The sequence below is a fragment of the Notolepis coatsorum genome, assembly GCF_963971535.1.
Source record: "Notolepis coatsorum genome assembly, chromosome: 11".
Classification (NCBI taxonomy): domain Eukaryota; kingdom Metazoa; phylum Chordata; class Actinopteri; order Aulopiformes; family Paralepididae; genus Notolepis; species Notolepis coatsorum.
The window spans coordinates 77,919,250-77,978,622 of NC_140175.1; the positions used below are offsets into that span (position 1 = coordinate 77,919,250).

The 59,373-nt window shown below is 44.3% G+C and overlaps 1 protein-coding gene across 1 annotated transcript; it reads right to left on the reverse strand.

Moving 5' to 3' along the window:
- Positions 1–7,838: 7,838 nt before the first annotated feature.
- Positions 7,839–36,676, reverse strand: LOC311237447 (cyclin-dependent kinase 9). The gene is made up of 8 exons (XM_084325335.1): positions 36,574–36,676; positions 36,331–36,444; positions 31,978–32,059; positions 31,329–31,419; positions 24,507–24,673; positions 20,665–20,836; positions 17,095–17,243; positions 7,839–9,727 (listed from the first exon to the last, which is right to left on the reverse strand). The coding sequence occupies exons 1-8, from the start codon at positions 36,618–36,620 to the stop codon at positions 9,362–9,364; spliced, it is 1,188 nt and encodes a 395-aa protein (XP_084181461.1). The 5' UTR covers positions 36,621–36,676; the 3' UTR covers positions 7,839–9,361.
- Positions 36,677–59,373: the final 22,697 nt, after the last annotated feature.

Consider the following 59,373-nt stretch of genomic DNA (forward strand, 5'->3'; position numbering starts at 1 on the left):
TACACTGCTGTGTTTTTTTTTACTACCTGTACCCCCCCCTTCCCCCATGCTCAGTGTATTTTTAGTGTATTTATTTCTGTATATTTTATTTCATTTTTATTCTATTTTACTCCACTCTTATCCTAGGCAACTTGATTGATTTGTGTTATTATTCTAATTCGTGACCTGTCCTGTCTAAATGTTTAAATGTTGAGCGATTTGCAGTGTCAAATTTCCCACGGGATAATAAGTTTCTATTCTATTCTATTCTAGTCTACCCACACATAACTGTATAACATGTACAATAGTGCTGTATATGCTGTATATACATTTATATATATATCACATATATGTATATCCATATCTGTCTGAATATACCTGCATTATAATCCTTCTATATACCTACAGTACTGCATATAACTTGTATAACTCTGTGTGATAGCATGTACATTATAGCAGTGGTCAGACCAATATAATTAAATATATTTTTGAAAATGCAATTATGGTTTTGGGCGCTAAACTTGTATACACCTGTATATTATATATAATATATTCAACTCATCAAAATAAATCACAGTTCAATAATGGAAATCACAGTTCAATAATGAAAATCAATCAACTAGAAACACAAAACAGATACATAAATCACAGTCCCTTAACTACCAGTAATGTCAATTAAATCAAATAAATCACAACTGCAAAACAAAAACTGTCCAGATTGCGTGTACTCAGTGAGTGTGTGTGTGTGTGTGGTAGCAGGCTGGGGTAGGCTGAAGTGGTGGCTGAGGAGAGCTTGGAGATTATTTGTATGGGGAAGCTGGGAGAACAGGGACAATGGAGATCTTGAGTGATTTGAAGTTAAATGTGATAAAGTCCGGGATATTTGAGGGTTTGAAGACAGGACGTTCAGTGAAGTAGTTGAAGTGAAAAGGAAAGATGATAATGAACAGAATTTTTTACCTTCAACCTTTGAATCAGGGAGTGGTTCTTGTATAGTAAACAGATGGATAGCAAGCTAGCATAAGGACACATAGTATAACTGTAGATTGTATAGTATAGCATTGTATAGTAGTGTACATAAGACCCAGTGCCTCATCCGTAGCTAACAGTGTATTGCACTATCACAGGACCTAGCATGTCTTACCATGCTTTTGTAAAACTCATGTACATATACATTATGTCCTTACTCTTATTACTTGTATTATTGCACAAATGTCGCATTCTCAAATCTCATCCTATTGGATTCTTATTATTGTATTATGCACAATTGCTGCGGGCAAGACCCCCCGCATTTCACTGTATACTTTTTTTTTGTATTTTATTTTTTTATTATTTTTTAAACAAACATATAAACAAACATGACAACACACGATAAGATATACAAGCATTAATTGTCAGGGCACATCCAATGAGATCACATTTTAGTTAGTTGTCTTATATAAGATATACCCCTAATACCTGTTATCTAAAAAAAACTACACATATGCTCAGCTCGAACCCCCCCCCTCCCGGACCCCACCTTGAGAAGTACCTCCACTATCCCTCGCACCTAACCAGACACTACCATTATAAGCTAGCTTTTATTCTCTCCACCACTTCTAACCACATTGACATTTTGGATTCATTGAGACCCAGAATTCTTGCTGTAGATATTTCTTGATAAATCACATCGAGATATGTAAGAAACCAAACTTTACGGCAAATTTTTTCCGGTTGAAACCAACTCTTGACTTGAGCACTGGTGTCTTCTATTAAATGGTGATGCAGGGATCTCTGATTGGCCATATCATGTGCCACTGGATACATCGAGAACTCTGTTATCAATTCCTCCAGACTTATGTTGCTTTCTTTGCTTCCTTAGGGGAACTATTTTACTATTTCTTACACAATTCCTGTGAGTTTACGGAACACCTCTGTAATTATATATTTTTTTTAATTCATTGTTTTGTATTTCTAATAAAGTCTTCAAAAACAGCATTTTTCTACCTCAAGATCTTAAGCCGTTTTGAGCCTGGGCTCCAACCACAAGGGGGTGTGCGAGCAGTGCGGTCGCACAGGGCCTCGCGGGAAGGGGGGCCTCGCAAAATAAAAAATAAAATAAAAATCTTTTTTTTTATTTATTATTTTTTTTATAATTTTGTTTTTTGTTTTTTCTGAGGCCCCCCTTCCCGCGAGGCCCTTTTTCATCACAGACCTAAAATCTAGTTTTGCTTATATGCTTATATATTTCACATTAGACACGTTTGTAGAATGTGTCTGACTTGTTCCTGGGTCTGCAGTGACTCACTATTGGAGCTCTGGGGCTCTGCAGCAGACATACTATTGGTTTCAACGAAGGGAGTGGTTAAGTTACATCATGTGTAGTACGCCGGCGTGAGTCAGCTGCGTTTGACTATTTCGCGCGTGCAGCTTTTGACTATTATGCTTAGTTATGCCAGCCAAGACGAAGAGGTCGGTCATTATCAATATCAGTCGGTCGGTCACCAAGGAACGTTGACGAAAGGCCTCTCGCTGGCGGGACAAATGGCCGGAGCCTTGTCATGATGCAGTCGGGATATAGCCATGATGATGTCGGCTAGTAGCTAGCTTAGCTAAAGGCTAATTAGCGTTAGCTAACCTAGAGACAACGCATGCAGCCAAGATGAAGAGGATGGTCGTTTGGCAGATGAACTTCGTCAACTCCACGCGGTTGTCTCCATCCTCTTGGACGTTTGGTGAGTTTTTAACCTATTCTATTAACTCTATTCCCGCCGTGGACATCTCTCTCTCTCTCTGGAGCTAAACTGGCCGACTAGCTGTTGAAGTACTACTAGTAGCTAACGGTGTGTGGCCTGGTGTCAGCACCTGTATGTAGCCGCATAGCTTGCTTCTGCGTTAGCTAATGGTTAGCGATAGCCTGGTTGAGCTAACTGTTAGCCAGTTAGCTGTTTAGCTACGACGTTAGCTGCCGGCTGCGCTCGGCTGGGAACGTTCGTTTGATGCTATCAGTTAGCCTTGAGTTAGCTGTTAGCTTGTGCTACGACCATTGACATTAGCCGTAGATGTAGTCGGGCCTGCACCATGACAAGGCTCTGGCCATAGCTTATTTTTGTCCCGACAGCGAGAGGCCTTTCGTCAACGTGGAGACCTGTGTTGCGGCCTTTCGCCCTGCGTTCCTTGGTGCAGGTAAGATTAATGAAAATGTCATGACATTACCCCACTCTTCCTTCCCCTCCCGAATGTTTTGTTAATAACGATGTTTTTTTCCAGGCAAAACATATGTTACTTCACAACATTTGGAGATACGACATGTGCTGTGTGTGAATTCATTGTCTTGGTCGTTTGTGTAGCTTGGGTAGCGTTGGGCCGTTGGCCAAAGCTGTGTGTGGCCTGGTGTCAGTAGCCTACCTGGCTAGCCTTTAGCTGTCGGCCATTGGCTCCTTGCTGCTTTGTTTTCTCTGGTATAGACCCTCTTCTCTTTGGATTTAAGTGTTGCGTTTAAATCTCGCACAGGGCCTCGCATTTCTCCCAGGCGGCCCTGGCTGCGGGGCATGATGATTATCATGCAGCGGTGTCTTTCTGACATCACAAATCATCACATTTTCAGATGACTCAGTTCAGTGAGGGTGAATATTGTGAGGGGAGAATTGGAAGAATGCGCCAATATGAGAATTAGAGACATAGATCATATTAATATAAGTCCACATAGCTAGGAAACAATGCTAAACACTGAAAAAGGCCATTTATAAGATAGTTCCCCTTTAACTAATCTCCTATCACCTATTTGTCTATACTATCTACTATTGTACTGTGCTACTATGTCTATACTACCGTCTACTATACATATGTAACGGTGTGAATAATGATGTTCAGTAAACCATTGTTTATAAAGGGGCTTTTAATGAACAAGTGCACCATCTATAGGTGTGGGAAAATCAAGGCTTTTGTTGGGCAATTCACATACAGGTGCATTGTGGTTAATCCACAGCAGAACGATTTCTTCAGGCTGTGGGTAAAATGCTCTTATTGATTGAAAACTTCATTAACAGATTGCAGAATGGGTACAATACAGTACGGCTCAATACAAATAACTGCTAAGAGGATGCAGACCAGAAAAAGACTTTCGTCTTGTTTACATTACATCAGAGTCCTCAATTTTCAATTCATCAAGACATTTATGACATACAAATATACAGTACTGACATCCGAAGGGGAAGAAACTACATCGGAGGGGGTTGCACATTTACCGGGGCCAGTTTATAATTGCAGCCACCTGTAGGTGCTCTTTGAGAGCGGTTTTGAAGGAGGGTAGGGATTCACATTTCTTTACGGCTGTGGGTAGGGCGTTCCACATTATTGTGGCATAATTGCTAAACGTGTTTAGTCCCTTGTTTGAGCTAAATCTGGGTTGAACATGATTTGTGGAACTCCCTGTGGTGTTGTGGTCGTGGAATTCACTGACCTTTGAGAAGTATTTCAACATGTACATGGGTATCTTAGTAGTGTATCTTGTAGACCAGGCCCATTGCAAGTTGCTGTACTCTGTCCTCTACTATAAGCCATCCTAGGTTGTCAAAATGGACAGGGGTAAGGTGGGTTTTAGGAGTAAGGCCAAGCAGTAGTCTGACCAGTTTCTTTTGTGACGTTTATAGCCTTGTTTTTAGGGCCTTTGATGTGCTTTGGTACCATGAGGTGCAATCTCACTCGCTCCGTGTAAAAAGCTGTTAACACTGTAATTTAAGTGATCAGTGTGGAAAAGTCATCAGCATAATTTTGTGACTTACTGTAACTCATGTAGACCACAATTAGTTTGCTGATAATTGATGTAAATGCATTATTAATTTATTACTGACTGAGAGGTGACAAACACACGCTTACAAATGCGGTGCAACCAGTTGCTAATGTGCATTTTTCTGTTTAGTTTGATGCAAGCTGCCGATTGTCTTGCAGTGTGTGACAAGTGACAACCCCATCCCTCTCCTACAGGTCAGCTAAGGGATATACATGTGTATGTGCCAGTCATTCAGGTGTGTCAGGAGGAGTCATACCGGAGCTCAAAGGCTTCTCCATTTGTCTCTCTCTCTCCTCCAAGCTGGCCATGAGCTTTTGTTGTTCGATTCTCACCTTATCGCTTGCATACACCACACACCGACTCATCCATGCACGATCACTACATCGCTGGTATTACTGATCCACTCTGTCTTTTTTTTTTTATATTTGATCTTTTTCCCCCTCCATTTTCCTCCGATTTTCTCCCATCCCAATGTTAGTCGTATGCCAATTCCCAATCCCCTTCCTGGTCGCTGCGCACTTACCCCCCACAGTCAGATCATCTGGGAGAGTGGAGGCTATCACGTGCTTCCTCCGACACACGTCCAGCCAATCAACCGCCTCTTTTCACCTGGCAGCGCGGATCCTCCCTGAGAGGGCGTAGCGTGTGGAAGGATCACACTATCCCACTCAGGTCCTATCCGCGCTTAGCAGGCGCCCCAACCGAACTGTAGGAGTCGCTGTTTACAATGACCCGGACCCACCCCGCCAGCTTCTCCCACCCTCTAATACAGCCAATTGTATTAGTGTGAACGGCCAGCCAAGCTGGTGACAACCCCGGAGCTGTGAGCTGGAACAGGCGAATCCAGCTCACAGCTCCGGGGTTGGTGACGAACGCAATCTCCGCTACGCCACCTAACCGCGATCCACTCTGTCTTTAATAATTTTTGTAAAGTTTCATTAGTTAAATAAATTACTTTCTTAAAATCCTCAAATACTCGTTTTGTCTGTACCCTGAGCATGGTTCATGAGTGTTTAACCTGCTGGTTGTGTGTGTCCCATTCACAGGTACAGTTATATGTAAAATAGCATAACCATCTTCGCTCAGTTCACTATTCCGTTAAAACAGGCAGAAGCCATTAATTTACTTTTGTTCACGTGACTGCCGTTACTTTTTGTAAACTGAGGGTGGCAGCATAACAATTGATTTCCTTGTAAAAAGAAATGATGGGCATTGTAAGTATGTGGAGACGTGGTTACTGTTGGGATTGCATTTCATTGTCTTAGCTGTCATGGCACTTTGTATCGTTTTTCATTTATTTCGTCCAACATATAAACTGTGTGGAGTGTTTACATTTTATGTTATAAAAGTAAATGTTGAATTATAGCTATACAATATTACAGTAATTGAGCAACCAGCCATATTTTTTTTGTTTTGACAATTATTTTATTATGTCCTATTGGGCTGACCTAAGCTTTTTTTGGCAATCGAAGCTTCGGGGCCGAGCTTCGATTTTAATTCGAAGCTTCGAAGATTTTTTTTTTAAATTATAATATATATTTTTTTATCCTATGTTGTGGGACTTGTACAGCACTTTGGTAAACTTTGTTGTTTTTAAATGTGCTCTATAAATAAAGTGGATTGGATTAATTAATTAAGTAGCCCCTTTCGTGACTGACGCAGCCAACAAGGTTTCACTCTGCTGCGCTGGGTGCAGTGGGGCTGCTCTCACAGCCAACGACATGACATTACATAATTATGTTGCAACCTTCGTCTATCAAGCAAACAATTATATTATATTTAATTTATAATGATAGACAATGCACCTACAAAAGCAGATGATTACAATTAAATTAGCCAACTTGGTAACACATTAGTCATAGCATCATAGGCATAGCCTTATTAATGTTTTGTGTGGCGTCGCCATCGTGTACAACGATACTTACGTTTTTTAGGTGATTTGACAAAGTTGTTATAGAGTTGTGATATGCCATTCTCTTCTGGCATATCTGGCACTCGGCTTTTTGGGCATGGTCTTTGCATATTTTAAAGTGTAACCACACGTCTGATGACTTCTTCGTCGACATGTCTGCTGCACATGTCCTTGTTGTTTTCAACACAGATAATCTCCACGTGCTTGTTGTAGAGAGGTGGAGTCGAGGCGCCGCTTACTTTCGTTTAATTGGAATGGAGGCGCAAGATTTTGGAGGCAAAAAAAAAAAAAAAACTTTAACTTCGATTTTTTTTTATGTTCGAAGCTTGTGCCATCGAACGAAGCTTCGAAGTATTTAAGACAGCCCAATATGGAATTGTTACTATACGATCAAGAGAGCAGAAAGATTTCTTCAGGCTGTGGTTTGATGCGAGCTGCCTATTGTCTTGCAGTGTTTAACCTGCTGGTTGTGTCCCATTCACAGTAAAAGTTTAAGTGCTCCATCCATCTCGACTCCTGTGTCCATTATTGGGTCAACACACCCAGGACAGAGACACAGTGGTCACACATATACTATCTGTAGTACTACCTAATATGCTAATTATGTCTATAGTACTATGCACTCAGAAGCACGCAAGTTCAACAGTTTGACAAACAATACCACTTACCCTTAAGACGCCAGAGGTGTACCCTTCCTGCTGACTTGTTGCACACAATTTGTAAGTAGTTTTGGATAAAAGTACGAGTAGTGGGTCAGATTAGATGCAGACAGCTGATTGCATTGCCAGCGGAACACCAAGCTTTGCTTCCACAATTGTATCTTCTCTCAGGCTGTACTACAGCAGCAGTAGATACCATCCTCTTCACTTAGGCTGTACAGCAGTAGATAACTAGAGTAGATACCACCCCTTCACTCAGACTGTACTACAGCAATAGATACCACCCCTTCTCTCAGGCTGTACTAACTACAGCACTAGATACCACCCCTTCTCTCAGGCTGTACTACAGCAGTAGATACCACCCCTTCTCTCAGGCTGTACTACAGCAGTAGATACCACCCCTTCTCTCAGGCTGTACTACAGCAGTACCATCTCCTCTCAGGCTGTACTACAGCAGTAGATACCACCAAGGTTCCTTTGAGTCATAATAAAGTTGAAAAGCGGTGAATTGATTTAGTCATACATTTTATTGACAAAAGCATCACTATAATCCCTTCATTGTATGACAACATCGTTTCAGTTTGGACATTCATAACATACTAGTACTGGTAATGTTACCCTGCAGGGGGGAAGGCATGGAATCATAAACAAAATAGGAAATGGTGGTCAATGTAGTTATTGTACCCGACCCTGCAGTATGTCTATTGAGCCCGATCTCGCAAAAAATATGCAAATAAAGTACTAATGCACCACAGGAAATTATAAGTAATACACATTTACGTATTGTATCGAAAATAACGTACGTATTTTAAGTTCCCCTAACCCTTAATGTCTTAACCATAACCGCTAAGCGAATGTTAAAACTAACCTCAACTCTAACTATAATCATAGTTAAATAGTGACGAGAGCACTCGCCCGCAACTGCTATAATCATTCCTGGTTTGTTTTGGTACTTTTGACGATACAAAACCTAAATACATTACTTATATATTACATTATGTACTGTGATGGATTAGGACTTTGTTTTCTGACCAGACCATGTTGTTCTCAGCAATTAGTACTTTGTTTACTGATGAGACCATGTTGGTCTCAGCGATTAGTACTTCGTTTTCTGATGAGACCATGTTGTTCTCAGCGATTAGTACTTTGTTTACTGATGAGACCATGTTGGTCTCAGCAATTAGTACTTTGTTTTCTGATGAGACCATGTTGGTCTCAGCGATTAGTACTTTGTTTTCTGATGAGACCATGTTGGTCTCGGCGATTAGTACTTTGTTTTCTGATGAGACCATGTTGGTCTCAAAGATTAGTACTTTGTTTTCTGATGAGACCATGTTGGTCTCAGCGATTAGTACTTTGTTTTCTGATGAGACGATGTTGGTCTCAGAGATTAGTACTTTGTTTTCTGACGAGACCATGTTGGTCTCAGACCAAATAACCACATGATGTCTACAAGGTTAATAGCTATATCTACAACCTCTGAAGGAGGAGGAGCAGGCGAGGACGATAAGTTCACAGGGAACCAAGTGGTTATTTTCACGACATCTCACCGGCAGAGGACTGCATATACACTCCTGTAGGGACGGTGCTCAAACCCGACTCCCTGTGAGGAGAGCGCCCCCTCTCGCTCCTCCTCTCTGAAGACGTACATCCATACAGGCTTGTTCCGCCTCCGTCCGGTGTCCTGGTGGTCGTGTGTATAAAACAAAGAAAACACTCACATCTCGTTCAGTCAAACACGAGTGTAACGAGTCCGTTATAGACTTGCTCTCCAAGTCTGAGAGTCAAAGTCACTGAAGCAGAGTAGTAAAAAAATCTTCCGCCCGAAACAAACCCATTGGTGAAAGGCAGCAAAATGCACAACAGTTTGTAGATCCGTCCTGGTAACGGAGCAAAGCCTGACCCTGGACTGAATACTCTCCTCCATTCTAGGCCAACCGAGCGGCAGAGCCTGCCTTTCTGTAGCAGAGCAGACGTCCGCCTGGCTAACTTGTTTGCCGCTCAGGCACCAGTCCTCCCAACCCTTCCTCGAACGTCCGATCAAAACACGCGATCGAACTCAGTCTGGCTGGTGGTGGCCGGGTTCCTGTTCTGATTGGGCTGCTGCTGGGGCATGTGACCCCTCCTCCGTGGTGGGGCCAGGTACTCGAACATGGAGGTGTTGTGCGTGGAGAGCATGTTCTTCAGGTCCGAGGGCATGGGGTCGGACCAGAAGAAGTCGTGGTTGAGGGCGTCGTCGCTGTCCGTCCGCTGGACGGGGTCCAGGACCAGCAGCTTGTCGATCAGGTCCAGGGCGTAGTGGTCTTTGACGTAGGCCTTCAGACGGTCCTTTACCTTCCTCTTCTGGCCCTTGGGCAGCTCCATCTTCTGGTACAGCTCGTATTTCTTGTCCACACCGGGCCACACCTGAATAACAATTCAGATTTAACAGTTAAAGTTCAGCCAAAATTAAATTGGCTATGTGTCTAATAAGCCCGTCGCTTATCAATGACTTGTTTGCAGTCAACATTGTCGAAACGGATTTTTTTTTAAATCGGTACATTACCAACGCTCGTTTTTTGAAACTTCTAGAAAAAAAATAGATTCTGCACGAATCGCTCTTTAGTGGAATACACAAAACACTAGGGCTGACCTTCGATTTTTCTTTGGAATTCGAAGCTTGTTGTGGGAATTGTACAGCCCTTTGTTCAACTTCTTCAGTGCTGTAAAGTTTAAACCTTTTTAAATCTTAGACAAACTAAACACTTTGCTTCCATGAAATATTGTAAGCAGTCATTTGAGGCTTTATAAAAGCAGCACAATGAACACAAATCTGTCAGTGCGGAGTCCGACCTAATCTTAAATAACAAACAGCATTGATTGTTGTAATTAACAAAGAGGGGCAGAGTTGATTTTGCAAAAAAAAAAATATATATAATAATAATTTCATTTTTTTTTTTTTTTTATAATATTTTTTTCTCATATTCGAATCCCATGCCCATCGAACGAAGCTTCGAAGTATTTAAGACAGCCCTACAAAACACGCTGTCATTTTTCGGCCTATTTATGAATCGTTTTCAAATAAACGCTAGATTATAGATAGTATATGTGTACTTATGCACGCTAGATAAGCGGGCTGAAAAATCGATTATCCATTTCCTGATAAGCACACACACACATATGGGCAGTGATGCCACAGATTACTTGTAAAAGTAATCCGATTACTGATTACTGATTACTCCTTTAAAAAGTAATCCAAGTTACTTTACTGATTACTTGATTATCAGAGTAACTTAGTTACTTTGAAAGTAACTAGGTTACGAAGTCGTCGTTCCCCCAACAGTTTTTTTTAAACGCTTTATTGAAAGTGCATAAATTGTTTTTAACTTGTTTCTCTGCACATAACGTAAATTGTTAAACTAGTGCTTCAGCTTCTGTACCATCAAGTATGGTAAAGCAACAGTCTATGATGCTCACAGCATTAGAGCAGCCAGCCAGTGGTTTTACAAAACCAGTGTATCCATTCACATCTAACAAATGCAGGCTGAACTATTCAATTATATCAACTGTAACTATTAAATTGTTTTTATAAATGTCTCTCTATAAACATACAAGCAGTCTCTCTTTAACATGTAAATTAACTGTAAATCTGGCAAATAAGAGCTTTTCTCTCTCTCTCTCTCTCTCTCTCTCTCTCTCTCTCACCTCTCTCTCTCTCACCCCTCTCTCTCTCTCTCTCTCTCTCACCCCTCTCTCTCTCTCTCTCTCTCTCTCTCTCACCCCATGCCTCTTTCTCTCCAACCCCACCCAGACAGCCTACATCTCTAATATAATAATAATAATAATAATAATAATAATAATAATAATAATAATAATAATAATTATAATAATAATAATTATTATTATTATTATTATTATAATATAATCCCTTCTCTCCCTCTCTGTGTGTATGTGTGTGCGCGTGTGCTTGTGCTTGTGTGTGTGTGTGTGTGTGTGTGTGTGTGTGTGTGTGTGTGTGTGTGTGTGTGTCTCTCCCCTCTCTCTGTCACTCGTGTTCTCCCACCTGAAGAACTGTGGGAGAGCATTAGAGCAGCCAGCCAGTGGTTTTACAAAACCAGTGTATCCATTCACATCTAACAAATGCAGGCTGAACTATTCAATTATATCAACTGTAACTATTAAATTGTTTTTATAAATGTCTCTCTAGTCTTCTTGCGGTTTCACTTCGTTTAGACAAGCGTTTTGGGGTGGAATTCTCAGACGAATGCAACGGTGCCCTGCTGTCAGACGATTGGCGCATATGTCACATGACGTGCTGTGAAGACCCGCCCTACTCTGCCTCTGATTCGCAGACTGTGGATGGGGAATGTGATTGGGCCAAAGCAGAGTCACTCACAGACAGAGAGTCCAGTCACGCCGCGAGGACACATTATTGTGTAACCCTTTCACTGCCACACCACGTCACTCCCAAATAAGAAAAACAGCTCAAAAATGTATTTTTGACTGTCGAAAACGAAATAAAATACTGCATTCCGCATGCATTATGAATTTATGATGAGATAGTAACGAAATAGTAATGCACAGCCACTTGGACAAGTAACTGCAATCAGATTACTGGCTTTTAAAGATTAACGCGTTAGATTACTATTTTCGGGGGAAGTAATCAGATTACAATAACGCGTTACTTAGTAACGCGTTACCGGCATCACTGCATATGGGACACGCTGAGATATGTGAAAAAAAACTCTGATTACCCCAAGACTGGTCAAATTGATTCCTTACCTCAGATCAGATGTTCTCCAAAAAGATTATTCCAATTCCTGATAGTCATTCCAAATATCTATCGTGTTTATTGATCCAACGCTGGGTACTGGAAACTAGGGCTGGGCGATATGGCAAAAAATCATATAGCGATAACGATATGATAATGTTATCATATCACTCGATATCGATAATTACCGAAGTTGTTATAAGTAAATTTTTAGTAATTTTTTTTTTTAAACAACAGATGTATGTTTATTTTGCAGCAATTCTTTGTCGTCGCCGCCATCTTTAGTGTTACATCCCCTCACACTCCAGTTCTCAGGCTGCAGCTGGTTTAAAAGCTAAAGTAAACCGGCTTCTCTGCTGGCTATGGCTCCAGGGGAGTTGAACAGTTCTGGCTCTGCTAGTTTCTTTTCTATCTTTTGGCGCTTTTTTGGTGGACAAACCACCGCACATGTGCACCGTGACTCGTGACTGGAGTCTAGCTCTGCTAGCACACATAGCCTACTGTGTACAGACGGTTTCAAACTGTATTTTAAATTAGAAAGCAAACAAAATAAATGGAGAAAAAAAATCTCAATTTGGTCAGTATTGTCATTTGGTGGGCAATGAATGGGATCGTCTCCGGTTACATGCCTGATAAGTAAAATGTGGATTCCGGAGTCTTTTTTTCCTATCCATTTCATTCAGTCCAATCCAAGTGCAATACCATCCGGAGAGACGATAGGGGGCGGTATTTTCCCTGTTCGAGCTCAAAGCCAGTCCCAATGGTAACGTAAGGCTAGATTGATGGTGGAAATCGCAAAAAATAAAATCTGCATGAAAAAAACAAGATTTCTCATGACTGGCACTCAAAGTGTTAAAGTAGAACTACGTTTCTGTCGCCCGACGGTTGAGCGCCATGCTCCAGGGCCCATTTCATGTATGCACGAGGAGACATAATAATGATAATCAGGAAGATTCGATAATGAGGTGAAAAATGACAGCGTGATAAGTGGATTCCACTAAAACGCTATTTTTGCGTCTTTTTCCAGGAATTACTCGGAAGCACCAAAACTATATTCATTCAAAACGGTATAAAACGGAAATGTACGGATGAAAAAATTGTTTTTTTGCACGTTGACTGGAAGTGTTATTAGACCCATAGCTTTTTGTAAAAAATCAAGCACTTTAAGCACTTCAAGGACGGACCTTGTGCGAACCCTGAATAGTGTACAATATCTGCACTAGTTCAGATACTCATTACTACTGTGCCACATAGAAGTGCTGCTTGGGCTGTTGTTGACAACTATCCATGTTTGTGAAATCTCTGATTGTACATCAACAGGGCATATCTTTCTTACTGCATCAGTCATAGGCCTCATAAACATACAGTACATTGGCTAGAAAAACAAAGATTCACAAATTTTGGGACAACTTAAGATTGTATTTTGGAACGGTTCTAAGAGGATGGTGAAAAAAGTTACATAAGATCGCAGAAGGGGGGAAATATTTTATTTCTTATTCTTTAGGGTGAACTACACCCTTTAACACTTTGACTGCCGGGACACGTCTTTTCACGTCTTTGCTGGCCATGCTAAAGTTGCCGGGGGACGCTGTACAGCGTCCTTATATCAATATTTCAAAAATCTGCGATCGGATTCATATTCCCCCTCCGCTGGCCTGAGATCCACCAGCAGGACCCACTGAGCTCTCTGGCGGTTCAGGAGCGCCATCTGGTGGCCGATCGGCGCAATCGCCACACAGGATATTGAATAGAGGTTGTCATGACGACCGTAGTATTTCCGGGCGCTCGCTATGGTTCATGGGACTCTGGCTCGTCACGCTACACGGTGATCGATTGGCAATAACTCGATAAACATGATTTAGACGTATATACCATTATACAAGCTGGAGATGGACCGGGTAAAAATATATCCCATAATGATAAAATTTCTACTCGACGATGATCGCCCAACGGCGCGCGGAGACTGGGGTGAGTTTTAGCGTGTAACGTTACCGTCTTAGATACTAACTGCTATTATCAACATTTGACCCACATTAGATGATTGGTATAACGCTGCCCACGGAATTATAAACGCCCCCTCGGCCATCCGGTCAACATCAGATGACGTGTAGTAACTTCTAGAAGTACGTCTAGTTGGAATTTTTTATATCGCGCTGATTGCCATCAAACTGCATTTCATCATCAATATAATGCATTTGGGGCTATATATCACGTTCTGGAGAAAGCTGCAGAAAGAGATGAAAACATACTTATACATTAGACCATACTTTACTATGAATATGTGAATGAAAAAGTTTAACGTTGCTACACAATGAACAATACATATAGGACTTTGAATGGGCCCTAATAATGGCAATGTAGCAATAGAATTTAAAAAGTTATAGCCCTGCAAAGAAGGGGACTTTCTCCATAGACAAATAGCGCTGGCAATCTATGGTATATCATTAATTTAACCCAAGGCAACCAAAGTGTTAAGATCACATGCACCCCAAAGTTGTTGAAATGGCCCAACTTGGTCGGTTTTCAGGGTGCCGACATATTCAAAGGAATGCAACAAAACACACAGACGTTCAAGTGTTGAGATGTTTGACCATTTCGATTTCACAAAACCTGGATTACTGTAGAAACGCTGTTCTTATTTAAACCATATTTTGTATGCACTTTAACTCATTCTGCGCCACGGGTCGGGGCGCCAGAGGGCGCTATTACGCCAGCACTGTAAGTCAATGGGGCGCTTTGTTCACTTGCGAGTGCTTAAAATATATCTTATTAGTGGCGGCTGGGTGGCGCAGCGGACATTGCGCTAGTCACCAACGCAAGAGACACCGGGTTCGACTCCGGCTGCCGGCACTGCCTCCGGCTTGGGCCAGCCGTCATACTAGGGCTGGGCGATATGGCCTCTAAATGATATCACGATATGTTTTGGCTCTATTGCGATACACGATATATATCGCAATATTTTGACATTTTCTCTAAAGCACTTAAAAATGCTTGATTTAACCCTTTGATGGATACGGTCACGCAAATATGATGATTATAATAGTCCCTGCATTAAAGGATGAAGATGCTTTGAAAAATAATTAAATTATATCGAATCCGGCTGTCAACGTTGCCTCCGTCATACTGGCTCAATTGGCAGAGTCAGCGGGAGGGTCGTTGTAAACAGCGACTCCTACAGGTCGGTCAGGGCGCCTGCACAGCGAGGAAGGGAGATGGTGAGGGTAGTGTGAGCCTCCCACACGTTACACCTTGCCAATGAGAGTCCGCGCTGGCAGGTGAAAAGAAGTGGCTGGCTGACTCCGCATGTATCGGAGGGGACATGCGATAGTATCCATCAACCCTCCCTAGACCGACCAGTGGGGGGCACATGCGAGCAACAACCAGGAAGGGGAGGGGGGAATTGGCACGACTAAATTGGGATGGGAGAAAAACAGAAAAAGTGGATCAAAAAATAATAATAATTAAATGAAGTTTATAAAATTTTAAAAGAGTAGTCTACTGACACTAATAGACATTTTTTTATTAACATTTTTTATTAACATCTAAGACAATCTATATAAAAACTCTTGGGTGCCTAAGACTTTTGCACAGTACTGTGTTTTCTATCCACTTTAGCCAAAAATAGACATATAAACTGTATGGATGAGGGTTTGTGCAAAACATCACAATGTCCACGATACGTTTAAAAAGTGTATCGTTAATTAACTGTACCCGATATTTATTTAATATAGTCATATTGCCCACCCCTACGTCATACTAATTCAATTGGCAGAATTAGCGGGTGGAAGTCGATGGGTGGTAATCTGGACGTTGTGGACAGCGACTCCTACAGGTCGGTTGGGGACGCCTGCACAGCAGAGACAGGAAATAGCGGGGGTAGTGTGAGCCTCCCACACGTTATACCTCGCCAATGAGAGTCCGCGCTGGCAGGTGGAAAGATGCGACAGGCTGCCTCCTCGTGTACCGGAGGGGAGACGTGATGCAAGGCTTCTATCCTCCCTACAACCGGCCAGTGGGGGGCATATGCGAGCAACGTTCAAGACAGGGGAGGGAAGAATTGGCACATTGGAATTGGGATGGGAGAAAAATAGAAAGGAGAAAAAGTGGATCAAAGAAGATAAATATATCTTATATTATATCTATGGGTCTAATACACCCGTCGATTGTCAGTGAGTTGCTTCCAGTCAACATGTACAAAACTAAAACATCGGTACATTTCCGTCTTATACCACTTTGAATAAGAGTAGTTTTGGTGATTTCTAGTAATCCCAGGAAGACGCGATAATAGGCCTTTAGTGGAATACACAACATGTTGTCATTTTTCGCCTGATTATCGAATCTTCCTGAAATCAATGCTAGATCATCATTATTATCCTAAGTTCCTCGTGCAAGAATGAAGAGGGCCCCCCCCCCCCCCCCCCCCTGCCACCAACGGCACACAGCCACACATACACACACAGACAGCGTTGATCGGGGTAGAAATAAATATCAGATCAACGATCAAATTTATATATAGTGTAAATTTGTATCTGATGTAATGCAAAAGAAATAATCCAATTATCTGATCGCCATTCCAAATACTGCTGGTGGAGGTCCGTACCACATTACCGACCGTTACACTGACGGGCGGGCGGGGTTACTGTTCCATGCCATCGTTGTTGAGGCCTACCTCGCCTGAGTATTTAAACCACGCCTGCACGGCTCGGATCTTCCCAGAAAAGAAACCCCATTCCCAATGGGGTGCAATACCAGCTGGAAGGCGTAGGCGGTGGTATTTGCCCTTTTGCGAGCTCAGACCCATTCCCAACGATAACATCAGGCTGGATGGATGAAAATGAATGGATCGCTAATAAAATAAATAACGATTAAAACCCGACTATACTCGTGATTGGCGCTCAAGCGATGGCGAGTTAACCCGGCTATCATCGGGCCTGGCGCTGAATGAGTTAATGACAACTCTCATGTGCGCATAGTCACTGCTAAGAAGAAATGATGCAGCAGCAGCGTTGTCATGGTGACTTACCTCAGCAGTAATGGAGCCACACAGCTGGCTGATGAGGGTGAGCTGGTGCTGCTCCGTGTTGCCCTGCATGATGGGACTCCTGGTCCACATCTCAGCCATAATGCAGCCTGCACCCCACAGGTCTATAGGAGGCCCATAGTCTCGCTCGCCTAGCAAAGAAACAGCCTTTATTAACCTCTTAAGCCCGACCGACCCGGTACAAGGTTTCATTTCACGTCATAAATAGATCAATAGTCAGTATTAACCTCCTAAGCCCGACGTGTCGGTACCAGACCCAAGCCATAAATCCATCTCTAGACTGTATGAATAAAAGTTGCATTTTTTTTTCACATGTAGCCAAGAGTAAAGACCCTAACCAGGTCACAACAGCAGTCATAGTGTATATTTTCAGCAATACGTTTGTTTACCAATAGGTTAAAGTGTTATTAGTAGGGGTGTAACGGTACACAGAAGCCACGGTTCGGTACGTACCTCGGTATTGGGGTCACGGTTCGGTACAACAGAAAAAAATATTTATAATAATTATATAATTTTTATATATATATTATATTTATGATAATAATAATAATTAAATAGAATAATTTTCTATAGGCTTGCCGTGGTAGTCAGTGATACTGGTGTCATTCTGTGTTCAGGCATCCACTTGCCTACTGCCCCTTTAACAACTTATCCTTGCGCATCCTTAACACTTTGAGTGCCAGCGACGTGTTATGTCGTTATTTCATGCCCCCCGTTGAGTGCCGACGACGCAAATTGTAGTTTTTTTTTTTTTTATTTATTAGCGATCTGAATTCATATTTCATCAACCGAGTCTCCCGTTGGTACAGCAGCCCCTCTAGGAGCTCCGATGGGAAAATACCGCCCCCTGTCGTCTATCCCTGTGTAACTGCAGGCCATTCGATTACACTGGTGGATCTGTGGGGGGGGGGGGGGGGGGGGGAGCCTACTGGCTCCACTATGCTGGCGAGGGATCTGATGAAGAGGGAAGTGATCGCGAGATGGAAAGCAGCCTGGAATATATATTTACATCAGCCAATAATCAATCAATAAACGCGATCAATATTTGGAATGGCGATCAGGAATTGGAATAATCTTTTTGGAGAACATCTGATCTAAGGTAAGGAGTCTATGTTACCAGTTTTAGGATAATCAGAGCCGTTTTCACTGAGATAACAGCGCGTCCCGTATGTGTATATGCGCATGTGTGTGTGCTGTTGAGGAAATAAGAGAATCAATTTCTCAGCTCGCTTCTATAGCGTGCATAAGTACACATATACTATCGATAATCTAGCGTTTAATTGAAAACGATTCATAAATAGGCCGACAAATGACAAAGTGTCTAGTGTATTGGAGAATATTCCAATAAATGCCATTTATGACGGAATCTTTCTATTTTCCTGAAGTTTGAGAGAACGATAGCTTTTCGAAATGCTATAAAAATGATATGAACCGATTAAAAAACAATCCGTTTCGACAATGTTGACTGCAAACAAGTCATTTATAAGCGACGGGCAGATTAGACACATAGCCATAATTTAAAACATAGATGATGCGTTTTTAACGCTATCATTGAAGTGGGTGGCGGCATTCAAGGGGGTAAAAAGGAAAACACAGCCGGCACTGAAAGTGTTAAGTTTTAGTTTCATTTCCAGAGAGAATTAACTTCACGACGAGACTGAAGACTAGAGAACAGATGACATGTTACTTACAACAATGGCAGCGGATTATTTGGATTTAAACACAGTGGAGCTCAGATGATCTGTCCGGAAAAGTATGTTTTTTTTTTTTAATTTGATTGTGGGGATAATGTTGATGCGTTTGTTGGCGCGCGTGTGTGTCGGCAACGCGTGTTGTGTGTCTTTCCATTGGTTTCATTTGGTTAACGTTATTGAGCGAACCAGAAAATGACCCTGCAGCTGTTCCAATGTATGTAAATGTGCCTTTCTCGTGCACTTTCGCCCGCTCTGAACTGAAGTCGGAGAGGGAGGGATGCGGAGCGTTTTGCGCGTGCTCCCGACTGCGTGTGTGTGTGGGGGGTGCTCCGTGTCCCTCTCTCTCTGTATCCCGACTGTGACGGTGTGCCGCGCGCTGTTCTCGCATGTGCGATTGGTGTGTTTGCGCTGAGGCGTATTCGTCGTATGGCGCGCGTACCGCACCATGATGGCCGTACCGTAAATTTGCGGCACGAATACATGTACCGTTACACCCCTAGTTATTAGTGAACTATTCGTTTTTGAAATGCATTAATTTACAAGCGATTATCCACCATTTAGAATTTGCGTCGCAATTTTGTTTGTAGTCATATGAGACGAGACCGTGAGCTTTGAATGAGCATTGAAATTTCAATAGCTCATGACAGCTTCCTGCAAGCAAATGACTTGTGGATGATTTTTTTCTCTTATTTTTCGGGATTATCTACCACAAAACTGAACGTTATTGGCATAGATTGGAGCGCAGTTAGTTTGTCTACCTTCTGTGAACGTTTAGCAACAATCCGCGTTGCAAACAGATTCTTATATTAAATATATTTAGTTTTTAAGAATTTGTAAAGGATAGGCAAAAATAAGCATGTGCTTCAGCCTATTATTTTTTTCGGTTGTTGATTTTGGATTTTGTGTGAGCTTGCCTTGAATATGTACATTTGTGATTTTTCTCTTTTTTCTTTTCCTTTTACGGGTGTGTAATTTTGTCTGTAAACAAGACCAAAAAATAAACGTCATTCATTAAAAATGGTGGAGCTATAGCCATTATAAGAAATAACTGTACTTACAGTAGATTTCATTCAAGGTTCTTGCTGCACGCCTGGTGATACTAAATCCAAATTGAATGCCATTGGAAAGAGTAGATTTGGCCCGATCCATAGATGTGCAAGTTGGCTATAATAAGGTAATTTATAGGCCTGATATTCTATAATAATATTTCAAATTGCATGTGTCCGGATAGCAGAAATCGACAAAACCTTCCGTTTAATCATCTTCCTTTTATTAATTTGCTTAGATTTTTTGTACACGTGATCTCAAGAAGGTGCTGGACGAGCTCAGTGGCAGTTTTTCATGTCTGGCCATTTTTAGCATAGATAGCCTCTAATGCAGCTTATTAGTGCGTGTGAACGTTTGCATGTTTCAACCACCTCCTATAATAGTGGGGGTCGCAGCTCTCCGACACCGTTATTTCGGGGGTCGCAGTCTGAAAACTTTGGGAAGCCCTGTCTTAGACAATACCTACAAGCAGTTGGGAAAAGACCAGTGACTACAAGCTACTGTAAAAGTTTGAAAGGGTCAGTGACAGGGGGGTCTAAGTTCAATGTATTTTAACTTTGGAGCAATGTGCAGGATTGATCCACATCGTTCTGACTCGTGGGGAAACGTCTCGGTTGAACACAGCAGCCAAGGAATTTCTGTCACAGTAACTGGACACGAATACCAGAATCCATGATCTACAAACACCCATTTTGCCCGTCATACCAGACGAAGCCAAGGACCAGCATAAGTGGCGCGCATGAATTCATAGTGTATTTGTTACATTAAAACGGTGGATGGAGGCATCCGGCACACCCTGGCGGTCTCTTACCGAGCAGAAGCTCTGGAGGCCTGTACCACAGTGTGACCACGCGGTTTGTGTAGCGGTTTCCCTGGCTGTTCTTGGCCAGACTGAAGGCTCGCGCCAGGCCAAAGTCGGCCAACTTCAGCACGCCGTCTCTGGTGATGAGCACGTTGGCCGCCTTCATGTCTCTGTGGAGGATCTGGATCGAGAGAGAGTGACAACAATGGAGATTCTTTTAGACTTCAAGAAAAATAAGAACCACGCTGACTGAGCGAGGCTTGTCTCACGCAGCGGTGGTTTGGCCAAACCCTCAAACAAAATAACTTCTTTCAAAATTTAATTCTGAATCCCACGCCCCTTTCTCCCATCTCTCTCGACGCACAACTTGCCAGAAATTATAAAAAATACTTCAGAGGGTCCACATGGAGAGGCAGTAACACAATGTCGCTGTGCATTTCCAAATGTCAGGAAGTGGCACCGAAAGGCAAAGAAAAGCCACCAAAAGGCCCACCACCACAGTGGCTGGTAAGAGTGACACACTGCTGGCAAATTCTATCTGCACTTGGTGGATGTTAATTAGTAATTAAAGTACGAACTTCTGTTGGAACCTGGTGTAATATTAAATGTTTGAACTGCAAACATGTGATCAAATTCAATATTAGAGCACTGCTAATAAAGCTTGCCGCGTTTAAAGCAGTATTCACTCTGGGGGCTGACATCTTGATTAGAACATTAAATTCTTTATTTTCACTCCAAGTCGTATTCTATTCATCATGGCAACGCCCAGTACAGCGTTTCCGTTAGCCGGTAATTACCGGTATTTGACAGGCAAAATCTGTTGAAGTCCGACAAATTTAATCTCTCCGGTCATAGTGTCCGGTGAAAATAGTTCCCTCTGGGCAGTTTGATTATTTGAATTGTATTTGGATGGGCTGGAGTTGGGTGGCCTATGCGATGAACGAAACAATCATTGCGTTTGTTGTCGTTGCTTCGCCAAGCAGCCGGTCTGGTAATGACGACGCTGTGTCAGTGAGAGCTTGCTGCTGGATTTGCGGAAGGCATGCAGCTGCAGACCCACAGAACCCACCAGCTTTGCTGGCACAGTGCGGTCCCCAGACCTGGAAAGCTGCTCTGCGGGTCTGCAGCTGGATGCTTCTTGCAAACTAACTGCGGCCGGCTCGCGCTGATATATCAGCTGCCAGCTCGCTGACACAGGATGTCATTGACCGGCTGCTTGGTGAAGCAACGACAAATGTAATGATTGTTTCGTTCATCGCATAGGCTATTTAATTTTAGCCTATTTTAATACAATTCAAATAATCAAATTGTGCTTAGAGGGAATTATTTTCACCGGACATTATGAGCAGCAGCACCAAGTCGTTGGGAGGTGGAGATATACATCACGGCGCAAACCCACGATAATGTTGCCGTCTCTCTGCCAAATTTCTCAGTTCTTCGATTGATATAATTAATACAAATGTCCAATATAACGGAATTAGTTAGCTCATAAAAATGTGATTATAACAGACTGCTGTTTATTAAGGTCGGGCAGACTGCCCACCGACACCTCAAGTCGGCAGCAGCACGCAGTCTCGAGGGACTTATTTTATTTGGAATATATTAATGACTGTATATACGCAAAAGTAGTCTAGTTTTAAGTTAAAATATTATAAATGCCTTGATGATGTCATTCTTTATATAGGCCTATCAATTGTTTTTAAGCTCAATAAACTCTGACCGGAATTTATCCCATTTGTCCGGTAGATTGAAATCTACCGGACACTCAGACCTGCAAAAAAAAATTCTAACGGAAACCCTGGCCCAGTATGTCAACATTTTGAGATGTTGGAACCATTTCAACAACTTCGGGGTAAGTATTTGACAAATCAGTGGGTCGGTCTTGATGTTTAGGTCAAATGTTTCAGAGTAAGTCAAATGAAATCAAATGAGATCAAAAGTGAATTTCAGTCTACCGGTATGTTAATTTGCCCGACTGCGATATGAAGTGAGTCAAGCGTAGCAGTTAGGGGTGGAACGGTACGCATTCGAACCGTACACCGTTCGGCCGTGTGTGTATTGTACGGTTCACGGGATGAGCAAAAAAAAATCTTCATTTGGCACAGAGCCAGGAGAGGTGATGCGCCAGCTGCTCAGCTGTGGAAATTGCAAGCGCAATATATTATAAATCAATCTTCATTACGACTAGAGTTGTGACTAGATACTGCCTAAAATGCTGGTATCGGAATCGGCGAGTACGCCGAAAGGCTAGCCTCCGATACCCAGGCCCGGACTGGCCATCGGGAGCACCGGGAGTTTTCCCGGTGGCCTGGCCTGCACAGATTAAAAAAAAAAAAATTATATTAATTAAAAAAAAAAAAAAAAAAAAAAAAAAAAAAAAATTGCCAGGCCATTGTTTCTAGTTGTGGCGGCGGCGCGGCGCGATAGTTAGATAACCTAGGTGGGTGGGGAACAACCAGGATTTCACTGTCTGCGGCAGAGTTGGAGAACTATCTGACTCTCTCCCTCACGCGGATCACAATGGAGCCGTGCTGCCGCTTGTGATTGGTGGAGGCGACCAGGCGATACAACTGATTGTATTATTTGTCACGGCATACAGATATAAGCATTTAATGTATTAAAAACACAATAGTGTTGTGTCTTAATAGCTTATTATACTCAATCACTGTATAGAAGAATACCACTATCCAACATGCTGTTAAATTACCTACCAACTCCTAGCGGTTATATGGCTATAGAGTTAAGATACATGAATACCCATGTAAATGGGTATACAGGATGAATATAATAACATGAGCATTAGTAGGCCTGTGTTATGGCCAATTGTTTATTGAATTGCGGGACACTTATCTTATTGAAATGCGGGACATTGCTCTTCTCTTGCGGCATGCGGGACAGAGGGCTGAAATGCGGGACTGTCCCGCACAAATCGGGACGTTTGGTCACCCTAGCAGCTAGATGCTTGGAAATTGCTGCGTGTTGTGTGTAACACGCTGTAGCGTCCCCGGTCATGTTCGCGTTGCACCAAACGTTCCATGTTCTCCCAAACACGGAATTTCAGTCCAGATTAGGGCAAATTCTGCAATATTCCACGTTTACAGTCGATTCCGTTTTTATTGCTCAATTCCGCGATACCGTCTGCGATTCCGTGAACGCGGATTTCATATGGCTCTACATATACAGCTGTGATATGAAGTGAGAAAAACGTAGCAGGTACATATACAGCTGGGATATGAAGCTAGCAAAGTGTAGCAGTACATATACAACTGTGATATGAAGTGAGCAAAGCATAGCAGGTACATATACAATTGTGATATGAAGCGAGCAAAGCATAGTAGGTACATATATATTAGGGATGGGGGGGGAAATCGATACGTAGTAGTATCACGATACTTTGCGTGGCGATACTGTATCGATACAGGGACGCCAAGTATCGATATTAATTTTTTTTTTTTTAAATAAAAATACATTTTTATAAGGAAGTTGCATTGTTCATTTCAATACCTGTAATAGTACAGTAGTTCACACACACACGTGCATTCAGTTAAGTTGAAATATGACAAACAGTTCAGTTTGTCAGGTACATGCAACACAGATTACAGTGTTTACATCTGTCTGCTTGAGAAAATACCATGTTCTGCAATAAAAATGATTGAAGTGAGATGAACAGACTGATTTTTTTTTTTTATAAATAAAAAAATTGATAAAAAAATAATAATATCGCAATATCGTATCGCGGCTCAAGTATCGCGATAGTATCATATCGCGAGGTCTCTGGCGATTCCCACCCCTAATATATATATACAGCAGAGAACCAGCAACACAACCATCAGCTTTGGTGAAAAGCTCACCTTGTTTCTGTGGATGTAATACAGTCCGTTGAGCAGCATTTGCATGACCTTCTTGATCTCAGCCAGGGTGAACTTGACATTGGCATTGCTCAACAGCCCCGCCAGGTCGTGCTCACAGAAGTCAAACACCAGGTAGATGTTGCCTTTGTACCGGTTGTACTGTGTGGCTGGGAGAAGGACAGAATGGGAAATTAAAATAAGACAACCTTTACTTAGACGGACAAAAGCGATCAAAGACGTAATCAAAAGCTGTCTCTAAAAAATGTATCTCTAAAAATGCAAATAAGAAGTGTTAATAAGTTCACGCCAACATTCACTAATTTGCATAGCACACGTGTGATAACTGTGATAACATGACAGACGGAGAGCACGCATTACACCCATTTAAAGTCTCTGTATTGGTTGCTTGTTAGTTTTAGAATGAATTTTAAGATCCTTTTACTGGTTTTTAAAAACTAAAAAGGCAATGAACCTGCCATGTCTTTCTTATGTCCCTACATACATTGTGGGACAGGTGGCAAAATCTTAAATTTTATGTCACCTGGATTATTGTGCACCAGTATGGTCCTCTGCATCCAAAGGTCAACTAAAGAAATTGCAAACTGCCCAGAACAGAGCTGCACGGTTAGTCTTACATTGTTCCATGAGAACAAACACTATCAGTATGTACCATCAACCAATGTTCGCTCTAATTTTTTACGGTCTGAGTAAACACTCAAACCTCCTGAGCAGACATCAGCAACTACTGAGCAACATACATCACCTGCCGATTAATCGGTTAGTTGATAAGCGGCGGTTTGTAAAACATGAGAATCTTAATTTCCCTCAATGTCTAACATAAAAATCTATACATTTAGCTGATACACAGAAAAAAATAAAAAGGCATATTATATTCCTTAATCAAATATTTATTTGACCATTGATTGACGATACAGAGCAAAGTCCTTACTTTGACAGCGGCGGTGTGAGTCGTGTCACTAACTTTTGTCTTTTTAGGAGGCTGACTGGTCATTATTTTATTAAGTGAATTATAATGCGACTTCAAGGGTGACCATATTGTGATTTCTTTTTAAAGAGGACACTGCCTTCAGCCTCAAGATACTCGAAGTTTACTCGAAGATGCCTTATCATTTTAATATATTTAAAGTATGCCTCCTCTGTAGGGGTGGACGGTATAAACGCTATACGGTATAAACGGTATTAATTTGCTCTACGGTATGGATTTTGACTATACCGTTTAACCGGTAGAGCAGCTCTAAAATAGCAATGACGTCATGTAACCACAGCGCGACTATTTCAATCGCATTTGCCCCTAAAAATAGATAGAATTAGTCATAGATAATAGATATGTGCAAACTGGAAAAAGTTATTTAGGAGGCTTCGCGCAGTGGGCGTGTCAACATGCAATTGTCATTTCATAATAAACACATATCACCGCGGCGCACAGCAAGTTTCAATTTCAGTTCCTGGCATTTTTAACCAGTGGAGAAAGGTAAGATATTTCCCTATCGTTTTTCTTATATGAATTATTCTACGTTAATAAAACATACCTGGTGATCAACTACAGTTTGCTGTAAACATTACGATATGTGTGTAGTGTTATGATAACGACGGCAGCAGCGGGAGCCGGGAGGAAGGCGTGCAGCAGTGGATTTGCGAATAGCATGCAGCTGCAGAGCCGCAGAGCCAGTGGCTCTTTCAGGTCTGGTCACAGGCCCGTCAAACAGCGCCCCCCCACCCTTGCGCCGTTCTGACCCCCATCGTCTCTAAGCATTTTGTGTGTCAATTTGTTGACACATGTGTCAATTTGTTGACACATGTGTCAATTTGTTGACGCAATTGTCAATTCTTAAAGCTGAGGATGAGTGGCACCTTTGTCTCAATTCTTATTCAATTCAATTCGCTCTGCGGCTCTGCAGCTACATATGCTTCTAGCAAAATCCAGCCCCGCTGTTTGCAATGGGAGCAGGAGTCTCGACTCTGGACTTATTTTATTTGGAATATAATGACTTTATATGCAAAAGTAGCCTAGTTTTAAGTTACAATATTATAAATCTACATGCCTTGAGGATTTCATTCTTTATATAGCCTGCCTATCAGGCAAAAAAAATTATTCTAACAGAAACACTGATACCGTGATATATACCGTTACCGTCTATGCTTCAAATTATACCATGATATAAATTTTAGACCATACCGTCCACCCCTACTCCTCTGTATGGATATAAAATTATTGTTTATATTATTTTATATAACAAAATAATATCTCTCTATAACCAAAGTTACTCAACATGCTGTATTATGCCTAAAGTAATCGATCTGACAAATCTCAAGAAAATAACTAAATCAACCTATGACAAAATGTCAAGTCTTACTGGACAAAATAAATAAGAAAAATATGAAGTAAATAATACCTCTTGTGTATTAGAAAATCCAGCTTTAAAAAATATATCTTTGCATCTTTTCAATGTAATGTAAATTATAAAACAGTAACCTCATAAAGATACTAATTTAAAAGTGCACTATGCAGTTTCAGATTTGTTGCAATTAGTGTACTAAACTAATTTATTACACACATAATCCTTAGAATGATTGTATCATAAGCATCTTATCAAACCAAAACATCATTTTGAGGCATCAAAATAGTTTTCAATTATTTTCTTTCTCGCTCTGTATAGCTGCATTCTTCAATCAATTCGGTCAACTTTGCCATCAAACTCTCGCCGCGCACTGCTTTGTTTGTAATGTTTTTCTGTGTCCATGTGAGCTTTGAGATCACCAGCACCTTTAGACACAGAAACTAGGGATGCCCCGATCGATAGGCCACTGATAGTTATCGGCCGATAATCAGTATAAATATGCGATCGGTGATCTGTGATTATGCTTTATTTTCGCCGATCGTCAAACCCGATCTCACTCGCTGTCGCTGAGTTCTGTCTCAGACACCGGGGGCTGCGGCGTCTGCTCATCCCTCCAGCCCCTCCCGCACGCATGTAAACACGGGTCTACTCTAGTGAGACGGGACACGGGAGGACGGCGTCTCCCTGAGCTAACGTTAGCTTAGCTACCGTTACAAAATGACCCAGTCAACTATTCACTTTTAGTTTAATACATGATGAGGCATTGTCTAACCGAACGGTATCTAGCCGGCCAGCTACCGATAGCTCCTGACATCAACAAACGCTCCAGCAAGTATAGTAGAGATGTGTATGATACCTGTTAGCTCGCGTTAGCGAAAGTTAGTTCACTGTTCAAAACGAAATGTCCCATTGAACTAAATAATTCACTGAGGCGTTGTATTAACGTTATATATCCTACAGATAGCTCCTGATATCAATGTCTTATAACACTGATTCGATGCGTATTCGAGCTGAGGGCTTGCTGAGCACAGTTAAGTAACGTTATACCAATAGGGTCCAGGTGCAGCGCCGGAGAATCCTGGCCGTAGCTCGAGGCTACTCGAGTATAGGTCCAGCTGCAGCTCCGGAGAATCCTGGCCGTAGCTGGAGGCTACTAGAGTACACACAGACAGTGGAGCTTGTTGCGTGGTGGCGATGTCTCGCAGATAATACAAGTACAAGTCTAATTATATAATATATATTTTATATAAAAAAAAATTATATAAAATAAAATTTAATTTCTTTTAATCAAAAACGATCGGTATCGGCCGATATGGCTCACGACGATCGGTGGCAAAAAACGTGATCGGGGCATCCCTAACAGAAACATACGGTCAAGCTTTGCACGCGTTGCACTCCGCTTCCAATTAGTCTCGACCGGGATGATAAATTGGGAATTTTCTCTGCAGTTCATCTGTAATGTACATTTTCGCGTTGGCATTGTGAGCCAGCAATGCTGGTTGGATCTGTCCGCTTCAAGTAAATTGAATAGCAAAGTGTCTTTCAAGTACCACCTAAGAATGCACTACTTAAATATGTGAGCAAATACTGTTCACATTTGGGAGTGGAAATACCTACTGTAGGAATGTAATAATGAAATATTTACTCATGAATGTAATAACCTTTTCTGAAAATATTCATGTCTACCCATGAATGTAATAACCTTTTCTGAAAATATTCTGATGTTTATAAAGATGTCTACAATGTTTTACTGTTTTTAGATTATCATTGTTAATTAAGTGAATTGTCATATGTATCTCATGTATTGTTATGTTTTGTGTTGTCTTGTCTTTCTGTGTGGACCCCAGGAAGACTAGCTCGCCACTTAGGTGGCAGCTAATGGGGATCCTTTTAAACAATAAACAACAACAATACAGTATGTGCCCAACAGAACCCTTAGATCCTCTGACACTGGTCTCTTAACTGTTCCACAGGCTAGAACAAAAAGGCATGGAGAAGCAGCTTTTAGCTATTGTGGTCCTATAGCCTTTGGAACAGCCTGCTGGGGGATCAGTTTCTGAATTTGTAGAAATGTTTAATAAATCTTAAAATCCCATGTATTATAAATGGCCTTTTCCAGTGTTTAGCATCGTTTCCTAGCAATGCGGGATTATATCAATGTGGTCTGTGTCGTTAAATATCATATTGACTCATCAGTCTAGTCTCGAGTAGGGCTGCACCATTAATATATTTTTAATCGCGATTTGGAATGATGCAATTATCAAATCACAAAAAAAAAGAAATTCGCAATATTTTTTTTGTAACCAGTAAGTCCCATTGAGATACAAGATCGGTTTGGGAGAGGGAGGTAAGGGGTTTTAGGGTGCTTTCACATATAGTTTTGGTGGACTCGGTGCGGTTCTGGTGGTGAAGTTACAACATTGTTGCATTTTTCATTTGGTTAGTCTGCATTCACATTGCAATTTGTCAAGCGCACCAAACTTTCTGAACAATGTCACGCGGTCGAAAAGGGCGCTCGTCTATTGGACACAATGGAGTGGAAATCCCTCCGCTTCAGGAAGTGAAATCCGCGCAAACACAAACAGCGCAAGAAGCGTGATAGTAGCAGAGATGTGGCATTGATCCATCGTTCGATTATAACCCATTACCGCCATCCTCTCGCTAAACAACTTGTACACCTCGTTGTTTTTGTGAGTGCCCACAAGCAGCTGTTTTATTTGTTTTGCAGTGAATGACGCGCGCCGCGGTAATAATAATAAGCCGCAGTGTTTTTTTCTTCCTTCTACCCAAGATGCACAGTTTATCAGGAGACATGTTTAGGCTACAGTGTGCTTGTTTTGCAGTGAATGCCGTGCGCCGCGGTAATAATAATAAGCCGCTGTGTTTTTTTCTTCCTTCTACCCAAGATGCACAGTTTATCGAGAGACATGTTTAGGCTACAGTGTGCTTGTTTTGCAGTGAATGCCGCGCGCCACGGTAATAATAATAAGCCGCTGTGTTTTTTTCTTCCTTCTACCCAAGATGCAGTTTATCAGAAGACATGTTTAGGCTACAGTGTGCTTGTTTTGCAGTGAATGCCGTGCACCACGGTAATAATAATAATCAGCAGTGTTTTTTCTCTTCCTTCTACCCAAGATGCACAGTTTATCAGGTGACTTCCTATATTTGGTCCGCGTTTGGTCCGATGAAGCGAACCGAGACCCATGTTTTTTGGCGGACCAGAGTTTGCGTGTTTGGTCCGCACTAGAGTTCGACTGCGCATTCACACAAACCCAAAAAAGCGGACTATCGAATTCTGGTCCGATAGTCCGGACCAAACAGCTCTGGTGTGAAAGCGACCTTAGATTGTGTGTTGTTAAGTTTAGACTTCAGAGAGGGAGAGTAAAGTACAGAAAAAAAAGTACCGTTGGGTACCGGTATCGATTCCCAGATAAAAAGAAACATTTTCAGGCTCGGTGTCCCGAAAAGACCCACCGGATAGGCAAGATGCAAGCCGCATTTTACAATAAACCTTTGTGGGGCTGTTTTATTTTATTTTATTATTATAATCGCAAATGTAATCGCAATCGCAATATCTGTCAGAAAAATCGCAATTAGATTATTTCCCAAAATCGTGCAGCCCTAGTCTCGAGTTCACGAGATCTTCCCTCATTCAACTAAGCTGTTATGATTTGACTCGCACTGCGACGTAGCAAGGAGCTGATTGTGATCTGATTGGCTCAGTGGTTGTAGTCACCGCCCACATCGCTCAACAACAGAGCAGTGGATTACTTCCTCAAACGGGTTGCACGGGTGCCGAGAGGGATACGGAGCAACGGGAGCATTTACACACAAACTCAACTGTGTGTGTGTGTGTGTTTTCGGGACGCATCACATCTCTCCTCTCTCTCCGTCACTCGTCTCGGAGCCATTTACACACAAACCCAACTGTGTGTGTGTTTTCGGGATGCATCTCTCCTCTCTCTCTGTCTGTCTCCGTCTCTCTCGCACTCTCCCCCTCACTCGTTCTCTCCCTCTCGTATGTATCACACTGTGTGGGTGACTGTCAAAGCGCTTATAGGCGGAGCCCAGCCAAATCAGCCTGAAATCTTGAGGTTGAAAAATTATGCTTTTGAGTACTTGATTAAAAATATAAAACAATGCATTTTTTTTTTTACTTTACAGATGTGTTCCATAGAATCACATGAATTGTGTAAAGTTGCCCAAATAGTGAAAGGAATAGCAATGCATGTCCCCTTTAAGAAACACCTTTTTAGCATTGCTTTTACCATGTAAATGCTTTTATTCATTGCATCATTGAGTTTATTTCTTGCCTTTTTATTTATTCTTTGCAATTATTTTCTGTGAAGCACAGTGAGTTGCAGTTACTGTGTACTATACAAATAAAGTTTGTCCGGTTGATTTATAAACCAGCTGCCTCAAGAAAAAGAAGCCAGAGTGTAGAGATGTGTTAGAAACCAACCTTTGGTCCGGCAGATCTCAATCAGATTCACTACGTTCTCATGTTTCAGCAGCTGTAGGATCTTGATCTCTCTCAGAGCTGTGATGGGGAACTGCAACAAAGTAGACAGCAAGCCATCTCTATAAGTGACTATACAGAGAAACAGTGGCCTCTTGAGAAACCAGCATTATAGCAGGAAGACTAGAGGCTCTTTCATGCGTCTCTAATGGGGATCCTTTAATAAACAAACATAGCAACAACGCTGCACACTCTGGGCACATTGGTCCATGTGAGCGTGTTGTGAGATTCTGAATAGTGTGTCATGTGTTGAAGAAAATCTCTTATCACATGTGTTTATACGAGTCATAAGTAAGTTTCTCTGTGAACTCCTTCACATGTCAAACTCAAGAGTCCAGAACATTGGCATTTACATGCACACCAATATGATTGTAGTGACTAGTGAGATTACTTATACTGCTCTGTTCGCATGGTACCATAACATTATACTGCTCTGTTCGCATGGTACCTTGATAACAAGTCAGGCCTACTGTGATAATATAATGTGAAGGCAGCCAGCTGGTTTGCACACTGCTGTTCTACATAATATTGTCTCCACTCTGCAGCTGAAACCCAGGACCACCCATTCCCACCGATCATGGCTGCATCTCACCCCTTCTTTTTCGTTTTCCATCAGCACTTTCTTCAGCGCCACCTTCTTCCCAGTCTGTCTGTGCTTCGCTTTGAACACTTCCCTGTGGAGGAAGATGAAAATACATTAACAAAACACCACAATAGATTTCTATCAAAGGATAGCATTCTTAGGCCTTGTCCAGACGAAGACGGATCCGATCTTTTTCGTTCTCATTTAAAAATGTTCCGTAAAACGAAATCGTTTCAAGAAATAAGTGTGTGCCACAAATGTAGAAAATAAATGTCAAATCAATCTTAACTATATCCATAGGACATACTTGACTCCTATAAGACTGAACAAAATGGGTCTTAAACAAGACTCCAAATGCTCCTTATGTACAAATGGGGACGAGGGGACATTTATGCACATGTACTGGGACTGCCCACAGTTAAAATATTCTGGAAAGAGGTGACCCAGCAATTATCAAATCTCTTAACTCTGAATATACCTGTACACCCCTCTGTACTACTGCTGAATGATGTTTTTGAGTATGCAGTAAATCCACAGCTAAAGAGATTGGTTTTATCGGGTATCACAGTGGCTAAAAAGCTGATAGCATCACAATGGTTCCAACCGGAAAAAATGTGCCGAAAGTAGGGCTGGGCGATATGGCCTCTAAATGATATCGCGATATTTTTGGCCATATCGCGATACACGATATATATCGCGATATTTTGACATTTCCTCTAAATCACTTAAAAATGCTTGATTTAACCCTTTGATGCATACAGTCACGCCAATATGATGATTATAATAAGTCCCTGCAACATATGTTTGCATTATTAAACCATGAAGATGCTTTAAAAAATTATTTAATGAAAATGTACTAAGAGTAGTCTACTGACACACTAATAAAAAAATGTATTTACATCCAAGACAATTTATATAAAAACTCTTGGGTGCCTAAGACTTTTACACAGTACTGCGTTTTCTATCCACTTTAGCCAAACACACACGCACATATATGTATATATATATACACACACTGAGAAAATAATAATCACACACAAAGGTATAATGGCTTATAGCAGACTTAATGATTTTAGAATATTTCAGATAATGAAATTAAATGTTTATATCATCAACTATCCAGTTAGTATTTATACTGTCTGTAACGTTTGGCTACTTTAAATCATTGAATGTAGAGAGCGAGAGAGAGAGGGGGCGAGAACGAATGAGAGAGCCAGCCCCCCCCCCTCGGGTTTTGTTCTAGGTTCGCGTTTTGATCGTCTAAGCTGCCGTAGGTGATGACGTCACACTCGAATGTAAACAGGAAGAGTCTAACACATGGAGATGGAAAGTGGATGATATACAGAAACGAATAACCAATAAATATGAAGTTATGTTTAAACTTCTGTTGTCAAGCGTCGTCAATATAACCCACCCCCTTTCCTCACGAATGAACTAGTGTGGAGTCCGCTTTGACCGCTTTTCCGCCGTCCCTGCTACACTCCGGACCACTACACTAACGTTAGCCTAGCCCTCGGTGCATCACAGTCACGAAATGGGCTAACGTTAGCCTATAGCTCCGCCGTCCCTGCTACACTCCGGACCACTACACTAACGTTAGCCTAGCCCTTGGTGCATCACAGTCACGAAATGAGCTAACGTTAGCCTATAGCTCCGCCGTCCCTGCTACACTCCGGACCACTACACTAACGTTAGCCTATAGCTCCGCCATCCCTGCTACACTCCGGACCAGTACACTAACGTTAGCCTATAGCTCCGCCGTCCCCGCTACACTCGGGACCAGTACACTAACGTTAGCCTATAGCTCCGCCGTCCCTTCTTGAGGAAAGCACTGCGAGTGTCTCTCGGCCGCGGGCGGCGCCATATAAACTAATACTCGATGTTCGCGATATAGTACAGTACTACATCTCGGGTAGAACAATCCGCGATACATCGAGTATACTCGATATATCGCCCACCTAGGGCTGGGCGATAAAACGATAACGATAACTATCGCGATAAATTATTTCCTCGAAATAAACATGAAACGTGGTCGCAAAGTTTCGATATATCGATTTTCCAAGCTTGGCTCCGTTCAGCCTCGGCTCAGCACACTCACTCACAACAACCAGCGTTACGTGATGACGTGCTTACGCACAACAGCTAACAACCAATAAGTGAAGGAGATGGCCGAGACCCGGAAGGAGGTAGGACTCACTCAACAACAAGGCTTGCTAGGCTAATTAGCTTGCACAGCGCTGTTTTATATATTTACGTGCCGAGTATGTGTGTTTTGAATTCTGAGGCCACGTTTATGGTAGTGTGGGATATACAGTGGACGTCGTTTCAATATATTGTGGCGGAAGAGAGTATTTTAGTGTCATATTTAGCACATTGTCATGGAATCCACCGCTTAGAACCAACAGGCTGGCTAGGATAACTAGCTTGCACGGCACTGTTTTATATATTTACGTGCCGAGTATGTGTGTGTTTTGAATTCTGAGGCCACGTTTATGGTAGTGTGGGATATACAGTGGACGTCGTTTCAATATATTGTGGCGGAAGAGAGTATTTTAGTGTCATATTTATTGTCATGAGATACTCCGCTTGTCGGCTAACGTGCGCAGACTGATGACGACATCAACTCGACTTGAGACATTCGCAGCAGCATAAGAAGTTAATTAAACTTGACGGACATTATATCGACGATAATTATCGATATCGAATTATATGAAAATAATTTTATAATTTTATCGCGATAACGTTTTTGGTCATATCGCCCAGCCCTACGCCCACCCCTACATCGGTTCAGGAAACGATGCGTATAGGCTTGTAAAGACGGGAACGCAAGGGTTGCGTTGATCGATTGCGTCTTCAGATTTGTCCACTCTGGGAGCCGTTCTCAGAAAATAGCTTATTCAGGCTCACAGAACGCGGTTCCATGTGGATGAAAGGTGCATACGATCAAATACTTTGACGGATACAACCAAAATCGTTTTTGTCTGGACATGGCTGCATTGAAATCTTGGAATGGGGATGATCGAGTATAAAACTGCACCTTCAGGGTTGTAGCAGACACTATAGCCAAACGCTACAATTAGTACTATTTACAGGACCCTCCAATATTACATATTTAAAGACTCCTTATAAACCCCTTTCCCCCACCAAAACTGTTCAAAAAACTAAAATGGTTGCAGCATCTCTACACAACTACAAGGAATTATGAATATGCAAATTAGCAACAGATATCCATTGATATTTACCAGGAATTCAACAGCTGTTCAGACAACACAACTTTTTGTCTTGTACTCTGGAATTTTTAAGTCGTTGTGGTTTCACAGTACTTGACTAAGTGACAGGGGTAGACATTGCAAGATCAATGTCAAACTACGTTTTGTCACAAAAAACACGCAATACGTGGTCAGAGGAATACCCTGGAGAAAAGCGCATGGCAAGGTTTCAGCAGTTTCTCCTTTGCCCTGAGAGAATGAGCTGGTCATTATTTCTTTGTCCGGGTCTCATTTGTCTCTGTCAGTCTCTCTCCACTGTTTATTCTCCTTCATATTCTCATTGTGGATATTGAAAATATGAAACTCTTATCACCAAATTCAGCTGATGAATACAGCGTTTGTAAAAAATCATTGTGATCATAACAACAAGCTAGTGGAGAACAAAGCAAACTAATCAAGCGCATTCTGGTAATGGATTGTATAGTATCTCCCAGATCTGACCATTACCCTTTAAACATTTGCATAAAATCACGAATGAATGAAAATTAAGGCCATCGGCCATTGCAATAGGCTCAACAGTTTCACAATTATCTTGTTCTGATTCAAGCAAGACAGCTTTTTCAAGACTTTGAAGTTTATTCATTCCGTTTGCGGTCCCTCACTCAAGTCAATGAAACTCAACCCCAGCAGAATGCTGCCTCCCTCCCTCCCGTGTCTTCTGGAGCAGTTCACACACACAGCGTCCAGCAAAGGCCGACTTGCCTCTGATCTGAGTAGGGTATATGCTGATCTGGGCTTTTTGTCGACGATCTCCAAAAACATTTGGGTATACCAGCTAATTTCCACCCAACCTCTAAACGTGACGTTGGGTCTACCAGCTAAGAATATCTATGAGTAATATGTAGGCTAGTTCCTTCGGTAAATATGAGAACTAAAAAATATAACTCAAATACCACAATTAAGTCGAGCGGTGGAACCTGGGTCACCAAGGTGACGTTAACGTATGTTGTTAGCATTAACAGCTAACATTAGTCATCTCTATCATGTTAGCAACTTAGCTAACGCTCGTTAGTAAATGGGGCCCCGAACAAAGAACGTTTTAAATAGATTTACAATCAACCGCACAAACTGAGGATATTAAAAAAAAACTCACCCAAATGTTCCCTGGCCAATTTTAGCTAGTTTCTCATATTTGGAGAATTCGTCACAGAAAGGGAATTCAACGCCATCGTAGTACTTGGACATGATGGCGGCCTCCCGGTCGGGCCTACAAGAGAAAGGACACGTTAAAGCTTAACGGGACATCAAGAACACAGTACTTTTGTACATAGTATGAAATATACCATACTAATAACGTAATGGGAAAAACACAAACGTCTTAAAAAACCATTCATACTTTTCAGGCGCACTGGCGGCGGCATTGGCTGTCTTGTCTCGCTGCATCTCTGTTTTCCTTCTCGGAAGCCGCAACTGTAATAATATACGACTAGTGCATGAATTGACTGAGTCGGTCGGCGTGAATATTAAAGGCACCCAACTTGTGTTCGGCTTTTCTCTGATTGGCCGCGACCCCCCGCCCCCACGCGCAGGCAAGCGGCAGCCGTCCCACGCATAGATATCTTCTATATATATATATCTATGGTCCCACGTCCCAAATGAAATCCGTGTGGCCAATCAAAGAAACGCTGAACGAAAAGCTGAACACAAGTTGGTTGCCTTTAATATTCACGCGGTCGGTCGCAGGACTGACGTCAAGAAGGCGTCTATACTTCGTAGCCGCATTTCTGCAGGACGCTCTCTGATTGGCCGACGCCAGTTTCTACACTGGTTAAGTTTAGGCACTCTTTCGAAGTAGGTTTTGATTGATTGATTGATTGATTGATTGATTGATTGATTGATTGATTGATTGATTGATTGATTGATTGATTGATTGAAAAGTTTATTAACAGATTGCAGAATGGGTACAGTACAGTACAGCTCAATACAATACATACAATTGTTAAGGGGATGCAGACCAGAGAAAGACTTTCGTCTTGTTTACATCAGGGTCCCCCATTTTCAATTCATCATAACATGACATACATGACATACAGATAGACAGTACTGCTACATCTATACATTTATGACATATCAGATTTGCAAATACAGTACTGTTTGTGATACAAAATGTGTCCAGAAAAAGAGTGTATATACATTTGACGTAGAAACTGTACATTGGAGGAGGTTGGGTGGGTGGGGTGGGTGGGTGGGGGCTGTACATTGGAGGGGGGGGGGGGGGGGTTGGGTAGGGGGGGGGGGGACACTGTACACTGTACATTGGAATACTGACAAAGCCATACTTTGTCATTTACTGTACAACTGGGTTAGGACATTTGTAGCGGCCAGTTTTGTATTGCAGTCTCCCGTAGGTGTTCTTTCAGAGTGTTTTTCAAAGTGGGTAGTGATTCACATTGTTTTACAGCTTTGGGTAGGGCGTTCCACATTGATGTGGCATAATTGCGAAACGTGTTTAGTCCCTTGTTTGAGCCGAATCTGGGTTTAACATGATTTGTGGAGCTCCCTCTGGTGTTGTGATTGTGGTATTCACTGACCTTTGGGAAGTATTTTGACATGTACATGGGTACCTTGGTCGCATAGTGTATCTTGTAGACCAGGCCCATTGCAAGTTGCTGTACTCTGTCGTCTACTCTAAGCCATCCTAGGTTGTCAAAGTGGGCAGGGGTGAGGTGGGTTCTAGGAGTCAGGTCAAGCAGTAGTCTGACTAGCTTGTTTTAAGATGTTTGTAATTTGTTTTTTAGTGCCTTTGAGGTGCTTTGGTACCATGAGGTGCAAGCATAGTCGTAGTACCCTTGAACGAGTGCTCCTGCCAGAGTCTTCAGGGTATTCTTGTTTACCAGGGAGGAGATCCGGTACAAGGATCGAGTTTGTTGGTTGACTTTTTTTATTACATTGGATGCCATCTTGTCACAGGAAAGATTAGCCTCTAGGATGGAACCCAGGTAGGTAATTTCATCTTTCCTTGTGACAATATTGTCACCCACTGTAACCGAGAAGCCGTCGGTCTTGCTGAGTTTGTTATTTGAACCGAAGAGAATGGACTCTGTTTTGCCCATGTGTAATGATAGTTTGTTGTCGGCGAGCCATATGCAGATTTTGCCTAGTTCCGAGCTGAGGGCTTTTTCAACCTGTAACTTGTTCTTGTCAGAGACCAGCAGGGCTGAGTCGTCCGCAAACAGGAACAAGTTGCAGTCACAAGCTGACGACATGTCATTTGCATAAATTAGGAATAGTAGCGGTCCTAGTATGCTTCCTTGTGGAACACCACAGCTCACTGTGAGGGGGGGGGATAGTGTACCGTTTACTTCCACCATCTGTTCCCTCCCCTCCAGGTAGGATTGTATCCAGCTCACTGATAAACTATCAAAACCAATTGCTTTTAGCTTGTCAATCAGAATGGTGTGATTGACAGTGTCGAAGGCCTTTTGTAGGTCCAGCATGACCATGCCGCAGTATTTGCCCGCGTCCACCTCTTGTTTGATGTGGTCGTTCAAGTAGAGAAGGCATGTGTCAGTGGAGTGGGATGTTCTGAAGCCAGATTGGAATTCGTAGATTAGATTTTTTTCCGCGAGGTACTTTTCGATCTGTTCGTATACTATTTTTTCCATGACTTTCGAGATGGATGTAAGGATAGAAACAGGGCGGTAGTTACCCGGGTCTAATTTGCTGCCCTTTTTGTGCAGGGGTGTTACTCTCGCAATTTTGAAGTCCTTGGGGACGTGTCCCTGTTTTATGGAGAGGTTTATTATGTGTGTGATGACTGGGGTGATGGCTGCTGCTGAGTCTCTGAGGAATTTGGAGGGGATGTTGTCATGGCCAGTGGCCTTGTTTGGTTGGAGGGCGCTCAGTTTTTTGAGTACCTCATCTGTAGTTACTATTTCCAGTTTGAAGTCGTCTTTGTGGACGCCTAGGTTCTTGTAGTATGCTACTATGTGTTCTACCCCATACTGCCCTGAGTGGGAGGGTAGTTTGTTTACCAGTGTTGTGGCTATGTTTGTGAAGAAAGTGTTTAAGTAATTGGCTACATCCAGCTTGTCTGTGATGAGCGTGTTGTCCGTCTTTATGTTTATGTTTGAGAACCTGGTTTTGAGTTTTTTACTGCAGCCTAGTTGATTGTTGAGTAATTTCCAAAGTTCACGTGGTTTATTTTTGTTTACCTCAGTTTTGTCATTGATGAAATTTTTTTTAGCAGTTTTGATCATGGAGTTTACGTCATTTCTTAGTCTGTTTCTTTCTAGTTTGAGTTCAGTCACGTGGTCTTGGAGTTCACTGCTCGTGCTTTTGGTAAGCTTTGACTGACTTTTACGAAACTCAGAGCATTTTTTGTCTCTGGCTTTCATAGCGGTCAGTATTTCAGTGTGCATCCATGGCTCAGCGCGATTTTTTACGCTGGTGGTTCTTAGGGGGGCCATGTTGTTTAGTATTGATGAAAATTTGGTTTTGAAGCCAAGCCAAGTTTCTTCAACCAGTGTACCATTGAGTTCATCTGACCAGTCCAGACTCTCCAGTTCAAGGTTAAAGGCCTCGCTAGAGTAGGTTTTGAGGTCTCTAGATGTGACTGTTTTGTGACAGCCAGCCTTTAGTTTTAGCTTTTTGCAGGTACAGAATATCATATAATGATCACTTAACCCGCATGCTATAACCCCTTTGTTGGAGATCTTGGACTTGTCAGAGGTCAGTATGAGGTCAATGGTAGTCTGAGTTGATTCACATATCCTTGTGGGTTGGGTGATTAGTTGGCTGAGGCCGTGCAGATCACAAAACCTATTGAAGGATTTGAAGACGGGTGCATCTTTTTGTTGCATATCCGTGTTCCAATCCCCAATAAGAATTTTTTCCGCATCCTCAGCTCCAGCTAAGCACACATCCAGAGTATCATAAAAGCCAGTTTGATCTGGCGGTCTGTATATTGTGCCGACTAGAACAGATTTTGCCCTTTCAAATAAAATTTCCACCCATACGGTTTCAATTGTCTCATGATGAAGGTCAGTACGGGTAATGAATTTGGTGTCCTTATGTATGTACATACAAACACCACCTCCATACTGGTTTCTGTCATTACGGACTATAGTATAGTTCTCTATTTCTATTTCAGGGTCTGTTACAGTAGGGTACCGTTTACCTCCACCATCTGTTCTCTCCCCTCCAGGTAGGATTGTATCCAGCTCACTGATGTGTGAGTGGCTATAGACCACAGCACTTAAATATAAACATTAGTCTACCTGGAGACTCAATGAGGTAATTGTAGATGTCACCATAAGACGCATCTGGCCATTTAGTGGGACAATTTTTTCATTATCCTGTTCGGCTGAAAGGACACTGGCCACCGAAGCTCCCCCCTCTGATGGATTCATTTGCGCGTCCCGTGCCGTTCAGACTCCGTTGACGACACGACATACAATGAATTTAACAGATTGCAGAATGGGTACAATACAGTACGGCTCAATACACACAATTGTTAAGGGGATGCAGACCAGAGAAAGACGTTTGTCTTGTTTACATCAGGGTCCCCCATTTTCAATTCATAGTGACATTTATGACATACTCATACACAACATACGTGATATCATGACATTTATGGCATAGGGACATACATGACATACAGGCAGGGGCGGTTCTAGCATCAGAGGCTCAGCCCCTAGAGCAGTAGCATAATTTCACTAAATGCCATGGTCAGGCAAGGGAGGGTGCGGGGGTGGGGGGGGGTAATTTTTTTTTTTTTTTTTTCAAATCAGTTGTGCAATAGTCCATTTTGGTGAGTTGTTTCTATATAATTCACTTATGACATTTAGGTAACATTAATGAACAACTCAGTATTAAGGAGACAACTACGGTATGTAAGTAGTAAACCTATTATTATTATTTTTTATTCCAGTCGATCATAATGATCATGATCATATTACGGAGCGCTCACTGCGTTCGAGAGAGTGTTAAGGTTTGAAACCGACCCCAACAGCACGGCACAGACAGGTAGTTCAGAGTTAGCCAAACACTAGGACGTATTTATTACAGAATCAAAAATGAGCCAAATAACAAATCAGAATTAACAAAAGGAGAATGCTTTCGGCAGAGTTGTCTGCGGCTCTGCAGATCCTCCCGGTTTAGAGGTGGGGAATCGGCGTAGGCGCCACTACCTCTGCGGCTCTGCAGATACTCCCGGATCCAACTCGGGGAGGAAACGGAGAGAGAGAGAGAGTGGTCAATAATCAATCCAACTGTACACAGAGGCAGTGCAGTTCAGTCCTCCTTAGCTGAGTCCAGTATAAATCACAAGTGACTTGATCTTCGGTGTACCAACACAAGTTAGCAGAGTCCAGTACAAAACAAAAACGGTATTTCTTCAGTGTTATCCTAACACACAAATTAGCTGAGTCCAGTACAAAACAAAAACGGTATTTCTTCAGTGTTATCCTAACACACAAATTAGCTGAGTCCAGTACAAAACAAAAACGGTATTTCTTCAGTGTTATCCAAACACACAAAAAACAGATAATCCAAAAGGTTTGTTTCCAAAAACTCACCAAAGCGCAAACGCGTAAAGCGGGCAACAAGGCACAGCTCCAACGGATGATCGAGATATACACCAGCGGCGACTTCCAAAGACGTCCTGGAGAAGAAGTAGACGAGGCACAACAACGGGGGGGAACAGGCAATAGCAGTAGTAATCCAAAACGACCCGACAACGATTGATAGAAGGCCCGAGTATATGAAGCCTCTGGAGCGCTAATTACAAACTACAACAGGTGCGAGATGGAAATTGGTAATCGCTCCTGAAGCGTGTGGCGGGGAATGGACCAATCATCACAGTACCTTGAAGAAGCGTGTGGCGGGGAATGGGCCAATCCTCACAGTACCCCCCCCTCCACGGGAGCCACCCGGCGACCAGCCCGACCCGGCTTGTCCGGATGGGCACGATGGAAGTCGGTGATCAGGTCGGGGTCCATGATGAGCTGGCGGGAGACCCAGCTCCGTTCCTCCGGGCCGTATCCCTCCCAGTCCACCAGGTACTGGAACCCCCGACCCCGCCGTCGGACGTCCATCAGCTGACGGACCTGCCACTGGGGGTGTCCGTCCACCATCTCGGGAGGAGGCGGATCCGGAGCAGGGGGCATCAGGGGACTGAGAGAGACAGGCTTAACCCGGGACACATGGAAAACGGGGTGAATGCGCATGGACGCAGGAAGCTTAAGACTCACCGCCGCGGGACTGAGCACCTTCAGAACCTCAAAAGGACAGACGAACCGGGGGTTAAGCTTCTTGGCCGAGGATCGAAGCGGAAGGTCCCTTGCGGACAGCCACACTCTCTGCCCAGGCTGGTATGTCGGCGCAGGGATCCGGCGCCGGTCAGCTCCACGACTGGCGCGCTCCGATGACCGGAGCAGTGCAGTCCTGGTGATCTCCCAGACCTGTCGGCACCGGTCGAGATGGTCCTGTACGGAGGGAACTGCCACCTCCGACTCCTGTGCAGGGAAAAGAGGAGGTTGGTAGCCCAGGGACACCTCAAAAGGTGAGAGGCCGGTGGCGGAACTGACCAGGGAGTTGATGGCGTACTCGACCCAGGGGAGGAACCGGCTCCAAGAAGCGGGTTTCTCGGCAGCCACACAACGAAGAGCAGACTCCACGCTCTGGTTCATCCTCTCCGTTTGTCCGTTAGTCTGGGGATGATAACCAGAGGAAAGACTGACCGTTGCCCCCAATCCCTTGCAAAAAGCCCGCCATACCTGGGAAGTGAACTGGGGCCCCTGGTCCGAGACGACGTCCTGGGGAAACCCATGGAGGCGGAACACGTGGCGTGTCAGGAGGTCCACTGTCTCGGTAGCCGAGGGAAGCTTGGGAAGGGCCACGAGGTGAACCCCCTTGCTGAACCGATCCACCACGGTCAGTAGGCACGTGTTCCCCTGGGACGAAGGAAGACCCGTGACGAAGTCCAACGCCACATGGGACCAAGGGCGGCTCGGAATGGGAAGCGGCTACAATAGCCCGGAGGGTGCCTGGTGGGAGGCCTTGCTGCGGGCGCAGACTGCGCAGGCCAGAACGAACTCCTTGACGTCGTTCCTCATGGTGGGCCACCAGAATCGACGAGCCAGGAAGGAGAACGTGCGATGAACGCCCGGGTGGCAGGCGAACCGGCTGGTATGGCCCCACTGGAGGACCCGGGACCGGACTGAGTCGGGGACGAAGAGGCGACGAACAGGTACATTGCCGGGAGCGGGATGGAAGCGTAGGGCACGCCTTACCACCCCCTCAATGCCCAAGGTGACCACTCCCACCACCCTGGCCTCTGGGAGGATGGGAGTCGGATCCTCAGTGGTTGGAGCCCCCTTGGAGTGTAACCGGGACAGGGAGTCGGCCTTCGTGTTGCGGGAACCAGGGCGAAAGGTCAGCGAGAAGTCGAACCGACTGAGGAAGCTGGCCCATCTTGCCTGCCGGCCGTTGAGGCGCTTGGAAGCCCGGATGTACGTCAAGTTCTTGTGGTCCGTCCAAATGGTGAATGGTTCCTCGGCCCCCTCTAGCCAATGACGCCACTCCTCCAAGGCAGCCACAACCGCCAGCAGCTCCCGATTGCCGATGTCATAGTTCCTCTCGGCAGGGAGGAAACGACGTGAGTAGAAGGCGCACGGATGTACCTTCTGGTCCGTTGCCGACCGCTGAGACAAGATAGCCCCTAGTCCAGTATCCGAGGCGTCCACCTCTACAATGAACTGTCTCTTGGGGTCTGGGTGGAGCAAGACCGGGGCGGTGGTGAACCTCTTCTTGAGGGAACGGAACGCAGCACAAGCCGCTGGGGCCCAGTCGAACGGCAGGGCGGGAGAGGTTAGCCTGGTAAGTGGTTCCGCCACCTGGCTGTAGTTCCGGATGAATCTACGGTAGAAGTTTGCGAACCCGAGGAAGCTCTGTAGCTCCTTCCGAGAGGTGGGTTCCGGCCACTCCTCCACGGCCCGGATCTTGCGAGGGTCAGCTCGGGTCAAGCCGCTCTCCACGATGAAGCCCAGGTAATCGACGGAGTCGGAGTGAAATCGGCACTTCTCTGCCTTGACGAAGAGCCGATTGTGGAGGAGGCGCTCCAGCACACGGCGGACATGCTGGATGTGTTCCTCGAGGGTCTTGGAGAAAATGAGGATGTCGTCCAGGTATACCACCACAAACTCCTCCAGCATGTCACGGAGGACGTCGTTCATGAGCGCCTGGAATACCGCCGGAGCGTTGGTGAAGCCGAACGGCATTACCAGGTACTCGTAGTGGCCCCTGGGAGTCTTGAAGGAGGTCTTCCATTCATCGCCCTCTCGGATACGGACCAGATGGTAGGCACTCCGGAGGTCCAGCTTGGTAAAGACGGTAGCCTGGGTGAGAGGCTCGAAGGTGGAGTTCATGAGAGGAAGAGGATACTTGTTCTTGATGGTGATCTCGTTGAGTTGGCGATAGTCGATGCAGGGTCGAAGGTCTCCATCCTTCTTCCCAACAAAAAAGAAACCGGCCGCCACCGGGGAGGAGGAAGGCCGAATGAGGCCTGCTTCCAAGGACTCAGAGATGTACCTCTCCATCGCTGCCTTCTCAGGGACGGTCAGACTGTAGAGGCGGCTGCCGGGAAGGGGAGCCCCAGAGCGGAGGTCGATGGCACTGTCGTAAGGCCGGTGAGGCGGAAGGGCCTGAGCCCGGGACTTACTGAAAACCTCCTCGAGGTCGTGGTATTCGGGGGGTATAGTCGAGAGGTCCAGGGGCGGCTCACAAAGGGATCTCCGGGGCAAGGGACAGGACGCCGCCTGAAGACACTGGGCATGACAGGAGGAGCTCCACCCCCTGATGGTACCGGAGGACCAGGCGATGTGGGGCTCATGCAGCGCGAGCCAGGGCCGACCCAGGACTACTGGGACAAGAGGGGATCTGGTGATAAAAAACTGGAGTCTCTCAACGTGGTTACCAGCAATGGTGAGAAGGACAGGTGCGTTGAGTGATGTCAGCCAGGCGGTGCTGGTCCAACGCGAACACCTCCAAGGGTCTCACGAGGTCCTCTAGTGGAATGTTGGCCTGGGTAGCAAACTCGAAATCCAGGAAACTCTCGTCAGCACCCGAGTCAATGAGTGCCTCCACCGTCGCCCGTTGGTCCGCCCAGGCCAGGGTGACGCTCATCAGACGGCTAGGTGGTGCACGGGTGTGGGAACGAGAAAAACGGCTCACCAGGATCTCCCGGGGTCCCGGCGAGCCTGGTCTTTTGGCCGGGTGGGGCAGTTGGAGATACGGTGCCCATCCCGGCCGCAGTAGAGGCAAAGGCCGGACCTGAACCTGGCCTCCCGTTCAGCCTGGCTAAGGTGTGAGCGTCCCAGCTGCATGGGTTCCTCCTCGGGCACCGAACGGGAGGGGAAAGAACCACCAGTTGTGGAGGAAGCAGGACGGACCGCAGTACCGTCACGAGTGCGGGGGGTCTGGGGGACGTCTGGGGGTCCCAGTCGGGCTCTCTCACGCCTTCTCTCCCGGAGGCGTCCGTCAATGCGAATAGCGAGGTTGAATAGGTCCTCGAGGGAATCAGGCTCCTCACGGGTCGCGAGCTGGTCCCTTACAGCGTCGCTGAGACCCCGCATGAAGGTGAGACGAAGCGCGTGATCGTTCCAACTGCTCTCCGTTGCGGCCAGTCTGAACTCCAGCATGTAGTCGGTGACCCCGCCACTGCCCTGCCGGAAGGTGCCCAACCGAGCTCCTGGGTCCTGGCCACGAGCTGGGTGGTGGAAAACCCTGCGGAGCTCTGCCACGAAGTCTGGGTAGGAAAAACAAAAATCTGCCCTCATCGACCAGGAGGCAGTAACCCACTGTGCTGCCCGGCCTGAGAGCAGGTTAGTCATGTAAGCCACTCGGGCTCCCTCTGAAGTGAATCGGCTGGGTTGATGAAGAAAAACCAACTCACATTGCATGATGAATGTGGCACAATCCTCGAAGTTACCATTGAACAACCGTGGTTCGGAGAGACGGGGCTCCCGAGGTGCGGGGTCGGGAGACGCGGGGTCCGCCACGGCTGCGGGTGGTGCTCTGGCCGAGACTCCTGAAGTAGGTGGGGTTACAAGCAGGGCGTTAAATGCTTCACTCAACGTCTGTAATTGGTGAAGAATATCAGCCTGCTGATTACCCTGGGCTGTCTGCAGGGTAGCCAGAGAGCCAAGGGACTCCTAAATGGGCAGGACCTGGGCTCGGAGCTCCTGTACAGCAGCCGCAGCCGCACCTAACTGTAGGCTGTGGTCGTTGGTCAATTCGATCTGGACCGCCAACGCTGTTCTGACTCTGTCTGTGTCGGCTGAGGTCGTCATGGTCGGGTCGTAATGTTAAGGTTTGAAACCGACCCCAACAGCACGGCACAGACAGGTAGTTCAGAGTTAGCCAAACACTAGGGCGTATTTATTACAGAATCAAAAATGAGCCAAATAACAAATCAGAATTAACAAAAGGAGAATGCTTTCGGCAGAGTTGTCTGCGGCTCTGCAGATCCTCCCGGTTTAGAGGTGGGGAATCGGCGTAGGCGCCACTACCTCTGCGGCTCTGCAGATACTCCCGGATCCAACTCGGGGAGGAAACGGAGAGAGAGAGAGAGTGGTCAATAATCAATCCAACTGTACACAGAGGCAGTGCAGTTCAGTCCTCCTTAGCTGAGTCCAGTATAAATCACAAGTGACTTGATCTTCGGTGTACCAACACAAGTTAGCAGAGTCCAGTACAAAACAAAAACGGTATTTCTTCAGTGTTATCCTAACACACAAATTAGCTGAGTCCAGTACAAAACAAAAACGGTATTTCTTCAGTGTTATCCTAACACACAAATTAGCTGAGTCCAGTACAAAACAAAAACGGTATTTCTTCAGTGTTATCCAAACACACAAAAAACAGATAATCCAAAAAGTTTGTTTCCAAAAACTCACCAAAGCGCAAACGCGTAAAGCGGGCAACGAGGCACAGCTCCAACGGATGATCGAGATATACACCAGCGGCGACTTCCAAAGACGTCCTGGAGAAGAAGTAGACGAGGCACAACAACGGGGGGGAACAGGCAATAGCAGTAGTAATCCAAAACGACCCGACAACGATTGATAGAAGGCCAGAGTATATGAAGCCTCTGGAGCGCTAATTACAAACTACAACAGGTGCGAGATGGAAATTGGTAATCGCTCCTGAAGCGTGTGGCGGGGAATGGACCAATCATCACAGTACCTTGAAGAAGCGTGTGGCGGGGAATGGGCCAATCCTCACAGAGAGAGAGAGGGAGGGAAAGAGAGGGAGAGAGAGCGAGATAGAGAGGGAGAGAGAGACTCACATTTTCGTGACATGACACACTGTCCAATTATCTAGCAGTCACAGTCAATGTGTCAACTAAATGTCCCCATTGGAAAGGGTGTAGGCGAAGACTGAGACTATAAACCAGAGGAAACAATTCTGACTTTGCAACAGTGGAGGTTATTGCATGACAACTAGTGAGGCAGTACTTCACTAGAAATATATATATATATATATATATATATATATATATATATATATATATATATATATATATATATATATATATATATATATATATATATTATTATTATTAATATACATATATAATAATAAAAAAAAATATATATATATATATATTTTTTTTTAATTATTAATATTATTATTTTATTAGAAATGTTTTCCTCTGTAAAAAAAATGCCAGTGAATTTTTTTTTCTTCAAAACTGGCCAAGTGACAGCTCTGAGCTCTCTGATAAGGCCTGATCATAACTGCAGTAATGGTCAGCTGTCAATCACTCAGTGCAAAATAACTGCACTGGGTTGGGCTTAAGAATGTAATTATCCAATCAAAATAGGGTAGGGTAGGGTAGGCGGTCTAGTGAGACTTTGCACACGAGACTGATTGGCGTTCACGCCGTGCCACACAAACGTAAGATCCAATCAGAGACGCACAGCGGCGTGATTTTCTCCCGTAGCCTCTTCGCAAACATAGGCTATGGAAAAAAATCACACAGCTCGTTCTGTCCAGGAGCCTGGAGAGAGGCTGAAAACCCGCAGTTCTTGCCCGACTGTTGGGAGCTGAATCCCGGATCCGATGTTGATGATGAAGACCCCCAAAACATGGAGGTCCCGAACATTTTTAAAAGTCAGAAAAACTTTTTTAATACGTTTTTTTTATATATATATATATTTTCTTTCAGTCCGATTTCAGGGAAAGTGGTCGGTTCGGCCCGGGGAGGTCGAAGTGTGGTTCGTTGACTTTGTGGTCAACATGAGAATGTGCGAATGGGTAGGATGGCAGTGGAGCAGGAGGAGTGGTGGTAGTGGCGGTGGTGATGGCAGTGGAGCAGGAGGGGTGGTGGTGATGTGCGAAAAAGGGGCCTGACACCTGGGAAGAATGGGGGTGTTGCAGCCTTGGGGATGTTTTAAAAATATAATTTAATATATAATATAATATAATAATTTGTGCTTCACCAAAAAAATTCAGCAGCCGCCACTGCTTTGCAATAACTGTTTTATTCGGACTCCATGTCCAAACATCCAGTGCTTATAGAAAACGGTATGTGCCATTAACACCAGGTGGCCAATTATTCAGTAGTTAGCCAGTAGTTAGCAGTCAGTTAGTCATTTGCAGTCAATGGATAAAGTCGATACAGTCAGTAGCAACAGTTAGTAGCATTTAGTAGTTAGTCGTCGATAGATTATTTACCTATACAAAAAGGGGAAATAAAACGGCATTCATTGGCAACTAGATATATATGAAAGGATAATTGCGGATATAAACGGCGCATACAATGCAACGTACCGTTGGCCAGTCAGTTCGCCCACAGGGCTTTTCACATTACAGGCCTATGGCCAAGAGTGTCATTTAAATAGCGCGGCACGCCGGCGCAGAGACAGCTTACCTGTCCAGAGTCACAACGCGTGTTCCAAAGTGTGTCCACTAGGCAGCACCAGACAATAACTAACGCTTGCAACAAATGTCACCTACGATAATAATAATAATAATGAACATATTGGGAAAACGTTGGATAATTCTCCACCTCCCACTTAGTTTTCTGACCGTAAGGCTCATAAAACTACCCAAACTATACAAAGTTGTACAGTGTTTTCCCCCCCCAACCCCTCCTACCCAACCCCCCCCCACCCCACCCAACCCCACCCAACCCCACCCAACCTCCTCAAATGTACAGTTTTTACGTCAAATGTATATACTCCCTTTTCTGGATTTTTTATTTTTTTTTCACTTTTTCTCCAATTCAACCCTCCCCTGTCACGAACGCTGTTTCTTGCCTCCCACAAGCCGGCTGCAATGTGGACTAAGTCATACATAGCACAAGTCCCCTCCGGTACTTGAGGTAACAGCAGTCGCATCTTTTCACCTGCGCAGCTCGATCTCTCAGTGACGAGGAGTAACGCGTGGGAGGCTCACGCTGCCCCCGATACTTCCTGATTCTACTGCGCAGGCGCACCAACCGACCTGTAGGAGTCGCTGTCCACAACGCCCGATCCCCACCCATCAGCTAAACTGAAAGCAATGTGGAGCGCTGGGCTCGAACAGGCAAGCCCAGCGTCTCCGTCATTCGTGGCGAGCGCCTTGCCCACTACGCCACGTAGCCGCCTCCTTTTCTGGACTCTTTTTGTATCACAAACAGTACTGTATTTGCAAATCTGGTATGTCATAAATGTATAGATGTAGCAGTACTGTCTATCTGTATGTCATGTATGTCATATATGTCCTGATGAATGAAAATGGGGGACCCTGATGTAAACAAGACGAAAGTCTTTCTCTGGTCTGCATCCCCTTAACAATTGTGTGTATTGAGCTGTACTGTATTGTACCCATTCTGCAATCTGTTAATAAAGTTTTGAATCAATCAATCAAAGCATTCATCGGTACAAATGGATCTATATTATTTTACAGGGAAACAAAAGAACTAACTTATGCCCCATTTATGGTGGTAGCTCAACGGCGCCCGTGAAAACTACGCAAGTTATGTCGGCAACGGGCGATTCTTGACGTCCTCAATAGTGCCAGAAACAGGCGACTTGCGTCGTCCTTCCTTGTGCCAGAAACAGGCGACTTTCGTCGTCCTTTGTGCCAGAAACAGGCCACTTTCGTCGTCCTTCTTTGTGCCAGAAATAGGCGACTTTCGACGTCCTACTTTGTGCCAGAAACAGGCGACTTTCGACGTCCTTCTTAGTGCCAGAAATAGGCGACTTTCGACGTCCTTCTTTGTGCCAGAAACAGGCGACTTTCGACGTCCTTCTTTGTGCCAGAAATAGGTGACTTTAGACGTCCTACTTTGTGCCAGAAATAGGCGACTTTCGACATCCTTCATTCGGTCATTGTTCCTCGAATGGTAGAAGTACCACCAACCTCCTGACGTCCCTGTGGAGGACGGTGGTGGGGCACACCCCGACGTGACGGTCACGCTTGGGATGGCCGGCAGTAACGGGAAGGCTTTGGCAAGTCCTTACTTCCACATCTCTGATGACACCCTTCGAGTCAGGGTGCGTCTTTATCACTCTGCCCAGTCGAAACTGGCCTCTGAGTGCGTTCTGGTCCGCAAGCCAGACCAGGTCTCCTTCTGCGACATTCCTAGCGGGAATGTGCCATTTCTTCCTGCCAGCTGGCTCCATCGTTTCCAGAACCTGTCCACTTCAATCTGGATTGCTCTCAGACGGACGAAGGGGTAGCTAGCGGACTCGAAACCTCTGGGGTCTCCACGGGGCCTTGCACGTCCCAGTAGGAGAGTGTTGGGAGTGATGACCTCAATGGTGCCATCTCGAAGCTGGGCATTGGCGCCAATAGGCCTCTCATTTGATAGATTGGCAGCTAGGCATAGAAGGGTTTGGAACTCCAGGGCCGTAAGGCTCCCTTCTTCGCCTAAGCTGCTCAGTGCTCTCTTTAATACTCGCACAGCTGCTTCAGCCGGCCCATTCCTATGAGGAGAGTCAGCGGGGTGGAACACCCAAGTCCAATCTGTTCCAGACTCTGCGGCTTTCTTCTGTACCTTGTTATTGTTTATTTATCGACGAAATTAGTCCCCTTATCGGACCAGAGCTTCCTGGGATGGCCTCTCAATGCAGTGAAGCGTTGGAACGTCTTCAGGAAACCTTCGGTCGAGAGGTCTTCCACTATGTCGGCATGTATCGCTCTGGACCAAAGAGGTCTAAGGTTGTATACTCGAATGGCGCGGCCGGCTCTGTGCGCTCCGGGGGGAGTTCACTCATGACTTGACGGCACATTTTCGCCTTGTTCTTTCGGCAGTGTATGCACGAGTCAATCGTACTTCAGGCTACTCTTGGCCCTTGCACAATCCAGGCCTTGTCTCTCATGCACAAGAGGGTTCCTGCAATGCCCTCATGGTTTGCCCTGTGGGCTTCCTCTGCCAGGAGGATGCTGACCCATTCCCTGTAGGGAAGTAAGGGCACTCCAGGCCATTCCTTGGCCATGGCTTGAACTCTGCCGTGGCACAGTAAGAGTTTGAAGTCCTCAACTTTGTGGACCACGAGTCTGTCCAGTGTGGTTACGGGGAACTCTGCGCCTTCCTGTGCGGCCAGGCATAGTTTGTTGAATGCACTTCTAAGTTCGTCCACTGTCAATGCCTCCCACTTTACTAATGTGCGGGTTGGCAAGTGGGCTTTTGTCGTCGGGGCCCTTCAGGTTTTTACTGTCATCCAGAATTGTAGTGCCCTTCTGGTGAAGCCGACGACGCAGCAGAGTGTCTTTTTTTTATGACTTATACTTTATTGCATATTTTTTCTTTTTGCACACAGTACTTCAGGACAATACAATGAATGACATATTTTGCATCAGCATGGGTCAGTCCTGAAGGACAACATAGACACCTGGACCCCTAACGTCTAGGTTACACTGATACCCCCCATATGGGGGGGAAGACAGAAAAAAAATAAAAATAAAAAATAAAGACATTAGAATAAGTAAACCTACACAAATGAAAAATTCTACCATAACAAAAAATAAATAAAAAATAAAAAATAGAAAGATAAATTAGACTAAGCCGAGACTATAATGGGAAGTAGTACCAAAACAGAAAGGAAACACCAAACGAAAAAATAAATCTACATTAAAACATAGAGCCATTCTTGTCTACATAAACATTGTGCATTTGTCAGGTATTATATTATACTCATGTGCATCGTCGCTGTCTTAGACAAGTGTGCCCCTCCTCCTTTTATAGTGAGTGAAATTGCAAATATTTCCCCCATTTGCTAATATATTTGTCTCCTTTCTCTCCTAAACTAAAAGATATTTTCTCATAGGCAGCTACCCTACCCAGTTCTCCACTCCACTCTCGGAATGACGGGCCTTCTGGTGCCTTCCAGCCTCTCATTATGATCTGTTTGCCTATCATAATACTAGTCTGTATCCAATCAGCTAGGGGCTTTGCGATATGGCTAAGACTGCAGGGATCCCCCAGGATATATAAACCAGAACAGAAATCATACTCCGTCCCTGTGACCTCTGTGATGTAGTCATGTATGTTACTCCAGAAGTCTCTGATTTTCGGACATGACCAGAGTGCATGGACTAGGTCCCCCTCCCCTGTGTGACATTTCCAGCAATCTGGGTTCTCTTTCAGGCCCAGTCTATACATTTTAGAGGGGGTCCAATAAATGCGGTGGAAGATCTTGAATTGTATTAGCCTTGTTCTAATATCCCTGGACACCTGTTTGGGGATCCCCGAGATTATATCCCAGTCCTCTTGCTCAAATGTGACCCCTAGATCCTTTTCCCAGACTATTTTGAGAGCAGAGGATATCCCACTGCCCTCCCTGTCGATAAACATGGAATAGTAGACCGAGGCCTCATGTCCCAACCCAGAAATAGCCAAAATCTTTTTCAGCAGGTCTGTACCCTGGGGGAGGGTCTGTGGCGAGCCAAATGTGCCTATGAGAAGATGCCTCAATTGTAAATATCTCCAAAATTGATTGTTGGCCAGCTGATATTGTTGAATCAGTTTTTCAAAAGATTTTAATGCATCGTCTTCATAGAGGTCCCCCAGGGTGAGGATGCCTTTGTCTGTCCATTCCTTCCACATAAAGGGGGATCTGCATATACACAATTTTGGGTTGGCCCATAAGCCTGCTGACAGGCTTAAATGTGGGTTGATATGAAAGATGCGAGACACCTTCTTCCATACGGCCTGTATGTGAGAGATAATAGGGTGAGTTCGGGCAGTTGGTAGTAGTTTAGCTGTAATATATACGACAGTGGGGGGAGCCGTGTGTATACCGACTGCTCCATTATGTACCATGGAGGCGCTCTCTCAGGGGGCAGGGCCCACTGTGTCATATGTCTGAAACTGTAAGCATAATGATATAGTAATAATTTGGGGAGACCCAGGCCACCTCTGTCCACAGGCTGTTGTAGTTTACCAATACGCATCCTGGGTCTTTTACCGTTCCACAGGAATGTGTTGCATATTCTATCAAATTGTTTAAAATACTTGCTAGGTATTGCTATCGGCAGTGACTGGAGGAGGTAGTTTACTCTGGGAATGCAGTTCATCTTAAGAACATTAACCTTGCCCCACAGTGACAAGAAAAGGGGAGCCCATCTCTCCACATCAGCTGAGATTTTGCCTAGTAGTGGGTCAAAGTTGACACTAACAATGTCGTTTACTTGCTTGGGGAAAAGAATCCCTAGATACCGAATACCCTTTTCAGGCCACTGAAAGGAGCCATCTTTAAATAGTGATTTGGGGCAGTAGGACGTTAGGGGAAGAGCCTCCGACTTCGACCAATTAACCTTATACCCTGAAAATCTTGAGAACGTATCTATTGTCTTGAGTAGTGCGGGTACAGCATTGCCTGGGTCTGTAACAAAAAGCAGCAGAGTGTCTTAAGTGAACTGTATCTTTTCGGGTCTATCTGGCCTATGAGAGCCCCGCCCCAAAGTTTGTAGGAGGTTCTGTTTGGCGAGACAGTGACATCTGGTTCTTCTTTCATGGCTGTTGTCTTTTCTTCCCCTGAGCTGGCAGGGGAAGGCATTGTCTTTGCTTGTGCTCTTGTGATAGCGACTGTGAAGGCTTTTCTTTGAAGCCTGCTTACTGCGTCTCTCACAGCGGTAGCTACCTCTGAGGCTGATTTCTTTGGCCATTCCTCTTCGGGGTTGGCGAGGAAATCAGGGCCGCGTTGCCAAGCAGAGTGCTCTCCCGAGTAGCTTTGGGGAGCAGCGGCCTCTTGTGACCAGGTCAGCGATGTTGCGTTCTCCAGGTATCCACCACCAGTCAGCTACAGGACCAGCCTTCTGGATCTCTCACCCTAAATCGCGAAGAACGTTTGGAATCCATAGCTTTCTCTTTGGATGGCAACTAGCACCGTCTGACTGTCGATGAAGTGGAACCATCTCTCCACTTTGATTCTTCCATGTTTAAGTACGTACTTTTTTAGGCGGGATGCGAACACAGCCCCACAGATTTCCGCTTTCACTGGGTCACCTCTAAGGTCAAGAGGGGCCAGTTTAGCTTTTGACTCCACTAGCCGGGCGACTGCTCCCCCGGACGTCTCCCACCGCAGATATAGTACCGCGCCATAGGAATCACAGCTCCCGTCTGAGAATGTGATCCCCCCCATGGCTTGCCCATCCAGCCGGCGGGCGTGATACTTCTAGGAAATGTGATGCAGCTCAGGCGAGCGTATTCTTTAAACAGCTCCACCGCTTTCTCTAGGAGTTCCTCTGATAGTGGCTGGTCCCAAGTGTCCTTAGTCATCTTGCCAGCCTCCTGGAATGCTCTTCTCACTAGGATCACTCCCTTCTGCTTGAGTGGAGTTGCGAGACCAATCGGGTCATACAGTCCTGCGACTTGGCTGAGTAGGACTCGGCGCGTCAGAGGGTTAGGCGTCCTCTCTATGATATCTCCTTCGGCTAGATCTGCTTCCATCCTCATCTTCTGCCTCCTCCGGGAGAAGTTGATGGATGCCATTACAAAGAGCTTGTCTTCATGGACAAGGTAGCCGACTCCCAAAGCCTTGTTGTCCTCTTCCTTGAGTTGGTTCGGTAGGACCAGTGTCTCTGGCTTGGTCTCCGGAGCGTCATGCCTCCGACTGTGACCAGATCGGACCCAGGGCTTGAGGTGGAAGCCGCCTGTCTTTAAGATAACTTCGACCCCCTTCAGGATCTCATCCAGTCTGTGTGAGTCATTATGCGACACGAGGAGATCGGCCACGTAGCTGTTGTCCACAATGACAGTTATTTCATCGGTCAGATGGGAGAACCGAGGAAGGTATGCGGTCTCTCGCATAGCCACTTGGGCAATACATCCGGCCGGCTTGTCTCCCATATTCACCCTGACGACGGCATAATCTTCTATCTCGTCTTGCGGTGAGTCTCTCCACAGGAAGCGGTGTACATGGACTTCCTCCTCTTCCAGCCACACTGAATTGTACATATTTTTGATGTCACCAATGGCTGCATGTTCTCCTTCCCGGAATCTGAGAAGTACCGGTCGGATTGGGTTCAGCACATCAGGACCTTCCAGTAGGATGTTGTTCATGCTTACTCCTCTGAACTCTTGGCTGCTGTCCCAGACGATGCGTACTGGAGTGGTGACGGAGTGTGGGTTCGGTGCGGTCAAGTGACTCACGTACCATACTGCTCCGTTCCATTGGTCCATCATGGACCTAGTTAGTTTCACCGCAGCTCCTCTCTCCACCATTTTGTGGATTTGCCTGGTATAGGCTTCCTTCCATGAGGGGTCTTTCTCGAGGCGCCTCTCCGTCCTGAGGAAGGTTGACTCCACAGCTCGGCGGTTATTAGGGAGTGATGCTGGTCGTTCCTTCCAGGGAGTCCCCACAGTGCAAGTCTTTCTCCCTGAAGGTCATGTCTGCCTTGATGGTCTCTAGCTCCCTCTAATCGGCCAGTGTCATCTCCTTTCCTCCGGGCGGACAGTTACCGCAATGACAACCTCCACAGACGGGGTCACAGGCTGCTCCTATGCTGTCCCATTTCAGCCAGTCGAAGACTTCCTTGTTGCTTGCGGCGGTTACTCCTTCTTTTATGCTTTTCCTCATGGTTAAGTCCACTGCGAGGTGTTTGCATTTTCTCACGGCTGTCGTTCTCATGGAGCGTGCGAAGTGGGTCAATGAATGACGCATGGTCATTTTTACCTCTTCAAAGAGGTCCGGATGCGCACCGCTCACAGTTTTGCCCAGTGGGCCGTCCCATAGCACCAGATCACCGGCTCTCTCCATTCTTTGTGGGGCCAAGCGACCTTCTCGGGTGCTGATGAGCAGATCAATGGTTTCAGGCTGGGTCAATAGACCTTTCCCCGCTGTCAATCACACAGAGAATAATAACCAATAAGATTGCCCGATTTCTTAAGGCCGCGCCCCTTGAAATAGAGCCGCCATGATGTCTCACAGATAGCCAGCCAGTCCTGCATTGTTGTTGTCGAGAAAATGGTTCTTAGATGTGCTTGGGGAACGTGCAATAATGACCAGAGATATCCAGAAAGACTAAAGGGAGCGCGTTTTATAAATTTTCCAAAGCCTAAAACACAGTTGGAAAAATGTTTAAAGTGGATTAAGGCTTGTGGACGGCCCCATACACAGCTGAATGTGGACAAGATCAACAAGAACAAGGCTGTATGCTCAACGGTAAGCCCGAAAAATATGCTTCAGTAATATATGCTTCAACATTTGAGTTAAACAGAAGTCATCACTTGTTATCTTATATATACTGTATATAGATAGATAGATAGATAGATAGATAGATAGATAGATAGATAGATAGATAGATAGATAGATAGATAGATAGATAGATAGATAGATAGATAGATAGATAGATAGATAGATAGATAGATAGATAGATAGATAGATAGATAGATAGATAGATAGATAGATAGATGGCTAGCCGATCGTTAGGTAGCCAGCTATTCATAGCTAATGCTAACGCATGGTTAACCTAACGTTAACCTAACGTCGCCAAAAAGAGTCTCCGAAAACATTCCGATCAGTTCATGAGCTGAAGGAAAACTACATATAGCTACAGCTACTTAGTCAACACCCTTGAAAATTATGAATTGGAAGTTGTCCAGTTGATTCTAACAACCGAACTAACGTTAGCTAAATGTTAGTGTACTGTAAATGTCCAAACCCCCCCTCCTAATGTACAGTTTCCTCCCCCTCGTATGTATATATTTCCTGTTAGGATATCTTTTTAACAGTACTGTATATTTGCATATCTTGGATGTCACAAATGTAACAGTACTGTATCTGTATGTCATAAATGTCATGCTATATATCTGTTGTGTATGTCATAACACATAAATGTCATTATGAATTGAAAATGGGGGACCCTGATGTAAACAAGACTAAAGTCTTTCTCTGGTCTGCATCCCCTTAACTATTGTGTGTATTGAGCTGTACTGTATTGTACCCATTCTGCAATCTGTTAATACAGTTTTCAATCAGCTAGCATGAGTAACCTGAATGCCTTACAATATCTGTGATCCACTTTCTCTTCTCTGTCATGCCTATCTCACCTTATAGCATTTTGTTGGCGGGGATGGACCTACTGTGCAATATCCAGACCCTATAAAAGCTGATGGGACCACATGTAAGTCGGTGCGTCCGTTGCCAAAGAAAAGACGCCTGCTTGATCCTGACAACCCCCCATCTAAAAAAGAACTACTGCAGGGAAAATACTAACTTGTAAGTCCTGAAGACTGGGTATTGTCAAAGTCCTTATAGGCGGTATTGTCTGAATATTGTGATGTGTTAGTGAAGATGTGAATCACTAACTAAAAACACCATTTGCATGTGTGAATCAGATGTCATTTAATAATTTGTTATAAATGCTCATATCTAGTATTAATTTGTGAACCAAAGATACTGCAAGTTCTTGTTACAATCAAACAATACATAAATAATACTGAGACCAAATGTTATGATTAATGAACAACATGGATTTATTAATTAAAGTGCATTTATTTGATTATGATTTTGATACTTCACAGGAACATCAATCCCTCTCTGGATGTCATCAACCACCAATCGGAGCTCAGTTATACAGCTACACAGACGTGCACAGCTACTCAGACTGAAGGAGAATGTAAGGGTCTACCTTTCTTTTAGGAACTGAGAAGCATGATCTTTAAAAAATGCAGCAAGTCTGTGCAGTAATCTTTCCATAAATGGTATGTCTGGGAATATTCTTTCCACAAAGATATCTTTCTGCGTAAAAACTATGAATTCACAGAATTGGCAGCCTGTCACCATAAGTTGTCCTTGTATTTGCACATAATAGTCGTGCGTCTTCTTCAATGAAATACTGCCCCCCTCATCTTTGTGTAAACAGAAATCTGGGAAGTTGTCGCAAGCCTCCAATATCAAACAGTTTCTTGCCTTATAAGGACATTTCACTTCGACTATCCCACTCTCGCCATTGTCGCACAACTTCCCGTCAGGTGTGGCTCCTAAAAAATCGAACTCTGAATTGACAACAAGACCACACTCGTGAAAATGTCTGGCGGGATAAACCTCCAGATATTTGGCCTTCGCCTTTGCCTCATTCCTTTTCCCATACTCCAAAGCCGGGGCACAAATGGATGTCAACCGGAAAACACTCTCCAGAAATTTTGTTGTTGGGGCAGATTTTCTGTTTACCGCTTTCGCAAAGTTTGAAGCAGTCAGTCGTGACCTCCGCTCTTCAAACCAGTCATTTGAGAGAGCCTGGGCCCGAGTGCGTTCTTCCAGTGCTACCAGGTTTGTGTCTGCAGTATTCAGATCTTTGTAGATCGCTGGAAGCTTCACTGGAGATGGCTGGTGCACAGATACATTTCCACACCTCTGGTGTGGAACCGGGTCTGTTTTCTTCTTGAGATTTCTTGTCTGTAGAATAAAAGCAAAATGTTATTATTGTGATGTCATGTATATGTGGAAACTCCCTAACAATAATTGTAATATTTCTGTTTCCAGGGGTTTGCCCTTTAGAAGTATTGGGCACTGCTGTGGAAGGTGCAAGATTGAAGTCAGAGCTGGAGAAGAAGGAGAGGACGATAACCTGGTTGAGAGGGCAGCTTCTTGAAAAGGAACAGATAATACAGTCTCTCGAACAGGATGCTCAGAAAAAGACATTCTGTACTGTACAAAGTGTTGTCCAAAAAGAAACAAAGATCAAAGGGCTTTTTAAG

What these genes read in the sequence shown, in the direction of transcription:
- LOC311237447 (XM_084325335.1), bottom strand. Translation starts at nt 36,620, where the DNA reads ATGCAGCGAGACAAGACAGCCAATGCCGCCGCCAGTGCGCCTGAAAA. An exon ending in ATTGGCCAGGGAACATTTGG is followed by an intron (nt 32,060 to 36,330) that starts GTGAGTTTTTTT and finishes CTTCCTCCACAG; the next exon opens with GGAAGTGTTCAAAGCGAAGC. An exon ending in TGAGATCTGCCGGACCAAAG is followed by an intron (nt 24,674 to 31,328) that starts GTTGGTTTCTAA and finishes TCCTTCTCCCAG; the next exon opens with CCACACAGTACAACCGGTAC.